Genomic DNA, 57,435 nt, shown 5'->3' with positions numbered 1-57,435 from the left:
GTGTGTGATGATGACTCTTATATTAATTGTGATTGTTGAATGTGTGGACATGTGTGCTTGATAATGCAATTGTTGTTGAGATAGTCGATGTAATTGGAGGTGTACTTTTACATTGGTGATTTGTAAGAGAGGAGGTGTACTCTTACATTTGTTATGTTGAAGTTGTGCATTGTCGGGTCCTTGTTGTATGTCCATGTATCATGATCATATTGAGTCATATGTGAAATGTAAGAGAGGAGGTGTTCTCTTACATAGGTGATTGGTAAGAGAGGAGGTGTTCTCTTACTTAGATGTTCAGTTGGCATCTAATGTTGTTGTTATGGTACCCCATGCATATATGTGTCGAGTATAGGCGCATTGCATATTGAAATGTTGTCTTGTTGTTGCATGTGAATGATGATTGTTGATGATAAGTGTGTTTGATGAATACATACTTGTGACATTTGGAATTTAATTAGTTGATGAGTTGTGCCATATTTGAATATGTGACTTGGTGAATTTGTGTATTGGTGAAATTTGGTGAATGTCGTGATTGTGTGGATTGGTGTGTATGTACATAGATGGATTTTGTTGACGGTTGTGAATAATTGAACTATGTTCTAATTGCATGTCTCACTTACTTGTACTTATACACTTGGTGAACCTATTTGATGATAGTTACTTTGATAATAATGATGAAGTGAGAATTGTATATGTATATACATGTGATGTGGTGATTTCCTTGATGATGATGATTACTTGCTTATAACTTTGAAATGATGAATTGTACTTGTTGAGTTAAGTATGCTAAGTGAAGAATGAGGTGAGTAATCCTTCCATTGATTGATGTTGATAAATGATGAGCTTGTGTCGATGTCTTGATTAGAGATTGAATATATCTGTTATGCTATGATAATAATGTGATAGCTTGAGGTGCAAGTAATGGGGGATAATAATCATATGATGCTAGTATTCTAGGAGGGCTGGTTATGTATATGTGATATGTACGAATCCTTGAATGATATGTTTGTATATGTCGATTATGATTAATGTAATGCTTACCCCTAGTGGTTTCGACCGCCTACCTGTCTGTATGGATGGGTAGACGTTGTGCAGGATTAGTCGCTTGGTGAGTTGCTTGTGGATGTTTGGATAGCGGGAGCTATCTCCTCTATCATTTTGGCGTCGTAGTCTAGGGCTCTGATTAGTTTGAGTCGGTGTCCTAGTTTTGTTGGATTATTACATTTTGTGATGTACTCATTGTTGAGATTTGGAGAATTTTTATGTGATGTTGTATTTTTGACCATGGCATATATATTTGGGAGATGTATGAATTATATTCTGGTGTGACTATTAAGATATATTATATATATATATATATATGCATGTATGTTTGGATTTTGGATTTTGTGTTTGACGTAGCGTCTATTTCTTGAATATTTGTTATATTCGCGTGTTTTATCGCTTTAATAAAAATAAGGTGTTACATGTTGGTATCAGAGCCGTGGTCGGTCTTGTCCAGACCAAAACCCGTTGAATTCCCTGCTTGTACTTGAATGGTATTGAGTTACCTTCGGAACTTGTTGTGTTGTTCCGTTCTTTTAGGTGGGTTTGAGCGTAGTGGGGGAGTAGCATGTTGCTTCAGGTTTGTTGGGTCTGGCAAGGGAAGGTATCTTTGGCTGCGGAGGCTCAGTTGGTTGTTGTTGGTGTTAAGGTTTCTGTTGATTTTGAATTGGATCTTGTTTGTCTTCCGTTGAAGCATATGAACGTGATTTTTGGTATGGATTGGATGTTGACTTTTGGTGTTAACATTAACTGTTTGACCAAGAGTGTAAAGTTTTCTAAGCCGGTAGCTGAGGAAGGTGGGAAGTTCTTGACCGCGGAGCAAGTGAAGAAGCCTTTGGATGCTGAAGCTAGTGTGTTCATGATATTTGCTTCATTGAAGGGAAGTAGTGAGAAAGGAGTTGGTGATTTACCGGTGGTGCAAGAGTTTCCAGAAGTTTTTCCAGATGACATTACCGAGTTACCGCCGGAGAGGGAAGTTGAGTTTGCAATTGATTTGGTGCCAAGAACGAGTCCTATTTCGATTGCTCCGTATCAGAGTTGGGTGAGTTGAAGAGTCAGTTGGAAGAGTTGCTTGAGAAGCAGTTCATCAGGCCGAGTGTTTCTCCGTGGGGTGCTCCAGTGTTGTTGGTTAAGAAGAAGGATGGAAGCATGAGGTTGTGTGTGGATTATCGGCAGTTGAACAAGGTGACGATTAAGAATCGGTATCCGCTTCCGAGGATTGATGATTTGATGGATCAGTTGGTTGGTGCGGAAGTGTTTAACAAGATTGATTTGAGATCAGAATATCATCAGATTAGAGTGAAGGTGGAAGATATATCCAAAACTGCGTTTCGAACAAGGTATGGACACTATGAGTATTCTGTGATGCCATTTGGAGTATCTAATGCGCCAGGTGTTTTCATGGAATATATGAATAGAATATTTCATCCTTTTCTGGACCGTTTTATGGTGGTGTTTATAGATGATATTTTGGTGTATTTGAAGTCGGAAGAAGAGCATGTCGAGCATTTGAGAATTTGTTGGGTGTTTTGAAGGAGAAGAAGTTGTTTGCTAATTTGTCAAAGTGTGAGTTTTGGTTGCGGGAAATGAGTTTCCTTGGTCATGTGATTTCTAAAAGTGGTATTGCGGTAGATCCGTCGAAGGTTGATGCAGTGTTGCAGTGGGAATCGCCTAAGTCTGTTTTTGAAGTGAGAAGCTTTCTTGGATTGGCAGGTTATTATAGGAGGTTCATCGAGGGATTCTCTAAGTTGGCGTTGCCATTGACGCAGTTGACTCAGAAAGGACAAGCTTATGTTTGGGATGCTAAGTGTGAGAATAGTTTCCAAGAGTTGAAGAAGAGGTTGACTTCAGCTCCAGTTTTGATTTTTCCGAATTCGAAGGAATCGTTTGTTGTGTATTGTGATGCTTCTAAGATGGGTCTTGGTGGTGTGCTTATGCAGAATCGTCAGGTTGTGGCTTATGCTTCGAGGCAGTTGAAAGTGCATGAGAAGAATTATCCGACTCACGATTTGGAATTAGCGGTCGTTGTGTATGTGTTGAAGATGATGCAGAGAAGATGGTTGGAGTATCTTAAGGATTTTGACTTTCAGTTGAGTTATCATCCTGGGAAGGCGAATGTTGTTGCTGATGCTTTGAGTAGGAAATCGTTGCATATGTCTTCTTTAATGGTTAAAGAGTTGGAATTGATTGAGCAGTTTAGAGACTTGAGTTTGGTTAGTGAGTTGACGTCGGATGGTGTGAGGTTGGGGATGTTGAAGCTGACAAGTAATATTTTGGAAGAGATTAAGAATGGTCAGAAGGAAGATTTGGAACTTGTAGATCGTGTGATGTTGGTTAATCAAGGCAAAGGTGGAGACTTCAGGTTGGATGAGAACGTGTTGGGTATTTGTGTTGGCTGCATTATTGCTAAAACAAATATCCTTGCTCTGTAAGTTGGAACCAATGTTCCAGCATGTGGTTAGGCAGTCCTGTAAGATGTTGGATACAATGTTCCAACATCCTGGCACGGTTCAGTGTGCCTGGGTTTCTGCCTTATCGGTACGCGCGTAGTTTATCATTTAAGGAAACCGTATTTCCTTTACTTACTGACCAAGTAACGCGCATATCTTATGAGAATCAGCTGTGGAATATTTCTAAAATAGATATTTTATTTTAGGAAATATTTGTTACGATTTGTAATGTTTCAAAATAGGTTCCGACATATTAGGACTTTCCAGATTTGTTTCTGATTCTGTTTTGCAGGTTTGCTGAACCGATCTGCAAGTTTACTGAAGCCCAACGAATTATTTATCCCAAGCTACTTCAGTATAAAAGGAAGACTTCAAGACCTAATTGCTCATTCAAGCCGTCATACTAAAAAGTTTAGATCTTTAGGGTTTGAGTCTTCATGTATTCTGTTCTTGTATCGTTTGTGATGCAAGTCTAGAATCTATTGTGTGTTCTTTCTTGTATCGCCTGTGATACTTGTTTATGACTGAGTTTGTGAGTATTGATACTCTTGTGCATCAAACCGAAGTTGTGAAACAAGGTTTGGTTGTTTGTGTTGGAAGGTAACTTTTAATCTTTTGTGTTTGAAGTCTGATAGGTCACTGGGCAGTGACTGACCATTAGGATAGTGAGATGGGATCTCAGATCTAGGAGTTCCTAGGTTGAAGTGTATACGGCTAGGTCCTAGGTCATATAGTGTAAACGAGGAGTTTGCTGAGAGCTATTGAATAAGGACTACACTAGTGGATTTCCTTCCTGGCTTGGTAGCCCCCAGATGTAAGCGTGTTGTGCTGAACTGGGTCAACAAACTTCCTGTGTTCTTTATTCTTTGTCCTTTATTTTTCTTGTTTTAATTCTGTTTATCGCATGATGTTGAAACATTAATCGGAACATTGAAAACTTTTAAAACATCTGACATAACTTTTAAAACAAGTGCGATAGAATTTCAGAACGGTGTTTTGATGCTTCGTGACCGTGTTTGTGTACCAGATGTTCTTGAGCTTAAGAGACGGATTTTGGAAGAAGGTCACAGAAGTAGTTTGAGTATTCATCCAGGAGCGACTAAGATGTATCAGGATTTGAAAAGGTTATTTTGGTGGCCTGGAATGAAGAAGGAGATTGCAGAGTTTGTTTATGCTTGCTTGATTTGTCAGAAGTCTAAGATTGAACATCAGAAACCGTCAGGTTTGATGCAACCGTTGTTCGTACCAGAGTGGAAGTGGGACAGTATCTCAATGGACTTTGTTGGAGCGTTGCCGAAGACTGTTAAAGGTTTTGATTCGATTTGGGTAATTGTTGAACGGTTGACGAAGTCTGCACATTTTGTTCCTATTAAGACCGGTATGTCTGTGGCGAAGTTGGCTGAAATCTACATTGAGCAGATTGTTAGATTGCATGATATTCCTTCTAGTATTGTATCAGATCGGGATTCGAGGTTTACTTCTAAGTTTTGGGAAAGTTTGCAATATGCTTTGGGAACTAAGTTAAGGTTGAGTTCTGCTTATCATCCCCAGACTGATGGTCAGACGGAGAGGACTATTCAGAGTTTAGAAGATTTGTTAAGAGCTTGTGTTTTGAAGCAAGGTTTCAGTTGGGTTGAGTGTTTACCGTTGATTGAATTTGCTTACAACAACAGTTTTCATTCTAGTATCGGAATGGCACCATTTGAGGCTTTGTATGGTCGGAGGTGTAGGACTCCTTTGTGTTGGTATGAGTCAGGTGAAAATGATTTGTTAGGACCGCAAGTTGTGCAAGAAACTACAGAAAAGGTTAAGACTATTCAAGAGAAGATGAGAGCGTCTCAGAGTAGGCAGAAGAGTTATCATGATAAGAGGAGGAAGGACATTGAGTTTCAGGTTGGTGATCATGTGTTTTTGAGAGTAAATCCTGTAATCGGTGTTGGTCGTGCTTTGAAGTGTCGGAAGTTGACTCCTCGTTTTGTTGGACCGCTTGAGATTGTTGAGAAGGTTGGGGTTGTAGCGTATTGGATAGCGTTACCGCCATCTTTGTCGAATTATCATGATGTGTTTCATGTGCCTTAGTTGCAAAAGTATGTGTATGATGCGTCTCATGTGATTCAAGTGGATGATTTGGAAGTAAGGGATAATTTGACAGTTGAGACTTGGCCAGTTAGGATTGAGGATCGGGAGGTGAAGCGTTTGCATGGCAAAGAGATCATTTTGTTTAAAGTGATTTGGGTTGGACCGACTGGTGAGAGTGCCACTTGGGAATCGGAGAGTAAGATGAAGGTTTCATGTCCGGAGTTGTTTCCTTCAGGTAATTTTCGAGGGCGAAAATTCTTTTTAGTGGGGGAGACTTGTAACAACCCGATTTTTCGTTAGATTTATTTTATTATTTAATTATGCGTGTTATATATGGTCTTATGTGATTATTTGCCTCTATGTGTATTTTTAGTTGGGAGGTGTAGAATTCGGTGTTAGAAGGGTATTTTAGTCATTTTGGATTTAGGGGCATTTTGGTCATTTTGAAAGTAAGGGTAATTTTGTAATTTTGGGTTGAAGATTATTTTTAGTGCTTAGTGAGAGTTGTTATTTTACTAAGTTACTAGTAAAGGTGTGGTAATTGTTTTATTACCGGTAGGTGACCGTTAGTATTACATTTTACCGTTAAGTGAGTAGTAACATTTGAGGATTAGAATAGAAATGGGTTAGGCCCATTAAGGCATTATGAGTTGAGCCCAATTAGTAAAGCCTATATAAACTCTAGTTGGTAGATAAAATAGGGTTTTATTAACATTTCATTTTCATTAGAAAGAAGAGGTAGGAAGAGAAAGAACAAGAGGAGAAAAGGGTTTGAAGAGAAGGATCTAGAGAGAGCTAGAGGAGGCTAGAGATTCAAGTCTTTGGAGCTAAAGGGAGGCCTAGGCTTGATTTGGTGAAGAATTAAGGTAAGGGGGTTAGTTTTTAATCATAATCTTTAGTTTAATTTTACCCTAATTCTTTACATAATTGTGGTTAAGTGCTTAATTTGATTTTGGTTGTAGAATTTCGTGCTTAATGTTGTTGACATGATTATGTTCATGAATTGAATGTTAATTGTGATGTTGTTGTTGAATTTGTAAGTCAAAATGGGTAGATATGAACATGATATGTTTTTGTATGAAATTGATGATGAATGAAGTTGTTGTTGTTGAATTGTTGATGAATTAATGTTCAAATGTTGTTGTTGTTATTTTGACATATGTTGTTGTTGAATTGATGCATTGGGTAACCTTGGAATGATGAATTGGTGATGAGTTTGTTGTTGTTGATGAAATTGCATGTTCATGATATGTATAAATGGGTATATTGTGAATTGTGCTTAAATTGATGAATTGTGACATGTTGTGGTTGATTAGTGGTTGAATTCATGTTTAATGAAGTTGTTGTTGAATTAGATATGTTGTTGTTGTTGATTTGTTCCATAGGTATTCCATTTTTGAAGTTGTTGTTTGGATTGGTGAAGTTTGTGTTAAGTTGTTCATGTGAAGGACCACAATGAACTTTTGAAATATGAAGTTGTTGACTGAGTTTTTGATGTGGTTGGATGAATTAAACTTGGTAGAATTTCTGTTTTCATGTCGTGATTTTGTTAGTCGAATCATTTGGGAGAAAACGGGATTTTCGTGTGAAAATTCGAGTGTTAACCGTTTTGAAAATGAGTGTGATGTGAGGTTTTGGAAAATGATTTTGTGATGGTTGAAACTTGAATTTTTCTATAGATTATGTTAGAGCTAAGTGTCAGGAGGTGAAAACAGAGTCGAAAACGGGTTAACGGTTTGGATTTTACGCGCGAAAACGTGAAAATTGGAAAATCTGATGTTGTCTGTCAAGCAGTCATCGTACTACGATTTTGGCCATCGTACTACGATTTTTGACCAGTTTTTGGAGTGTTTTTGCACTGTAAAAGTCGTACTGCGATGGAGGAAAATCGTACTACGATTTTGCCTGACCAGAAACTTTTAAAATGCATTTTTCTTCAACCAAATTGTTTCCAAACCTATTCCTAAGTGTAGGAACTTTATCCTAATCATCTAGGAGTGTTTTTATGGAAGAAATGACTTTGTTTAAGGGATCTAACTTGGTTTTGTTTTGTAAATGAGTTGGTTTTGCAAAATGATGCCATGAGACGAACTTTGTGATTTTAATGAATTGTCGTGTTTGGCCCGTGAAACGCCTAGGTATGCTCTACTGCATGTATATGTAGTTGAAAGGTATACTTAGTTGAGGCATTGGATCGTATTTACTTGATTTTGGTTCAATACTTCAATTGTTTTGAAAATGGTGAAATTAGAGACGAACTTTGATGAAAATGGGTTAAAGGCCAATTTCCTTATAAATCTTTTATGGATAGTTCTATACGGTTAATTGATGATATGTGGAAGATTGTTGAAGATTGGATATGTGATGAGTCATAGAATAATCTAATTTATTGCTTTATTTAGTTTAGTTTTATTTAAGATTTAGTTTTATTTTATTTCATTTTATTTCCTTTTAGAATATTTTACTTTAAATTGTCTTTTATTTTATTTTAGGAATGAATATATGGTGGAAGGTGCCTTGGAGCAAAAGAAAGAGGACTGGAACAAATACAGTGCAAGAATACGAAGATACGGGGCAAAAATATGATTCCCCCTTACCAGAAGCTTGGCACGGCCCGTGCCAACATGTGGCACGGCCGTGCCCGTCCCCAGAATCCTATTTTGCTGCTTTTCTTCGGGCCCAAGTTACTCTGTTGCAGCTTTACTGTTTTATCCCTTTAGTTGCTTAGTTTCTAAGTCAATTGTAAAGCTATAAATAGAGTAGCTCTCCACTATAAACATTCACCTTACTTTTGCTTAGAATATTTCTATTTTCAATAAAAGTCTTTATTTCTTTACTTTCTTTCTCGCAATTTTACTTTACTGTTATTTTCTCTCTTCTTCCCCCATGTTTACGATGAACATGAGTGAGTAGACTTCTTCGTCTTGGGATTGTTGGGGAGTCTAAATGACATAATCCTAAACAAACCAAGCTTAAACCCTAATTTCTATGTAACCCTAATTTCTAATTTAGATTCACCGTCTTAACATGGATTAACAATTATCAAACTGTGGAAGCGAAAGCGGAGGGTTTGATAATCGTTAATCCATCATTCCAAACATCAATTCATAAAGCGAGAGCGGAGGTTTGATGTTGGAACAAGTGAATCTAGACAATAATTGCAAAGCAGTGAAATAGTCTTTGCAATTATTGAGACACATGTAGTTTCAATCCTCTATGCATCTTCTAGTAATCATGTTAGCGAAATAGGCTTGGTTACTAGAAGTAAACTCTCACCGGACTTTCATCGGAAAGGTGATGGGCTAAGGGAAACCGGTCTTTAGAAATTAGTGTGTAAACCATGAAATTAGATGTTTAAGTCTTGTCTAGTGAAGGGTTTGTTATTATGACAAACCAATAATCCCAAGGCTCTTTATTATTATTATTATTATTATTATTATTATTATTATTATTATTATTATTATTATTATTATTATTATTATTTACTTTCAAACAACTGCACTCTCAAACTTCTTATTTCTTTCTCCTCTAATCATTTTCTAAAAGTTAATTGAATTGACCAACTCCCTAGCGGAACGATACTCTACTTACTACTATTACTTCGATAGGCCGTGCACTTGCGGTTTGGCCCTATCAAGTTTTTTGCGCCGCTGCCGGGGAGTTAACTAATTTAATTAGCTTTTTCTTAGTGATTAGAATCCTTTCTCTTCTTCTCTTTCTCTTTCTTTCTCTTTCTTTTCTTTTTATTTTTCTGTTATCACTAACTTCTTGGGTTATCAATTTTTTATGCGAAAAACCAGAAATCGAGTTGTAATAATGAACGAGATCGAAAGGTATTTGCATAAACGAAAGAGAGACGCACGAAATAATAGCATCATGGAAAATCGCACTCTCAAAGAGTATGCAACGCCGTCTACGGCTGAGCCACAAGCTATTATTGTGTACCCAACGGTTGAGGATGACAATTTTGAAATAAAGCATGCCCTACTTAACTTGGTGCAGCAAAACCAATTCTCGGGATCCCCCACTGAGGATCCCAATCTTCACATCTCTGTTTTCCTACAAATTAGTGGAACCATGAAGGAGAACCAAGAGGCCGTAAGACTTCATCTCTTTCCCTTTTCCTTAAGGGATAGAGCTAGCACTTGGTTCCATTCCCTCGAAGTCGGTTCCATTACTTCATGGGATCAGATGAGGCAAGCATTCCTTGCCCGATTCTTTCCACCATCTAAAACCACTAAACTTAGAGACCAAATCACGCGGTTCAACCAAAAAGATGGGGAATCTCTCTATGAGGCGTGGGAGCGTTTCAAGGAAATGCTAAGACTTTGTCCCCACCATGGCCTAGAGAAGTGGCTTATAGTCCACACTTTTTATAATGGCTTGTCTTATACCACTAAGATGTCTGTTGATGCAGCTGCAGGTGGAGCACTTATGAACAAAAACTATCCGGAGGCATATGCCTTGATTGAAGACATGGCTCAAAATCACTATAAATGGACCGACGAAAGAGCCATCACAAGTTCTTCACCCTCCAAAAAAGAGGCAGGTATACACGAAGTCTCTAACTATGATCACCTTGCTTCTAAAATTGATAGACTAACTGAAAAACTTGAAAAACTCAATGTTAGTGCTATCAATTCTGCTTCTACTCCTTCTTGTGAAATATGTGGTATAACTGGTCATGCTGGTGTTGATTGCCAACTAGGTAGTGCTATTAATGGTGTTGAGCAAATGAACTATGCTCAATACTGTTGGAACAAAATGTGTTTAACAATGAACCTTAAAGAGTTTTGATGATAACAAGGTATTAAAAATTGTAAATTGGACTAGCTAATATTTGTTCAAGTGTACAGGACCATAATTATAAAGTCACATCATCATTGGTTCTGAATGAGCAAATAAAGAGCAAAAGGAAATGAAGCTTAGATGATTCTGAAGGCAAAGCGCTCCTGAAGTCAAGCTGCTCCTGAAGAAATAGCGCTCCTGAAGTAAGCTGCTCCTGAAGAATAGTGCTTCTGAAGACAAGAGGTCCAGAAGCCACATCATCAGAAGCTGCGTCACCAGAAGCTGCAGAAATCACATCATCAGAAGCTGCATCATCAGAAGCTGTCTCATCAGAAGCTATTTCACCAGAAGCTGAATCTCAACTGGATTTGAAAAAGATTCAAGAATTGAAGAATTATCAATGCAAAAGCTGTCCATTGGATTCGAAAACACAAACAAAGGATTAGTGGAATTTTGCAACGGTCATTTCAAAGGTGTTTGAAGGCTTGTGCTTGCATTTTGGACGAAAGCGTTGACATTGTACTTTGTACGAATTGTACAACCACGTTCTCCACTACTCTGTTTTGTGTCCACGCTTCAAGACAAGAAAACAGCTCCAGAATACGGTCTCGCCTGCATATATGTTCCTTTGGATAAGGAATGGATTTCAAATTGGTTCTTCATAGGACAACAACCAAATCAGGCAAAAGATCATTGGTGAAAGATCAAGCTTCAACAACGACTCTTTGGTGTGCTGGCAATTTCATAACGTCTCTTTCACACCTCTATATAAAGGAGTGAAGACCTAGAGAATTGGTAATGCAAGAACGCTAAACGAAAGACTCACAAGATTTTCACAAGTACCAAACCTCTGCTGAAATTGTTCTGCATTCACTTAGAATTTCTGTGTCTCAAAGTCATATCTTAGAAATTCTTAAGTTCATTGAGTCTGTATCTGATTTGTATTGTGAGCACCTCTGATTGTATATCAAGTGTTCAACCTTAAACAATTTTCTGTGTAATTTTGTTTAGTTAGGAAGTCTCTTGCAGTTGTGCTTGAGCAGGAAGTCTCTTGATTGTGTTCTTGAGCAAAGGAAGTCTCTAGCTTGTGTGCTTGAGCAAAGGAAGTCTCTTGCTTGTGTGCTTGAGCATTTGTAATCAGATATTACTCATAGTGAAATCTCCTTGGAAGTGCAAGGGGGACTGGACTACTTCCGGATTGTGGAAGGAACCAGTATAATTGCTTTGTGTCGTTCTTCTTCTCTCTCTGTTTTATTCCGCTGCATTTAGATTCTGATTATCACTTCAGAAGCTGTCTCACCTAGCTTTTGATCAGTGTGTTCAGTTTTTAGGAGAAACGAAGAATTTTTCAAAACACAATTCAACCCCCCTTCTTGTGTTTTTCTCACCTTCAATTGGTATCTAGAGCCTTGGTCTGTTGTGTATCACTTAACCGTGCAACAGTCAAAGATCTGAGAAAAACATGTCTACTCCTCCTCCTACTGGTCCTAGTGATACTAGCTATAAACATGTCTCACATGATTATAGTGATAGTAAGAAAACCAGTGTTGGAAAAGTTCCAAAGTTCAATGGAGATGCTGAAGAGTTCTCTTGGTGGAAGACCAACTTTTACAGTTACATCATGAGCCTGGATGAAGAATTATGGGATATTCTGGAAGATGGTGTTGGTGATTTAGTCCTTGATGAAGAAGGAGCTGCTGTGGATAGAAAGAAACATACTCCAGAACTGAGGAAACTTTACAAGAAGCATCATATTATCAGAGGAGCCCTTGTCACTGCCATACCCAAAGCAGAGTATATGAAGATGAGTGACAAATCCACTGCTAAAGCTATGTTTGCTTCTCTCTGTTCAAATTATGAAGGGAGCAAGAAGGTCAAAGAAGCAAAGGCTCTCCTGCTTGTACATCAGTATGAGTTATTCAAGATGAAGGATGATGAAACTATTGAGGAGATGTACTCAAGGTTTCAAACCTTAGTTTCTGGGCTACAGATTCTAAAGAAGAGCTATGTTGCTTCTGATCATGTAAGCAAGATACTCAGAAGCTTACCTGCCAGATGGAGACCAAAAGTGACTGCCATTGAGGAAGCTAAAGATTTAAACACTTTAAGTGTCGAAGATCTTGTTAGTTCTCTCAAAGTTCATGAGTTAAGTCTTAATGAACATGAGTCTACTAAGAAGAGTAAATCAATAGCTCTTCCATCCAAAGGCAAGTCATCAAAAGCTCTCAAAGTAGTTGAATCTGAAGAGGAAGAACAGTCAAGTTCAGATTCTAAACCAGATGCTGCTGAAATGGCCATGCTCTCAAACAGACTTCAATATCTGGCCAAGAAGAACAGAAAGTTTCTCTCCAGAAGGGGTAACTCCAGAAGCTCAAAGAAAGAAGATCAGAAGGGATGCTTCAACTGTAAGAAGCCTGGACACTTCATTGCTGAATGCCCTGATCTTCAAAGAGAAAAGTCAAAGGACAAGTCAAAGAGGTCTACATTTAAACCAAGCAAACTCAAGAAGCAGATTAAGCAGAGTTTAATGGCAACCTGGGATGATTTGGGTAGTGAATCTGGATCTGATAAAGAGGAAGCTGATGAAGATGCAAAGGTAGCTGTTGGGTTGGTAGCAACAGCAACTTCAGAAGCTGGATCAGATTCAGACTCAGAAGATGAAAACGAGGTATATTCCAAAATTCCCAGAGATGAACTTGTTGAGTTACTTAAAGAACTTCTTACACATTTTGAAGTAAGAACCAATGAGTTGAAGGATTTAAAAGAAAAATATGCTGATTTGGTACAACAGCAAAAATCAACTCTATTGGATCTGAAAGCTTCTGAACAAGGACTTAGGGGCTTTGACTTCATGTGTAAAACATATGAAGATCAGCTCAGGTTCTTATGTCAGAAGCTACAAGAAAAGTGTAATGAAAAACCTTTAAGTAACCATGAAATTGCTCTTGAAGATTTTATTATATCTGGCATTGACAGAAGCAGAGTAGCTTCTATGATTTATAGCATTTACAAGAACAATGGCAGAGGAATTGGTTTTCCAGAAGTGAAACTTGAGAAAACCAATCTAAAATCTTGTTGTGAATGCATCAAGGAAGGTCTGAAAACATTCTTTGTACCAGAAGGGGCTGAGTTGGAAACTGTTGTTCAATCAGAACCTGAAGCTTCTAGTCCTAAGGCTAAGATTACTTCAACGCCAAAGAACTCTAAGTCAAAGGCTATGATCAAATCTGATTCCAAGACTTCAAAGGTCAGGATCCTGAAAAGATCAGAACCTATTCCTCAGAGTCTGGTGAAACCAAAATCTGGGGTTCTGAAGTCTAAGTTTCAGAAGAAGATAGTTACTGCTTCTGAAGTACCAAAACCTAAGGTGATGGTTAATCAGAAGCAACCCAACTCACAGCACAAGGTACAAGAAGTGAAGAGTAAAGCCTTAAGTACTAACCTTCCAGGACCCATAGAACAATGGGTATCTAAATCTAAAAATGTCAATGATGCAGGTATGTCTAAGAGCAGTGCCAAAGCAAAGATCATGGTACCTAGACAGCGGTTGCTCAAGACACATGACAGGAGACAAGTCCATGTTCCTCAGCCTAACAATGAAAGAGGGAGGAAATGTGAAATTTGGGGGCAACCAGTCAGGCAAGATCATAGGTACAGGAACTATTGGTAATTCCTCTACCTCAATTAATAATGTATGGTTGGTAGATGGTCTTGAACATAACCTTTTGAGCATTAGTCAATTTTGTGATAATGGTTATGATGTGCTTTTTGAAAAACCCAACTGTACAGTAATCAACAAGAAAGACAAATCCATTGTGTTCAAGGGAAAGAGAGTTGACAATGTCTATAAAATCAATTTTTCTGAACTGGCTGATCAGAAGGTGGTTTGCCTACTATCAGTGAATGATAAGAAATGGATGTGGCACAGAAGGTTGGGACATGCTAACTGGAGGTTAATCTCTAAGCTTAGTAAGTTACAACTTGTGAAAGGGCTACCAGACATTGACTATCATTCAGATGCACTCTGTGGTGCATGTCAGAGAGGGAAAATTGTGAAATCATCTTTTAAAACCAAAGACATTGTTTCAACCTCAAGACCTTTAGAATTACTCCATATTGATTTATTTGGACCAGTGAGTACTGCATCCCTATATGGAAGTAGATATGGATTAGTCATTGTTGATGATTACATCAGATGGACTTGGGTGAAATTCATAAAGAGTAAAGATGTTGCGTGTGATGTATTCAGTAGCTTCTGCACTCAAATTCAATCTGAAAAAGAATCAAAAATTTTGAAAGTCAGAAGTGATCATGGTGGAGAATTTGAAAATGAGCCATTTGAAGCTTTTTGTGAAAAACATGGAATTTTCCATGAGTTCTCTTCTCCTAGAACACCACAACAAAATGGGGTTGTAGAGAGAAAGAATAGAACTTTACAAGAAATGGCCAGAACCATGATTCATGAAAACAATTTACCAAAACATTTTTGGGCAGAAGCAGTGAATACAGCATGCTATGTTCAGAACAGGATCTATGTTAGACCTATTTTGGAGAAAACAGCATATGAACTCTTTAAAGGAAGAAAACCCAATATCTCTTACTTTCATCAATTTGGATGTACATGTTACATTCTGAACAACAAGCTCTACCTAAAGAAATTTGATGCCAAGGCCCAAAGGGGAATCTTTTTAGGCTACTCTGAAAGGTCAAAGGCATACAGAGTGTATAATTCAGAAACACTTTGTGTTGAAGAATCTATGCACGTTAAATTTGATGACAAGGAGCTTGAAGATAAAACTTCAAAGCAAGGTGAAAGTTCTGCAGAGATACAGGTTCCTGAAGCTACTCCAGAACCTGATCAGATAGCTGAGTCTGAAGATAGTCCAGAAGCTGAACCCACATCAGAAGCACAAGATGAAGCTGCTTCTGATGAAGCACAAGATGGCTCACATCAAGCAGATCCTCCCAGAAACACATTCAAACACAAGTCTTCACATCCTGAGGATCTAATCATTGGAAACAAGGATAGTCCAAGAAGAACAAGATCACATTTCAGACAAGAGGAGTCAATGATTGGACTAATCTCAATGATTGAACCTACAACAGTTGATGAAGCACTTTCAGATGATGGATGGATCCTAGCTATGCAAGAAGAGTTGAATCAATTTCAAAGAAATGATGTGTGGGATCTGGTACCCAAACCTCAGCACAAGAACATTATTGGAACAAAATGGGTATTCAGAAACAAGCTGAATGAGCAAGGTGAAGTAACAAGAAACAAAGCCAGGCTTGTTGCACAAGGGTATAGTCAACAAGAAGGCATTGATTACACTGAAACGTTTGCTCCAGTTGCAAGATTGGAAGCAATCAGGTTACTTCTTTCCTATGCAGTTAATCATGGCATAATATTATATCAAATGGATGTCAAGAGTGCATTTCTAAATGGTGTCATAGAAGAAGAAGTGTATGTCAAGCAACCTCTTGGATTTGAGGATATTAAATATCCTGACCATGTTTTTAAACTGAAGAAATCACTATATGGCTTGAAACAAGCTCCCAGAGCTTGGTATGATAGACTAAGTAATTTCTTAATCAAAAATGATTTTAAAAAAGGACAGGTTGATACTACACTCTTCAGAAGGACCCTTGAGAAAGATATTCTTGTTGTGCAAATATATGTTGATGATATAATATTTGGTTCTACTAATGCATCTCTTTGCAAGGAATTTTCTGAGTTAATGCAGGATGAATTTGAAATGAGCATGATGGGAGAGCTGAAGTTCTTCCTGGGCATTCAAATCAATCAATGCAAAGATGGAGTCTATGTTCATCAATCAAAGTACACAAAGGAGCTTCTGAAGAAGTTCAAACTTGAAGATTGTAAAGTGATGAACACTCCAATGCACCCTACATGCACCTTAAGCAAAGAAGATGAAGGAGCTAAAGTAGATCAGAAGCTGTATAGAGGTATGATTGGTTCTTTGTTATACCTTACTGCATCTAGGCCAGATATTTTATTCAGTGTATGCTTGTGTGCAAGATTCCAATCAGATCCTAGAGAATCTCATATGACTTCTGTCAAGAGAATCTTCAGGTATTTGAAAGGAACAACTAATCTTGGACTCCTTTATAGGAAATCCTTAGATTATAAGCTAATTGGATTCTGTGATGCTGATTATGCTGGTGATAGGATTGAAAGAAAGTCAACCAGTGGCAACTGTCAATTTCTGGGTGATAATCTTATATCCTGGGCTAGCAAAAGACAAACAACTATTGCTATGTCTACAGCAGAAGCAGAATACATTTCAGCTGCAAGTTGTTGTACACAACTACTCTGGATGAAACATCAGTTGGTAGATTATCAGATGACTGCTAACAGTATTCCCATTTATTGTGATAATACTGCTGCTATTTGTTTGTCTAAAAATCCAATTTTGCATTCAAGAGCGAAGCACATTGAAATCAAACACCATTTTATCAGAGATTATGTTCAAAAAGGAATTTTAGATATACAATTCATTGATACTGAAAATCAATGGGCTGATATATTTACTAAGCCTTTAACTGTTGAAAGATTTGATTTTATAAAGAAAAATTTGAACATGCACTTTGTATCTGATTAAATGCTTGCTTGCTCCTGAATAGGATTTTAGGTTCTGAAGTTAGTTCAGAAGCGGTAGTCCATCAGAAGCTCTTTATTGAGGTTCTGAGGAAAACTCGCTTCTGATGATGACGTCAGCATCTGAAGTCCAGAAGCTGGATTTGTTGCTTCTGAATAGTTGAATTAGTGGAAACGTTGGAAGTTACCTTTTAAAAAGTAACTTCTGGCCCACTAACTTGGTAGTCACTCTGTGAACTTCTTACGTGGCCTGTATGTGTTGGTGTATAACTAAAAGGGCAATGATGATTTAATAGCTTTGAAAGTACTTTTCACGCGCCCCCAATTTTTGTCATTAATGTTATGTTTGTTTGTCTCTTTTGAATTGCAATCGTTTTACTTTTAACACTTTGTCAATTCACACACTACTCACTCACAACAAACACATTTGCTCTCAAACCTCTTGCGAAGTAAGCGCATTCTTCTCAATCTTAGAACCCTAAAATCTTCATCTTCTTCAAATCTTCGTCAATCATCAAATGGCATCATCAAGCTCGCAACGAAAAGTCTCAGAACCTACATCAAACAAGCAAAGCGTATCAGAATCTGGGTCCATCTACAAAGAGAAGACTATGGATATTCCATGGGAATCCTTAGTAGTTCAAGTAGAGTCACCGGTGGATTTTGCTTCACTCAAGAAGTATGAAGTAAACATGGAAGGATTGATAGAGACTCAGATGCTGTCTGAGTATTTCAAGATGCTAAATGGGCCAACATATGTGAACTTGGTCAAGGACTTTTGGTTAAAAGCTGAAGTGTACAATGAAAAGCCTGCAAAAGTCGTAAGCAAACAAGCTGGGTCAAAGAAAGGGAAAATGATCATGGATATGAATCCTACATCATTTGATAGCTTAGAAATAAGGTCTGAAGTGATGGGCATTCCTATAACCATCACTGAGGACGTTATAGCTAAAGCTTGTAGGATGGATGCAGAGGGAAGATTCCAAGAAATAGTCAGGAAGGAAGATGTCCTGCTACAAGGTTACTACAACACTCTTTTGGGTGGGAAGAAAGATGCAAAGCCTTCTGAAATGGAGATTCACAACAGGATGTTGGTGAAATTCAGTAATGATTGCTTCTTTCAAAGAGCAGGAGGATCTGACCAACCCAACAATCAACAGAAGCTAGCAATTTACTTCATGGCTATTCTGGAAAAGATAAACTTCCCAAGATATGTAATGGATCATCTCTGCTGGGCCATAAATGAAAGCACTATCAGAGGAAGAAAACAAGTACCCTATGGAAGATTGCTGTCTGAAATCTTTTATCAAGGAAGGGTGCTGGAGTTCTTAAAAAGGACAAGGAGTGCTTCTGATAGATGTTTCGAAGTCTCTACTGCTGAAAGGACTATCAGTAGCAGGAGCTTATGCTCTATGAAGTTCATCAAAGAAGCCCCTAAAGATGAAAAGTGGTTAGAGATGACAACTGCTGAAACTGAGATAATCAGGGACTTTCCTCCCATCTTTAAGGAAAGTGACTCTGATTTCCTAGTTCAATCAGTAGCTGAGTACGTCTTGGAGGAAGATGCGAGGTCTCAGGAGGAAGCTGCTCTTGCTAAAGGGAAAGGCAAGAAGGCCAAAGCAGTTGCTGTGTCAGAAGCTGCTGTTTCTGATGCACCTAAAGGGAAAAGGGCCAGAACTAGTTCTGAATCTGATGCTGCTCCTACTAAAGGAAAGAAGGCCAGAACTAGTACTGAGTCAGAAGCTGCTAAACCTGTTTCTATCAAGGAAAAAGGAAAGATGCAGAAGGTTGGTGCTGCCTCTATTCCTCAGAAAAGAAGAAAAGGTAAGGCAGATTTGGTAATCACCCAAGAGCAGCTGGAGGAAGCTCTTGAAGAAATGGAGAAAGAAGAGGCTGATCCCAAGCTGAAGAAGAAGAAGGCTCCCCTTCAACTTGTGAGTCCTATGGTTGAGATGACTCCAATAAGGAAAAGGATGGCAGATGAACGTGCTTCTGATCTTATATCAGACAGAAAGGAACAAAAAGCACAATACATTCATCAAAGAAATGAAAAGCTCAAGGCCTTGGGATTGGAAGATTGTGATAGGTTCTACAAAGATAAATTGGCTGAAGTAAGAGCCGTTGCTGGTAAGCCCACTGAAGACAATGAGGAAGACGATATGATGCTCATTTTTGAAAATGCTCCAGAAGAGGGAACTTCAGAAGTAGTTCCTCAAGCTGCTGATCCACAAAAGATCACTTCTGAAGCTGGCCCTGCAGATCAGGTAATTCAGATTCCAGTCACCTCTCTCCCCATTTCACCCTCTTCACCATCTGTACCTGAACCAATAGAAGACACTTCTGTCTTAGACAATCTTGCTCTCCATTACTCAGGTGAGTTACCCATAGACAAATCTACTTCAGAAAAGGCCTCTGAAGCAACTCCAGAAGCAGCTGCTTCTGAAAATGTTGTTTCAGAAAACCCCCATCAACAAACACCAGAACCACATAAACCCACAACACCCCCACAATCACCAACAGCTACCATTGACCCCCAACTCAACACTCAAACATCAACTTCACCACAACAACCACCAACTGAAATTGAACACTCCCCACAACCAACTCCCATGGATGTTGACATCTCTCTAGTCAATGTTCAAGCCTCAACCTCTACCACTCACATTGCCTCTGACCAGCCTTCATCTTCAAACACACAAACACACTTTACCATTCCACTTCCTAACCCTGTTCAAGATCTGGAAATCAGTGATTCTGATCTTGAAATCCTTGAACAACCACCCACAAACATCCTGGAATCTGGATATATTAATTCTGAGCTTCTGACAATCCTTAGTAGATTGCATAATCTTGTGGATCAACGAAGGACAATTGATCTCACAAGTGAATATGAAGACTCCTGGACATCTCTTCAGAACCGGGCAGCTGAGCTTATTGAAGATATCAAGGCTAAATGCATCAGGTTCAAGCAAGCTTCTGTCAGAAGACTAATAGAGCATTTGAATCAGAGTCTCAGAGTAAGAAGTTCTACACTGCTCCTGGCAAACCAGCCTTTCTTCTCAGAAACGGACTACTTGACCAGAGAAGCCAGGTTGTGTAAGCTTCTGAAGAAACAGATGGCACAACAGCAGCAAGAAGCCAGAGAAAGGGAACAAGCTCTTCTCCAGAGGCAACAACAGCTTGAAGAAATGTTGCAGAAGAAAATTGAAGAAATGGAGGAGATGAAGAAACAACAACAAACCAACCCTTAGTTGCACACCTTAGTGTTATCTTTTGTTTGTTGTTTGTTTTATATTCTTAGTCCTTGTTTCTGAAACCATCTTGTTCTACTTTTCTATGCTTCTGAATGCTTACTGCTTCTGACTGTTTAGCTGCTTCTGATTTTTTTGATATTCATGTTCATATATTTTTTTTGATCTGATTAAATTCTTGTATACTCTCTTTTGTTTGAGTTTTTTCTCAAATCTTTTTGTCTTTTATGCTTATTTTTTACCTTTTTTTTGATAATGACAAAAGGGGGAGTATATGTGACAAGTATTTAAAGGCTCTGAGCCCCATTAATGGCATTTGAAATTTTTGAAAAACTTCTATCATTTTTTTTTACCTTATTGGTATAAGCTATGAACGAACGAAGGAGTATCAAAATTCAAGTAAAATTAATTGAACCATTCTTCTTATCTATAAGTTAATTCTTTCAATGATTCAATTTTGTTTTTAAAGCTCTGATATTTTTTAGTGTGCGAAAAATGAATTTAATTAACCTGGATAGAACTTAGGGGGAGCTTACAAACCTCACCTTAAATACTATCAGACTCAGGGGGAGTTTGAGCTTACAAACCTCAGATTCTGAGCTTACAAACCTTAGAACCCCAAAGTCAACTTGTTAATTAGATTAACAACAATTGATCAATTTTAAATACTTTTGTTTGTCATCATCAAAAAGGGGGAGATTGTTGGAACAAAATGTGTTTAACAATGAACCTTAAAGAGTTTTGATGATAACAAGGTATTAAAAATTGTAAATTGGACTAGCTAATATTTGTTCAAGTGTACAGGACCATAATTATAAAGTCACATCATCATTGGTTCTGAATGAGCAAATAAAGAGCAAAAGGAAATGAAGCTTAGATGATTCTGAAGGCAAAGCGCTCCTGAAGTCAAGCTGCTCCTGAAGAAATAGCGCTCCTGAAGTAAGCTGCTCCTGAAGAATAGTGCTTCTGAAGACAAGAGGTCCAGAAGCCACATCATCAGAAGCTGCGTCACCAGAAGCTGCAGAAATCACATCATCAGAAGCTGCATCATCAGAAGCTGTCTCATCAGAAGCTATTTCACCAGAAGCTGAATCTCAACTGGATTTGCAAAAGATTCAAGAATTGAAGAATTATCAATGCAAAAGTTGTCCATTGGATTCGAAAACACAAACAAAGGATTAGTGGAATTTTGCAACGGTCATTTCAAAGGTGTTTGAAGGCTTGTGCTTGCATTTTGGACGAAAGCGTTGACATTGTACTTTGTACGAATTGTACAACCACGTTCTCCACTACTCTGTTTTGTGTCCACGCTTCAAGACAAGAAAACAGCTCCAGAATACGGTCTCGCCTGCATATATGTTCCTTTGGATAAGGAATGGATTTCAAATTGGTTCTTCATAGGACAACAACCAAATCAGGCAAAAGATCATTGGTGAAAGATCAAGCTTCAACAACGACTCTTTGGTGTGCTGGCAATTTCATAACGTCTCTTTCACACCTCTATATAAAGGAGTGAAGACCTAGAGAATTGGTAATGCAAGAACGCTAAACGAAAGACTCACAAGATTTTCACAAGTACCAAACCTCTGCTGAAATTGTTCTGCATTCACTTAGAATTTCTGTGTCTCAAAGTCATATCTTAGAAATTCTTAAGTTCATTGAGTCTGTATCTGATTTGTATTGTGAGCACCTCTGATTGTATATCAAGTGTTCAACCTTAAACAATTTTCTGTGTAATTTTGTTTAGTTAGGAAGTCTCTTGCAGTTGTGCTTGAGCAGGAAGTCTCTTGATTGTGTTCTTGAGCAAAGGAAGTCTCTAGCTTGTGTGCTTGAGCAAAGGAAGTCTCTTGCTTGTGTGCTTGAGCATTTGTAATCAGATATTACTCATAGTGAAATCTCCTTGGAAGTGCAAGGGGGACTGGACTACTTCCGGATTGTGGAAGGAACCAGTATAATTGCTTTGTGTCGTTCTTCTTCTCTCTCTCTCTGTTTTATTCCGCTGCATTTAGATTCTGATTATCACTTCAGAAGCTGTCTCACCTAGCTTTTGATCAGTGTGTTCAGTTTTTAGGAGAAACGAAGAATTTTTCAAAACACAATTCAACCCCCCTTCTTGTGTTTTTCTCACCTTCAAATACAACCAATGGAAGAGACAAAATCAAAATTTTTACAAAAACCAAAATCCCTATGGACAAGTAGCACCACCCGGTTATGCAAACAACCAGAGATTCACTCAGAAATCCAATTTGGAAATTTTGTTGGAAAATTCCATTGCCAACCAAAATAAACAACTTCAAGAACTTAAAAACCAAACCGGATTTCTGAATGATTCTCTTTCCAAGCTCAATACCAAGGTCGATTCTATTGCTACTCACTCTAAAATGCTTGAAACTCAAATCGCCCAAATAGCCCAACAAGTGGCTACCTCTTCCCAAACACCGGGAGTCTTTCCTGGTCAAACCAAAGCCAATCCCAAAGCCCAAGTTAATGTCATATCTTTTGGGGGTAGTAAGTTAGGCGAAACTTTTGCTAAGGTTAAAAACATTGGGAAAGAAAATGTCAAACCTTTAGGTGATAAAGTTGTGATAGAAGAAGCTAAACCACTTGAAGAAAACAAAACTCCATCCCCCTTAAATCCTGATAAGCTTAAACTAGAGGGTAAGTTTGAAAAATTTGTCAACGTACTTAGGAAGATTTGCATTAAACTTCCCTTTGCTAAAGCTTTGTCTAGAATGCCTCTATATGCCAAGTTTTTAAAGGAAATTTTTTCAAAGAAAAGGGATATAGAGCATAATGAGACAATAGCCTTGGCCAAGGAAACTAGTGCAATCATTCAAGAGGTACCCCCTAAGCTTAGAGATCCAGGTAGCTTTGCCATACCATGTGAAATTGGGAATGAAACCATAAACAAAGCCTTATGTGACTTAGGAGCTAGTGTTAGTTTGCTGCCTTTGTCCCTTCTTAAAAGAATAGGGATAGGAGAATTGAAACCCACCGAAATGGAATTGAAACTTGCTGATCATTCTACCATGAAACTTATAGGATTTGTCGAGGACATACCTGTTAAGATAGAAGGGATATACATCCCAACTGATTTTGTAGTCGTTGACATTGAAGAGGACGAAGACGTCCCTATAATCCTAGGTAGACCTTTCCTCGCAACTGCGGGAGCTCTAGTTGATGTTAAGAATGGTAGGATAGTCTTTCAAGTGAGTGATAAGATGGTAGGATTTGAGTTGGAAAATGTTATGAAAGGTCCCGCTCTTTACTCTTGTTGCATGCTTAACGATCATGTTGTGAAAGAACTTTTTATAGCGTCGTCTACACAATATGATATCTTTGATCCATTCTAAGGACTCTTTCTAATCGTCAAGCTAATGACATTAAAAGAGCGCTTTGTGGGAGGCAACCCACGCTTTTAATTGCTTTTGTTTTGTTTTTCTTTGTTTTAAGTTGTTTTGTAGGTAATTGTCCAAGTGTGATTCGAAAAAAAAATCAAGAAATTGAAAATTTTTGAAGTCCCTCTGACCAGAAGGTTGGCACGGCCCGTGCTGAGGTTGTCACGGCCGTGCCATGCGTTTGAAGTAAAAATTGGACCTGAGCCACAGAGTGTTGGCACGGCCCGTGCCAAGGGTGGCACGGCCGTGCCCGATGTCTTGCTACCTATATACTTCAAATTTTTCTTCCTTCTTCCTCATTCTCAAACCACAACCTTCTTTCATCTTCTAAACCTCTCTCTAAACCTCCACAACTCCCAAACTTCAAACCTTCATATCTTCATCAAAACTTCACCAAATCACTCAATTCTTTCACCAATCAATCACAAACTTCATCCAAAACACAAACCCTCAATCAAAAACATCTTTCATCCATCCAAACCTATAATTCACCAAACCCTTATTTCCATAAAACCTAACCCAAAAACCATAAAATCTCAACCACTCTCCACATCCAAACCCAAAACTTGCACTTGAACATCAACCCCAACCCACAACCATCATTTTCCACACAAATTCTTCCCAAACCCTAAAACCTTCCCCATCTCAAATTCAAACCAAGGTTAAAGGTCAAATGGCTTCAAGGAGAAGTGGTAAGGAACCAGCAAGCTCCTCCGGAGGGCCTCCACAAAAGAAAAGGGCACCGGCAAAGAATCATGGCATCGCCTTCAAGGATAACAACCAAAAAGAAAGGTATAAAACTCTTATCACCAAACCTTTGCATACTTGTAGGTACCCTCATTCTCATACTATGAATACCTTAGGGATTAGGGACAATGTTTTTGAATTGCTGAATAGATTAGGATGGGGTGAGATGTTTAGTCCTATGAGGGGTATGAAAATTTTACTTATGAGTTTTTATGTTCTATCCAATTCAAGAAAGATAAGTTGAATTTATATGACCCCGATCATAGAGTCTCCTTCCGGCTTTTGAATATTGATTATGAGATGTCCCTTGAAAACTTTTGCACTGAAATGGGCTTCGCAAATGCGGGGTTCATCCATGACTCTTGGAATCAAGATCTAAAGCCGGAAGACTATAACCCTGCTAGCTTTTGGACCCACATCACTGGTAAAGATCAATATGTTTCACATTCCAACAAGGCTAATAACATCCACAACCCAGTTCTTGGGTACCTTCAAAGAGTAATGGCTTGTACCATTTGGGGTAGGAAGGAAGTAGGAACATGTAGGACGGATGAAATCTTTATGCTTTGGGCAATGCTTCATAACAATCCCGTGAATACTTGTTTTTACATGCTTGACTACCTTGCCTCGATAGGAACTAAGCCTAATCTTGTAGCTGAAATAGTGGTGGGGGTGTTATCACATTCATTGCTAGGAAGTTTGGAGTAAGCGAGGAGGAGGGGATAAATGAAATTCAGGGCAACAATAGGCTTAATATAGAGACACTAATCTCTATGAAATTCATTACACATCATCCACCCATGCAATATGCCCTTAAACTCAATGTGCCTATTCTGTTTTTGCTTCCTAACCCATCTCGGACTAACACCGAGGTGGAGGAAAATTGGTTGTATGTTGATAATGAACAGGTACATGAGCAACATGATGAAGGAGAAGGTGCTAACTTGCACCATGAGGAGGAGCACCATGACCATAATACCGGAGAACTAAATAATGATGATAGATGGGCATGGATGCGAACCGAGGTCGAAAGGATAAGCACCGAGCAACAAAGGCAAAGTGTAGAACTTTTGGGGGCTGCGAAATGATGTCCAAAGGGACAACCGCTTGTCGGAAGAAAACAATACAATGCTCCAAAGGAAGATGCACCAATTCAATCTCCAAGGTCCTCCTTATGGACCTCAATGAGAACATGTGAGCTTTCCTCTTCCTCTCTTCCCTTCTTCTTCTTCCTCTTTCCCTCATTCTTCTTCTTCTACCTCCTTCTTCTCTTTAATTTCTTTTTCTTTTGAATCATTGAGGACAATGCTTCCCCTAAGTGTGGGGGGGGGGGGGGGGGGGGGGCTAATAAAGTGTCTAGAGTCGTAGTGTTCCCAAACTCCCTTGAACTTTATTCTTTTGATTTGTTTTTATAGCAAGAGGCATGACTAAGTAGCTTGTTTTTAATGTAAAATATGGCATAAATTTTTTTGTTTTGTCTCTTCTTTAAAGGTTGTTTCTTGTACATGAAAGTAGTTTCTTGTGTTCTTGCTATACCCATATCATGTTTTATTGTGAAAATTCTCCAATGAGAAAAGCACCCAGTTGCAATCTTTGAGCAAGTGTATGAGTAGGTATTTTAAGGAGCACATTCTATCTTTAGTGTTAACTTAGACCCTTTAAGGTCTTCAGAGTAAAAGTAGTATAAGTTTGTGTGGGAAAATAATCAAATGTTCTTAATTGTTATATGCTTAATTGATAATGGGGCGGGAGAATGGCACCAACATATGGGGGAAAGGACAATTACATCCTAACTTCCTAATTGTGGTGGTGACTCCCTAATTTGGACTAAAAGTGAAACAAATTCATCAATGCTAGGGGGAAAGGACAATTACATCAAGACTTCCTACGCGGAGATGAAATAAATAAACATTTTTTTTGCAGCACTACTTAGGGTGATTTTGAATCTAGGGGGAAAGGACAATTACATCCGGGTAGACTTCCTACGAGGATAGATAGCCCCTAAGCATCTGCAGCCCCTTGTGCTTAATTGTTAAATTAATCTTAACTTAAATTCCCATCACTCTTATATGAAATGAAGAAAGGACTTTTCTCAGTTACTTTAGCATTAAGGATAGAACCTGTTCCTCATAATATCTGTCTTATACAGGAGCAAGAAAAAGGTTGGACTGCACACACACACTCACTTGAGACTTGATGTTGGGTAGAATAGGTTCATGAGGAATATTTGAGATTGTAATTAGTGTACTTGGAACAAAACCTTTCTTTGAGACTTATGTTCTTAATTTTGCCATGAATAATCTTTTGTTGCTGCTATGTCTATTGCCTTTTGCTTGAGGACAAGCAAAGATTCAAGTGTGGGGGAGTTTGATGAGTCATAGAATAGTCTAATTTATTGCTTTATTTAGTTTAGTTTTATTTAAGATTTAGTTTTATTTTATTTCATTTTATTTCCTTTTAGAATATTTTACTTTAAATTGTCTTTTATTTTATTTTAGGAATGAATATATGGTGGAAGGTGCCTTGGAGCAAAAGAAAGAGGACTGGAACAAATACAGTGCAAGAATACGAAGATACGGGGCAAAAATATGATTCCCCCTTACCAGAAGCTTGGCACGGCCCGTGCCAACATGTGGCACGGCCGTGCCCGTCCCCAGAATCCTGTTTTGCTGCTTTTCTTTGGGCCCAAGTTACTCTGTTGCAGCTTTACTGTTTTATCCCTTTAGTTGCTTAGTTTATAAGTCAATTGTAAAGCTATAAATAGAGTAGCTCTCCACCATAAACATTCACCTTAATTTTGCTTAGAATATTTCTATTTTCAATAAAAGTCTTTATTTCTTTACTTTCTTTCTCGCAATTTTACTATACTGTTATTTTCTCTCTTCTTCCCCCATGTCTACGATGAACATGAGTGAGTAGACTTCTTCGTCTTGGGATTGTTGGGGAGTCTAAATGACATAATCCTAAACAAACCAAGCTTAAACCCTAATTTCTATGTAACCTTAATTTCTAATTTAGATTCACCGTCTTAACATGGATTAACAATTATTAAACTATGGAAGCGAAAGCGGAGGGTTTGATAATCGTTAATCCATCATCCCAAACATCAATTCATAAAGCGAGAGCGGAGTTTTGATGTTGGAACAAGTGAATCTAGGCAATAATTGCAAAACAGTGCAATAGTCTTTGCAATTATTGAGACACATGTAGTTTCAATCCTCTATGCATCTTCTAGTAATCATGTCAGCGAAATAGGCTTGGTTACTAGAAGTAAACTCTCACCGGACTTTCATCGGAAAGGTGAGGGGCTAAGGGAAACCGGTCTTTAGAAATTAGTGTGTAAACCATGAAATTAGATGTTTAAGTCTTGTCTAGTGAATGGTTTGTTATTATGACAAACCAATAATCCCAATGCTCTTTATTATTATTGTTATTTACTTTCAAACAACTGCACTCTCAAACTTCTTATTTCTTTCTCCTCTAATCATTTTCTAAAAGTTAATTGGATTGACCAACTCCCTAGCGGAACGATACTCTACTTACTACTATTACTTCGATAGGTCGTGCACTTGCGGTTTAGCCCTATCAATATGGTGTTTATCATGAAATAATGTGTTGTGCCATTTTACTTGGTTTATGAAAAGTATATGGAATTGTTGTGATATTTGGAAAGTTGATGTGTGTGATGATGACTCTTATATGAATTGTGATTGTTGAATGTGTGGAGATGTGTACTTGATAATGCAATTGTTGTTGAGATAGTCGATGTAATTGGAGGTGTACTTTTACATTGGTGATTTGTAAGAGAGGAGGTGTACTCTTACATTTGTTATGTTAAAGTTGTGCATTGTCGGGTCCTTGTTGTATGTCCATGCATCATGATCATATTGAGTCATATGTGAAATGTAAGAGAGGAGGTATTCTCTTACATAGGTGATTGGTAAGAGAGGAGGTGTTCTCTTACTTAGATGTTCAGTTGGCATCTATTGTTGTTGTTATGGTACCCCATGCATATATGTGTCGAGTATAGGCGCATTGCATATTGAAATGTTATCTTGTTGTTGCATGTGAATGGTGATTGTTGATGATAAGTGTGTTTGATGAATACATACTCGTGACATTTGGAATTTAATTAGTTGATGAGTTGTGCCATATTTGAATATGTGACTTGGTGAATTTATGTATTGGTGAAATTAGGTGAATGTCGTGATTGTGTGGATTGGTGTGTATGTACATAGGTGGATTTTGTTGACGGTTGTGAATAATTGAACTATGTTCTAATTGCATGTCTCACTTGCTTGTTCTTATACACTTGGTGAACCTATTTGATGATAGTTACTTTGATAATAATGATGAAGTGAGAATTGTATATGTATATACATGTGATGTGGTGATTTCCTTGATGATGATGATTACTTGCTTATAACTTTGAAATGATGAATTGTACTTGTTGAGTTAAGTATGCTAAGTGAAGAATGAGGTGAGTAATCTTTCCATTGATTGATGTTGATAAATGATGAGCTTGGGTCGATGTCTTGATTAGCGATTGAATATGTCTGTTATGCTATGATAATAATGTGATAGCTTGAGGTGCAAGTAATGGGGGATAATAATCATACGATGCTAGTATTCTAGGAGGGCTGGTTATGTATATGTGATATGTATGAATCCTTGCATGCTATGTTTGTATATGTCGATTATGATTAATGTAATGCTTACCCCCAGTGGTTTCGACCGCCTACCTGTCTGTATGGATGAGTAGACATTGTGCAGGATTAGTCGCTTGGTGAGTTGCTTGTGGATGTTTGGATAGCGGGAGCTATCTCCGCTATCATTTTGGCGTCGTAGTCTAGGGCTCTGATTAGGTTGAGTTGGTGTCCTAGTTTTGTTGGATTATTACATTTTGTGATGTACTCATTGTTGAGATTTGGAGAATTTTTATGTGATGTTGTATTTTGACCATGACATATATATTTGGGAGATGTATGAATTATATTCCGCTGTGATTGTTGAGATATATATTATATATATATATATGCATGTATGTTTGGATTTTGGTTTTTTTGTTAGACATAGCGTCTATTTCTTGAATATTTGTTATATTCGCATGTTTTATCGCTTTAATAGAAATAGGGCGTTAGAAAAAGCAGCAAAAGACATTCTGAGAGGTGGCACGGCCGTGCCACATGTTGGCACGGGCCGTGCCAAGCTTCTGACTTGGGGAACTTATATTTTGTTTCCGAATCTTTCGTATTTTTGCTCCAAATCAGCTCCAGACTCCTTTCTTTTGCTCCAAGACTCCTTCCATCATATATTCGTTCCTGAAATATAAAATATGCAATTGTAGTAAAAAGATTCAAAAAGGAAATAATATTGGAATAAAATAAAATCAAATCTAAATAAAACTAAACTAAATAATACATAAAAATAGACTAAATAATGACTCATCAAACTCCCCCACACTTGAATCTTTGCTTGTCCTCAAGCAAAAGGCAATAGACATAGCAGCAATAAAAATATTTAACATGGCAACACAATTGAGAAACTCATGTCTCTCTTAAGGCTTAATTTCAAAGTACACTAATCACAACCTCAAGCATTCCTTATGAACCTATTCAACCCAACATCAAGTCTCAAGTGAGTGTGTGTGTGCAGTCTAACCCTTTTCTTGCTCTTGTATAAGACAAATATTATGTGGAACAAGTTCTATCCTTAATGCTAAAGTAACTGAGGAAAGTCCTTTCTTCATTTCATATAAGAGAGATGGGAAATTAGTTAAAATTAGATTAGATTAACAGTTTAAGCACAAGGGGCTGCATATGCTTAGGGTCTATCTATCCTCGTAGGAAGTATTTTGGAGAGGGTGTCCCTTCCCCCTAGATTCAAAATCACCCTAAGTAGTTCTGCAAAAATTTTATCATCTCCGCGTAGGAAGTCTTTTTGGAGAGGGTGTCCTTTCCCCCTAGCTTTGATGAATTTAATTCCTCTTTTGAGGGATTTGGAACTTAAGTTCAATTAGGGAGTCACCACCACATTTTGGAAGTCAGAGAGGGAGTGTCCTTTCCTCCACATGTTGGTGCCATTCTCCCGCCCCATTTCAGTTTAACAATTAAAAATATAACAATAAAGCACATTATTTCCCACACAAACTTATACTACTTTTACTCTGAAGACTTTTAAGGGTCTAAGTTAACATTAAAGCTAGAACGTGTTCCTTAAAATACCTACTCATACACTTGCTCAAAGATTGCAACTGAGTGCTTTTCTCATTGGAGAATTTTTCACAATAAAACAAGATGTGGCAAGAACACAAAAACACAAGAAATCATTTTCATGTACAAGAAACAACCTTTTAAGAGAAGACAACAAAAAATTTTATGCCATGATTTCCATTAAAAACAAGCTACTTAATCATGTCTTTCACTATAAAAACAAAACAAAAGAATAAGTTCAAGGGAGTTTGGAAACACTACGACTCTAGACACTTTATTAGGCTCCCCCCACACTTAGGAGAAGCATTGTCCTTAATGATTCAAAAAGCGAAATTAAAAGAAAAGAAGAAGAAGAAGAAGAAGAAGAAGAAGAAGAAGAAGAAGAAGAAGAAGAAGAAGAAGAAGAAGAAGAAGAAGAAGAAGAAGAAGAAGAAGAAGAAGAAGAATATAGAAGAGTAAAGGAAGAGGAAAGATCACAATTTTATTGAGGTCCATAAGGTGGACTTTGGAGGTGAAGGTGTTGCATCATATTTTGGAGCATTTGATTGTTTTCTTCATTTATTCGGTTGTCCCTTTGGACATCATTTCTTAGCCCCGATAATTCAACACCTTGCCTTTTGTTGCTTGGTGCTTATCCTCTCAACCTCTGTTTGCATCCATGCCTATCTTTCATTGTCATTTAGCTCATCGGCTTCTTGGTCATGGTGCAAGTTAGCACCTTCTTCCGCATCATGGTGCAAGTGAGCACCGTCTCCCTCATCTAGATTTTGCTCTTCATGTACCTATCCCTTTGCTTGATGTCCTTGAATTTGATTTCATGATTCTTTTCTTGTGCTTGCCTCTTTGATGGAGGTCCTCCTGAAGAGCTTGCTGGTTCTTTTCTATTTCTCCTTGAAGCCATTAACCTAGACCCTTAGGGTTTGGAAAGATTTTTGGTGGAAATAGGTTGGTTTAGGTTTGGGGTTTATGTTTGAATAAGGTTTATAAGTTTGGTGGTTGAGATGGGTTAAGAATTTGTGGTTTTGTGGGTTAGGTTAATGAGAATAAGTTTTTGGTGAATTATAGGTTTGGATGGATGAAAATTATTTTGATTGGTGGTTTGTGTTTTGAATGAAGTTTGGGATTGATTTGTGGAAGAATTGGATCCATTTGGTGGAGTTTTGATGGAGATATGAAGGTTTGAGGTTTGAAGGTTATGGAGGTTTAAGAGAGAAGTTTGATGGTAGAGAGAGGTTTGTGTTTGAGAATGAATGAAGAAGAGGAGAAAAATTGGTGTTATAAGTGGCTAGGAGTTGGGCACGGTCGTGCCAACCTTGGCACGGGCCGTGCCAACCTTCTGGACAAGGGGGCTTCAAAATTTTTCACTTTTCTCGAATCAAACTTGGACAATTACCTACAAAACACTTAAAACAAAGGAAAACAGACAAAATAAAGCAATTAAATGCGTGGGTTGCCTCCCATGAAGCGCTCGTTTAGAGTCATTAGCTTGACGGTTAGAAAGTTGTTTATCTATCCTATACCCAATCTTTCAGAAAGGGACAATGGCATCAAACTAACATTCTCTCCCAAATCAAGTTCTTTAAATCCTTTTGAAGTCAAACCAAAGGCATTAGAAAGCTAACATCCATACCTACAACTTTTGTGTTTACACCTAAGACCAATTCTGTACCGATCAATGCCAGTTTTCATTTGGAATTCGAAAAAGTTGTGCAGAAAGTCCATAAAAATTCACTGTGACCTATGTGTAGTAATTTGACCATAACTCAAGTTCTTTAAATCGTTTTAATGTCAGACCAATGGCATTAGAAAGCTAACATCCATACCTACAACTTTCGTGTTTATACCTAAGACCAATTCTGCACCAATCAATACTAGTTTTCATTTGAAATTTGGGGCAGAGACGAAAAAGTCAGAAATGAAACATATTATATTACTCAAACTTCACATTCATTCAAAATCACCACAATCAACAACAACAACTCAACATAATTCATACTCAAATCATGATATGACATTAACAACAACAATCATCAACAACCACAAGTCATAATCATGAATCCAACCATAAATCAACAACAACATAACATAAATCATCATTTGAGCATAAATCATGAAGTATCCAAATATATATACCAAGAGCATGTAATTTCATCATCAACAATTCATTTATCAACAAATTAACATACTCAAACATATCACTACAACTGGAGCACGAATTTCATCAACTAATTTGCAATTCAAAACCCTAACTTCTTTTCAAAACCCTAACTTCTCTAATAATCAAAATAAAACAACAACATGTTAAACTCTATTTCAGAATTATAAATTCATTATTAGAGAAGCTAGTCCCACCCTTACCTTAGATTGATTGATTACAAGGATTCTACAAACTTCTCTTCTCTGGTTCTTCTCTTCTCTAGGTTTCTCCTCTTTCTCTAGGTTTCTCCTCTTTCTCCCAAAAACAGTTTGCACGTAATCCTTATTTTCTAAATTTGACTCTCCTCTTTATATAAACCTTAACCTATTTATTTTCTCTTAATTCCAATTCTGCCCCACAGCCTCATTATTCTAAATAATTATATTTCTACACTAGATATATACTTCCACTAAATATATTCTTCCACTAAATATATTTCTCCACTAAATAATAAAATAGGGGCTACTAATAAATATCAACATATAATAATAAAAATATCACTTATCAAACATATTAATTAAATTATAACGGAAAAGACTCTAAACTTAATCAAATAAATAAATAAATAAAAATGGGTGTTACAACTCTCCCCCACTTAAAGAATTTCGTCCTCGAAATTCAGAGCAAAGGAGAAAATGAATTTAATTATTGCTTAAATATCTTAACCTATATATAACAAAATAGAAACTTCAAACAATACACAAAAACCACTTTAAAGTTAGTCAGTTAAACATGATCACATAAAAAAACATAACCATTAATTAGAAAACACAACGACAGTATTCAACCGTTACACGACACAACGACTCATCTACTTGGCCGGATGGACCGACCCGCTCTGATACCAATTGTAACACCCTGTTTTCCCAACATAAAAATCAGAGTCATTCAACATAAACGGAATGTCACACTTCTTAAAAATCATAAATGGAATAAATAACAATTCATCCTTCATAAATTGGTCAACATAAATATTATAAAACTTCGCAGCGGATTTTAATTCAACAACATAATTAGTCTTGGCACGAAGTCCTCATCAAAACATCTCGTAATAATCCAAAAACTAAATCATAGTCATGTAAAATCATAAGCAGTACGTAAGGAATAGAAAATAGCACAAAAGCTCTCATCCCGTTAAGTATCAGAGCACCAAAAGACACAGTGAGAGATAGCCACTCACGACAGCAATCAACAGCTAATTATTCTCGACCACCTGCAAGTTACTCATACGAAGAGCAACATTTCCAAGCAGAAGGGGTGAGATTTCACATTCAATAATAATAAGCATATAATTCATTAGCAGAATTTAACAACATAAATAACACTTATATAACTATGTTACTTCTTCGTAATACTTCTTAATTCAACTCCTTAATTTATTGATAACTTGACAACAACGAAAATAGATCAACTACGACATCCACAACTTCGACTAGACATCAAGGACGATGCAACAACAACTTTTTAACTTGACAATGCAACAACAACTAAGACATCATGCATGTGTGAAATTCTAGCGTACTTGTTTTATTAGGTTCTGTCAGATGTTTAAACGTTTGCGATGTTCCGATTAATGTTTAAACATCATGCGATAAATAGAAAATAAAACAAGAAAATAAAGTGCAGAAAAATAAAGAACACATGAAGTTTGTTGACCCAGTTCAGCACAACACGCTTACATCTGGGGGCTACCAAGCCATGAAGGAAATCTACTAGTGTAGTCCTTATTCAATAGCTCTCAGCAAACTCCTCGTTTACACTATATGACCTAGGACCTACCCGTATAGACTTCAACCTAGGAACTCCTAGATCTGAGATCACATCTCACTATCCTAATGGTCAATCACTGCCCCAGTGACCTATCAGACCTCAAACAAAACAAAAGTAGAAGTTACCTTCCAACACAAACAATCAAACCTTGTTTCACAACTTCGGTTTGATGCACAAGAGTATCAATACTCACAAACTCAGTCCTAAACAAGTATCACAGGCGATACAGGAAAAAACACACAATAGATTCTAGACTTGCATCACAAACGATACAAGAACATAATACATGAAGACTCAAACCCTAAAGATCTAAACATTTTAGTATGACGGCTTGAATGAGCAATTAGGTCTTGAAGTATTCCTTTTATACTGAAGCAGCTTGGGCTAAATAATTCGTTGGGCTTCACTAAACTTGCAGATCGGTTCAGCAAACCTGCAAAACAGAATCAAAAACAAATCTGGAAAGTACAAATATGTCGGAACCTATATTAAAACATTCCAAACCGTAACAAATATTTCCTAAAATAAAATATCTATTTTAGTAATATTCCACAGCTGATTCTAATAAGATATGCGCGTTACTTGGTCAGTAAGTAAAGGAAATACGGTTTCCTTAATGGATAAACTACGCGCGTACAGAAAAGGCAGAAACCCAGGCACACTAAACCGTGCCAGGGTGTTGGAACATTGTATCCAACATCTTATAGAGCTGCTTAACTACATGCTGGAACATTGGTTCCAACTTATCAAGGATATTTGTTTAGCAATAATGCAGCCAATACAAATACCCAACAATCTCCCCCTCTGGTAACTTTTTGGCTAAAACAAATTAAGGCCAATACTTATGAAACAGATGGATACATGAATACCATTCCTCCAAGAGCATGAGCACACACCAATGAAGAAACAGCTAGCACACAGAATCCAAAGAGACACCATAGATACACTTCCTGAAGTCATCACGAACACATATTCAAGAAGAAGAAGTAGCAGATAATATCACTCTAGAAGAAGCAAAAGTGTTCATACATAGAATACCTCACAGATCTTCAATCACAGCTTGAGCTGGCAGAGGTATTACACTAAATCAGAGACATGCAGCAGCAGATCAGATCAATAGCATAATCTCCAAAGCTAAGGAAAAATAAAGTCCTGAGCTACAACTAGGGAACCTAAGTTCTTATATAGGTGATGAAGAGAGAACCAGAATTCTCTCAAGACCAGTGGAAAGCAAAGTACAATGCTACAGTCAAGGACGATAACTTCCAACACAGAAGTGGAGAGATGTAAACTCTCTCTAGAGCAGTGGAAAACCAAGTTCCAATGCTACAAAAATAGGATGTTCCAACATCCTTTAGCACATCAGACAGGAGTACCTGCCACACATAAAGGCAAGGGAAAAAATAAATTTCCCATACCTTCAGAGTACTGTCACCAACCAACCATAGAAGCACAGAAACCTAAATTCCTATACTTACATGTGACAGACTTGGATGCCTTCAGAGAACTATCACCAACATCAAATAGAAGTCAGGAAACACAAATTTCCCAACTTACAAGTGATAGATATAGATGTTTAAACTTCTAACTTTACATCCTTCACTCAGCTTGGTCTAAGCACAAGCACACATAAAAGTATCACTCCCCCTGAATATAACATCTTATGAGTGACTACTTACAGAAATATTCCATTACTCCCCCTGAATAAGCTCCAGGGCATAAGCCCTCGTCTTCAGGGGTGAATGACTAGCATTCCAGGGCATGAACCCTCTTCTCTGACAATGATGATGCATGGACTCAACAACAATACTTGACGACCAACGATTAAGGTGTAGAGCTTGTTGAACAAAAATGAGTTTTGTACAATGCCTCTGAAGTTTTGATGATAACAATATATAAAAGAACAATTGGATAAACTAATAAGTATTCAAGTGTGCAGGACCATATAACTAAATTCAATATGTTAAATCAAAATTTTGGTTCTTAAACATCAAGATTTTGAACTTATATAAGAGCATCTGAACCAAGTGAAAAGCTGGAAATTTGGAAAAAGATCTGAAGATCAGAAGCATCTCAATATCAAAAACATCATAAGATCAGAAACATCTGAAGAAGTGAAGCCTCTGAAGATGTGAAACATTTGAAGGATTGAAGAATATGAAGATGCCAAGCATCTGGAGGCCACTTCAGCATCTTAAGACTCTAAACCAGTTTGTCGTCTTTTAAAGAAAGGTCACTGTTCTGGACCTGCCAAAAGGATTCTTGGCCCATCCGCTTAAGCCCAATACCACTCCAAGCCCAAACTCCACGTTTGGCATTATTGCTCACAACTTACCCCCTCTCCTGGAGGGGGGTGCACGAAGCAAAGAGACCGGTTCAAACGAACCCCAACGTCTCTCTTGCACGTTGTGCACGTTCCCGCAATAAAATCTCTGGTGATTACACTTCCCACGATTTTGAAACCGCCGGAGCCAGGTGTCCCTCCTCAACGGCTCTGCAGCTCTCCACCTCTATAAATAGGGGACTCAATACAGTCCCCAAGGTAGAACTCTTTCTTCCTCTAAAACCCTCACTCTCTGATCTCTACTGACTTGAGCGTTGGAGCGCCTGCAGGTACACACCCCCTCCGCTCCAAGAAGCATTCCGACGTATTCCACCACCGTCACAACCACCGCATTCAAAGCACCGACAGTCTCCTTCTGATCAGGTACGATCAGTGGCGCCATCTGTGGGAAATATATAAGCTTCCCCGTTTTTATCCCTGAAAACCAAAGCTTTCACAAAAAAAAAAACTACAATGGCTGCCAACGGTGCCAAATCCCAGCTACGAAGTGAGGTGCGCATTCCTCAACAGGATGGCGTAACATCTTCACCTTCACCTGCGGATACAACCAGGGAAGAACCAGCTCAGGTACTTCCTATCCAACAAAGGCCTCTGCTAGGACCCAGCCGCCCTACAGAGACGCCAGAAGATGCAGCATCAACCGGCGTACTCATCAGTAACCTGATCTGCACGGTCCAACGACAAACGTCGTTGATCGAGGAACAGAACCGCCGACTGATGGATCTGGAGCAGGCACGCACAACCGTTCCAACCCTGCGATCTCCCTCCCCAGCACGTAATAGAAGAGGAGGGACCCTCGGTCGATCACGTTCCAGATCCCCTCGACACTCGGTGAGCATCAGATCTTCTTCTTTCACCAGGAGGTCAACAAGGAGATCCCCTCCAAGGCGATCTCCACCCAGGAGATTTCCCCCGAGAAGGGCCCCATCGAAAAGATCCCCTTTGCGCCGAACTCCGCCCAGGAGGTCTCCACCCAGGCGCAACAGGTACTCACGGTCACCTTCCAGCTCACTGGACACCCGCGATACCCGAACTGATCGTAACGCTTACGGTCCGTTCACACGGCGTATCCGGGAAGCTCCTATACCTCGCGGACTGGAAAAACAGCCTCAAATGGACTCATACGACGGGACTTCCAATCCGGACGAGCACATCGAGAACATCGAAGTGGTTCTCACTTACCGGTCGGTGCGGGGCGCCGTCAAATGCAAGCTCTTCGTCACCACACTGAGACGAGGAGCAGTCACATGGTTCAAGAACTTGAAGAGAAACTCCATAGACTCATGGAGCGACCTCTGCAACGAGTTCACAACCTATTTCACCGTGTCAAGGACGTAACCAAAAACGGTAGCTTCCCTCGAAGCCATCATCCAAGGAAGAAGCGAGCCTCTCCGAGACTACATCGAGAGGTTCAACAAAGAAGCCGTCCAGGTCCGAGGCGCAAACGAGACAATGAAGTTATACCTCATTGCCAAAGGCCTACGTGACGAGACAGATGTGAAGAAGGTTGTCCTCCTAGATCACCCAAGGACTCTCAATGAGTTCCTAGCGATCGCCAAGATCTACATCGCCTACAAAGAGGCTTTGTACGCCGACAACCTCAACAAAGTCAGGAAGGAGGAGCCTGCTGCTGAATCCTCCAGAAAGCCCTTCCAGGAGAAAAAGAAGGAAGGCAAAGCTGCCCGAGAAAGCAAGAGACCAAACAGTCACTTCACCGAGTACACTCCATTGGCTATGTCAAGGGAGAAAATCCTCGCTGAGATCGCTGTAGCCGATCTAGCAGAAGTCGGCATCAAGTCGCCAAAGGCTCCATCTCAGGAGAGGAAGGGAGTCGAAAAAACAAAATATTGTCGGTTCCATAAGCGCCATGGACACACAACCGATGACTGCATCCATCTGAAGGACGCCATCGAACTCCTCATCCAAAGGGGTCGGCTCAAACAATACGTGAAAAATCCAGAATCAGAAAGGAAAGCTGTCGATCTCGTCGGTGACGGTTCTGAACCCTGCAGGACCATCGCCATGTCCGTGGAACATCTAGGTGATTTCCCAGAAAACGTGGAAATCACCCCCTATTCATGCACCTGGGAACAGTTTCCTACCGCCAACATCATCACCGGAGGGACGCTGAACATTTCCATGGGCAGCATGAAGAGGAAATTCCAGGAGCTCATGGACGTCAACACCATGGCCCCATCCATCCGAGGAGGAAGGCCACCTTTGGCTTTCTATGACTACGAACTACCTGGTGGAGCTTCAAATTCTGCCATCCCTTTGCTCGTGCGAGCATCGATGACCAACGCAGATGTCAGACGAGTCCTGATAGACACAGGGGCCTCATGCGTCATCATGTACACCAGCCTGTTCCGAACTCTCCAACTGATGGAGAAAAACCTTTCTCCCTACGTTGGGGATGAACTTTATGGCTTCAACGGCTCATTCACTCAACCATGGGGGTACGTAGAGCTACTGGTCACCTTCCGCGAAGAGGAGGCCAAAAAGACGATAAAGATCCCATTCCTGGTGATCGACTGCCAGTCTCTCTACAATTGCATTATAGGGAGAACTGGGCTCGCCCAGCTAGGGGCCGCATGTTCAACCGCTCACCTGAAGTTGAAATACCATGCGAAGGACGACATCATTGCCTCACTCAGCGGAGACATCGAAGCTGCAAGAAGATGTTTCCTCCAAGCCAACAAAACCCAGAACTCGGTTTCCCAACCCAGTAAACCTGCTGAGGAGAAAGGAAAAGTTCATGCGAGTACCCTGGACGCCAACTTGGTCGAACTTGACCCCAGGTTCACCAAGGAAGACCTGAAGGAGCAAAAACGGGAGAAGAGGGATCCGTTCAACTCGAAACTTCTTCGACCTGTTCCCGATGGCGAATTCGAGCTGGTCCCTTTTGGAAACGACCCCTCGAAGAACTTCAAGATTGGCAAGGATCTCCCTGAACTTGTCAAGAACCAGCTGAACGCCTGCCTCAGAGAAAACGCTGATCTGTTTTCCTGGAGTGCAGCTGACATGCCCGGGATCGACCCTAGCGTCACCTGTCACCAACTGACGGTGGATCCCGGACTTAGCGATGTAGCCCAGCGTCGTAGGAAGCAGTCTCCTAAAAAGTCAGAGGCTGCAGAAAAAGCTGTAAAAGACCTCCTAGAGGCAAAGTTTATTTCCGAGGACAAATACACTACCTGGCTTTCCAATGTCGTACTTGTCAAAAAATCTAATGGAAAATGGCGTATGTGTGTTGACTATACCGATCTTAATAGGGCCTGCCCTAAAGACGCATATCCTCTTCCTAACATCGACAAACTCGTTGATAATTCCTCTGGCTATAAACTTTTATCCTTCATGGACGCCTATTCTGGGTACAATCAGATACCCATGCTGAAGAGGATAAAATGAAAACAACCTTCATGACCGAATCAGGGAACTATTACTACAACGTAATGCTCTTCGGCCTACGAAACGCGGGGGCTACTTATCAACGTATGATGAACAGAGTTTATGACAAGACACTTCTGGGCGACATTCTAGAGGTTTACATGGACGACATGATCGTAAAATCCCATCAAGAGGTGGATCATGCCGCCCATTTCAAAAGAGTGTTCGAGCAAACTCGGAAATACAACATGAGACTCAATCCAGAAAAGTGCACCTTTGGAGTCCAAGCGGCTAAGTTCCTTGGTTTCTATCTAACAGAAAGAGGAATCGAAGCGAATCCAGACAAATGCCACACATTTACTGAGCTTCCAACACCCCACTCCAAGAAGTGCATCCAAACGCTCAACGGAATGTTGACCGCTCTCTCTAGGTTCGTGGCCAAGTCCGCTCAACATGCACTTCCTTTCTTCAAACTCTTGAGGAAATAAACGAAGTTCGAATGGACAGACGAGTGCGAAACTGCCTTGCAGCACCTCAAGGAAACGCTCTCCGCACCACCAGTGCTATTTTGACCAGATCAAGGTGAAGTATTGTACATATATCTCTCCGTTTCCTCTGACGCGGTAAGCGCCGTCCTCATCAGAGAAACGACAGAGGGGCAGAAACCAGTATACTTCACCAGCAAAGCATTGTTGGGACCTAAAGCAAGGTACCAGAGGATCGAAAAGGTGGCCCTCACACTCCTCACCGCAGCCAGAAGACTAAGGCAGTACTTCCTAGCACACACGGTGGTAGTACGGACGGACCAACCCATCAGGCAAATCCTGGGGCACCCAGACGTAGCCGGTCGGATGATGAAGTGGTCGCTTGAGTTATCCGAGTTCGACATTCAGTACGAGTCCAGAAAGGCACTAAAGGCTCAGGTATTCGCCGACTTTCTCACCGAGATGACTTTCTCAACCGAGGAAAGCCCTGAAGAATGGACCGTCTTCGTAGACGGATCATCCAACTCTAAGGGAAGCGGAGCCGGAATAATCATTGATGACAACAAAGGTATCGTTGTCGAAATTTCCCTCGCTTTGTCTTTTCCTGTTACCAATAACACTGCAGAGTATGAAGCCTTCCTGGCTGGCTTGCGAACCGCCAAAGACATGGGGACCAAAAAGGTGAAAATCTTTACCAACTCGCAACTAGTGGCTTCCCAAGTCACAGGAGAGTTCCAAGTAAAAGAAGACCACCTCCAAAAGTACGTCCAGTTAGTACTAGAGAAAATGAAAGAATTCGACGTCGTGGAAGTAACTCACGTTCCCCGCGAACAGAATACTCGGGCATACATTCTTTCAAAACTCGCAAGTACGTGAACTGTGAACGGAAACAAAACATTAATACAAGAGGTCCTCGGCGAGCCAAGCATCCAGAACAGCAAAACTCTGCATCAAGAGATCAACTCGATCATCGGGATGGAAGACTGAAGAGGACCCATATCTCGATACATAGAGAATGGCGAACTCCCTACCAATCCACAGGAAAGAACAAGGTTGAAACGAAGGGCTTGCTCATTCACATTGGTGGAAGGAACCCTTGTAAAAAAGAGGCTTCACCATCCCACTAATCAAGTGCCTAGGACCTAACGAGACCCAAGAAGTCCTTGCCGACATCCACGACGGCATTTGCGGACAACACCTTGGCACAAAAGCTCTCGCAAAAAAGGTCCTAAGAGCAGGTTACTACTGGCCTACTATGTTAAAAGACGCCCAAGACTACGTGAACCTCTGCGATAAATGCTAGCGACATGGTGACATGCACCTAGCACCCCCTGCTGAGCTAACATCCTTGGTTTCCCCTTGGCCTTTCGCATGGTGGGGCATCGACCTTCTGGGACCATTTCCCAAAGCCTCCGGGCAACTCAAATATCTGGTCGTTGCAATCGACTACTCAACGAAATGGATCGAAGCAGAACCATTAGCCAAAATCAATGCAAAAAACGTACTCCGTTTCTTCAAAAGGTACATCTTAGCAAGATTCGGAGTACCAACATTAGTGATATTTGACAATGGTACATAGTTCACGGACCAAAGGTTCCAGAACTACCTAAGGAATATCGGCATCAAACAAAGCTTCACCTCCGCCGAACACCCCGGCGGAGGAATTACACGCAGTCCTCTGGGCCTACAGAACCACTCCCCATTCTACAACTGGCGAGTCACCCTTTCGACTCACGTATGGGACAGAAGCAGTCTTGCCCATTGAGTTAACCGAGCTCACATGGCGCACTGACTACAGCACTGACTTCCACGCCAACACGGCGAACCTACGTGAAGAGCTCGAATTTGTCGACGAAATCAAGATCGGGGCGACCTTGCGAGAAGCAGAGCTAAAACAAAAAATAGCCGCTCGACATAGCAAAAAGGTCATAAGAAGGGAATTCAAAGTGGGCGATCTCGTCCTCCGGCGAAACCAGAAGGACTCCGAAGAAGGGAAACTCGCCGCCAACTGGGACGGCCCCTTCAGGGTCCGGATGAAGACCGGAACAGGAGCCTACGGACTCGAAGACCTCCATCAAAACGCAATTCCAAGAACTTGGAATGCGGAAAAACTCAAAAAGTGTTACACTTAGATGGCAAACAATGCCAACTTACTCTAATGTACATACTTAGTTCTACAAAATGAACTCATAGCTCCCCGTCGAGCAAATAAATGGAAGAGGAGAGTCGTGCCACTCCGAATCCAAAAAGAAAAAGGATGGGAAGAATTTACACATTCTCTTACTCCTCAGTATGTACGCTTACCACTGCGACATCACTGCTCGGCATGTTAGGTAGAACCCCAGCTCGCGATGGGTGTTTCACGCCTCAATGGAGTGAACTTAGATAAAATTCTCTCGTTCATCCGCTGTTACACGTCCATAACTTTGGACACACATTCAGATAAACAATCTCTTAGATGTGCAACACTCCTGACTAATACCCCAGGTAAACAGTTAGAAATTTCCTGCCTAGCCCTTCCTTGCAAAACTACGCAAAGGTAAAACTTTCCAAACAAAGTAACTTACTACCTAGGAAGGAAAAAGGTAAAACTTTGATTTCATCAAGTCAAAGAAACAAAACACTGGGCGGACATGCAAGAATCTCCAGTCATTAAGTCACTTCGTCGAAATAATGACTGCGGGGGGTAGTCCATCCCACCACAACTCGACTTAAGAGCTTCGCAATCCAAAAGCAGACAAGTTCATAAGTTGAGCAGCTAAGAGCGCACGAATTACTGCAATCTGTAAAAAACATAAGGCAGATAGATAGTTCGCCCTCGACAGCAACTAAGAGCGCACGAATTATTGCAATCTGTCAAAAACATAAGGCAGATAGATAGTTCACCCTCGACTGCAGTTAAGAGCATACGAATTATCGCAGTTTATCAAACATACAAGATAGATAGATAATTCGCTCTCAAGCAATACTTCAAACAGTATCAAAAAGCCTCACCCAACGAGCATGCAACATTCAGCATACTAGAAAGTAAATCACGCATTTCAGGAACGGATGTTTAAAGAAGCAAAAAAAACATACGAGCCACAAAGGGTCGTATAATGTCAGAGGCACGAAGGCCAGTCAAGCAAAAGCAAAAAATATATTACAGGGAAAAACAAAGCCCGGGCTTTTCAAACATGCTCATCATCATCCTGATCAACAATCTCGCCATTTCGCACGTACTTTAGAAAGTTAAGCCCGTCCTCACGGAGCTGTACGCCAGGGTTCACTACCTTGAGTTGCTCTATGACGTCTCAAAGCCATGATGAGCTGCACCTACAAGGTTTCTCTCCAGTTCCTCAAGCCTGTACACCAAGGCAGGGCGGGCCAACACCGCTATGTCCTCTGTCTCGTCTTCACCAGGCTGGGTTGCGTCACGAAGAGCATCTTCAAGAGTCCTTTTCTCTGCAGCGAACTTGGCATGGACCTCAGTCAGCTCTTGACGGCAGCGGGACCCCACTTCAGCTTTCTCCTCCAGAAAGGCTATTAGCTTGCCATTCTCGGAGACCTTCGCTTTCAGTGCGGCCACCTCCGCCTCAAGTTTAGTTATTCTTTTGGTCGTCGCCTCCTGCTCGCGACCAAGAGCATCTGCTCGAACAGCTTCCTCCATGGATGAGTTGTTAAGGAAGACGGCGACCTCCAAGGCCCTCATAGCACAAACGACCCCTCGGTCACTGCACGAGTCCGACCAGCGGTCCCCAAGTCGCGGATGGCCTTCAACTCAGAGTCACCAAGGTACAAGGAAGCCTGAGGACCAAAACGGTCTGACTGGGACCACACCTTCGGAAGCTGAAACAGTTCCTCATTAGTGGAAGGAACACCTCTGGAAGTAGCTACTTCCTGAGTTTGGACTTGCTTGCCTTTATCCAAAGCGGCGACCCTCCTCCTCTTCAAAGGAACCTCTTCCTCATCCACCTGTTCATTAGCCAAACGAACGAGGAACATGCATCCGCCGTCCTTTCCCGCTGCTCATCTCTTTTTCTGCTGCCACTACCTTGGTCGGTCACTTTCTGGTTAGCCTTGTTCACTAGGGAACGGATATGGGACATCTTTCCTGCACGTGAAAAACAAGGACGAATCATTAGTCAGGAAACTCAAGGGAACGAACGATAAAGAAAAACACATCAGCACTAGCATACCTAGAAGAGCTAAAGGATCCTTGGAAAAAACCAAAGAACGGGTATCAATCAATCGGGGCTTGGTAGCAGGATTCCCTCGTAAATCCATCACCGGATCGCCGCCATCATCGACCACCACCGATCAAGAAAAAGAGTTCACAAACCCCACTAGTTTGGCGAAACTATCTTTGTTCCGCTTGGTCAACTTGTCATAGCTAATCCTATACATGGTGGGCTCATGCTTCAGATGGTCACGACTCCAGTTAAAACGGATTCGAGGAACGAGCGCAGGCGCGACACTACCCTTCCCGCGGGGCCTATCGACAATCTTCAAGACTCTCTGAAGCGCTGTTTCTGTTCGAGGCCTCACCAGGAAGAACCTCTCATGAAACTCGGCAACACGGGCACCAAAAACCTCAAAGAGAGAGGTGCGCTGATGAAACGACACCCAGCTGCAACCGCCATCCGTGTCCAGGTTTCGACGGACAGCGAAGATAGCAAAGAAGAGGTCTCTTGAGGCAGGAAGTCGGAGAAAACGACATACCAATTCAAAATCTGACATATAGGCAAAGCAGTCAGGTCTCAATTGGGAAGGACACACCTCCAGCCACTCTAAAACGCTGGTCATGAAAGAGGAAAAGGGGAGCCTAAAACCCACTTCCTTAAAGGTCGCTTCGTACATGGGTAAACGATCTCTTGGGAAACGCAAGCATACTCGGTCCGAAACTTTGGGGAGGAGGATCTCCCAATCTTCTTTCCTCCCTATTGGGCAGCGAGGAACCACCCCAGCGCCGTCTACCGCAAATTGGGATGCCGCCCCTAAGATCTCCCCGCTTATCCAAGAATTAACGGACATTGCTCCTTTGTCCCCTCTTAAGTTTCTCACCTCGATCAAACCTGGAAGGAGGAAAACATGGGGAAGGTCACTATCATCTTCTCCAAAACTAAAGGGTTCGATCGCAAAGAAAAATTCTAGAAGGTCTAGGGGCACTCTAAATAGGTGAAAAATCCTACGCTACAGCTAACCCTAACCCTAGAAGCGTAAGCCTGTCGCCAATGTTTTTCTAAACACTAGACAAAAAACAGACATCACATCTACAAAACTCTTTGATGCACGGTGGAAACCGCCCAAACCAACGGCGGAAACCACTGAGTCAAACTACTCCTACCCTAGAAGCATGCATTCCTACAGTCTCTAAAGAAGAACAGAAACTAAAATACAGAAGTAAAAGAGATGAGTCAACAGAACTCTACCTGTGAAGAAGAGAATGAAGTTACGGTTGGAATGCGAAAACCCGAAAGAACTTTGCTTTTGGAAACTGGGAGAAATCTCTAAGTCTCTGAAATTCGAAAATGCAGTGACTCTCCAAAACAACAGTGGAACTATTTATACTCGTATCACAAACCACCCAAAAGCCACAAAGTCTATCCGGTGCATCCCTTCACTCGCTACTCCTTCTCTAAAGCGCTACTTCGATGATCCAGATTCAATCATACCTCTTCATCCAAGGGCTATGATCCCTCACTACGTTTCTCCAAACGTCAGGATCCAATCAACGGTGATGATGACACCTCGGAAATACAACCCGAGAACACGCTGGAAACTATAGGTACTCAAGTGCTACCAACAGCTTTCACACGTGTCACTCAGAAACCAAAGGTCATGTCCCTCAACTTCTCCCTCGAGACGTTGGCATTAATTGCGGAATAACATCAGACCAAACTTCCTTACGAGGGAATCTTTCCGTCCGATCTCACCGCCGGACATACATATGCCGGACTTCGCCACATTGACAGGTGAACTTACATCGTTAGAGGGAGAACAAACGCGTCGAGACAGGCGAGCCTAACCGGCCCAAATTCTCAGCATTCTCAGTCCACCTCGCAAACGATCCTCCAAGTCAAGGCATACATGAGTCCACTAACGAGATCCATCTCTTCCCCTAGCACGGAGATACGTACCAACTGAATTCCCCTTGAAGTCGGCCTCCGACGAGCAAAACGCCCGCACTTAAGTCATCACTCTTCATCAAGAGCAACGACTTGGGGGGGCTACTGTTCTGGACCTGCCAAAAGGATTATTGGCCCATCCGCTTAGGCCCAATACCACTCCAAGCCCAAACTCCACGTTTGGCATTATTGCTCACAACTTACCACCTCTCCTGGAGGGGGGTGCACGAATCAAAGAGACCGGTTCAAACGAACCCCAACGTCTCTCTTTCATGTTGTGCACGTTCCCGCAATAAAATCTCTGGCGGTTACACTTCCCACGATTTCGTAACCGCCAGAGCCAGGTGTGCCTCCTCAACGGCTCTGCAGCTCTCCACCTGTATAAATAGGGGACTCAATACAGTCCCCAAGGTAGAACTCTTTCTTCCTCTAAAACCCTCACTCTCTGATCTCTACTGACTTGAGCGTCGGAGCGCCTGCAGGTACACACCCCCCTCTGCTCCAAGAAGCATTTCGACGTATTCCACCACCGTCACAACCACCGCATTCAAAGCACCGGCAGTCTCCTTCTGATCAGGTACGATCAGTCACCATTAGACTTTGGGTAGTACAGTTTGTCGCGTTCTGACCACATGCATAAACAAACAAAGAAATTCATAGACAGAGAATTGTAAAAAATCATTCTAATAGAAGCAAAAGAATTTCGAATGACTATATAACGACATTAACCAAATCAAGCAATATTTCAACGTCTCTGATAAACCTTCTCAATAACTCATTTGTTGTGCTAACACTTGTTATACCCTAATTTTGGACCTAAAAATACTAGCTCCATTCTTCTCTTCTTGCATTTCCAGTCATTTGAATTGTCTCTGATCAATTGCATCTTTCTCTGCATTTTATTTCAATGTCATTTGCAAAATTCATGAAAAGGGTATTTTAGTCATTTCCTGCATTCAAACTCATTTTAGTCCTTGAAAGTTGTTTGAGTCTTTTCAAATAGCCTTGAATAAGTCTTTATTTCAATTCCATGTCAATATCCATTTCAAAAGTTGCATTTGAAGTCACTTTGAGTCAGTTTAGCCCCTAGGGGCATTTTAGTCTTTTCATGTGTTAAAACTCTGTTTAATTTCTAAAAATTGTCTCTGAGTCTTTTCAATATGCTTGTATAAACTTTTGCTTAAATTCCTGGTTAAAAAATCATCTTAAAATTGCATTTGAATCGTTTTGAGTCGTTTTAGTCCCTAGGGGCATTTTGATCTTTTCACACAAAATTTCGACAGAGAGAGGTTACTTTAAAGTACCTCATTTAAGTAGTTGGTTCGTTTTAGTCCTTTTTGTGTTTTTTATTTCGTTTCACTTTATGTTTAGTCAAAATTACCAATTTTTACCCAATTTTATTATTATTTTAATTTTAGTCCTTAAAATCTTCAAATTTGCATTTTTAGTCCCTTGACAGTTTTTACATTTTGGTCCTTAAATGTTTGAAATTTCATTTTAAGTCTCTTTTCTTATTATTATTGCATTTTAGTCCTCCAGTCCTTTTTCTGATTATTGCAAATTGGTCCTTTAACTTTCAAAAATTGCAATCTAGTCCTCTTGTCCAATTTTCAGTCCAAAGTATAGTCCAGAATACGTGGCAAGCTCCTATTGGCTTACAAATACACATGTCACCTATATAAAGGCCCAATCATCACAGTCCCAAACAGAACGCAACAACTCAGCAAAATTCAGTGCCAACTCAGCAAACACATTTCCATTCTCTTTCTAGAATCAAACAAATCAAAACCCAAAAAACTCAAGAACACGATGAAGGTTGAAGCAAGCTTCAAACCCTAACTGTTTTCTTCATCCACAATTCCAACAAAAATCATCAAATCCATATCCAAAACTCATCAATTCATACAGAATCAAGTACCACAAGATCATTAGAAGCAGCAATTTCATCAAGAACGAAAAGAACAATCACGAACCCTAATTTTCCAAGAATCAAATTCGAAGCTAAGATCAAACAAGTTCTTGATGGTTCTCAGTGATTCTCTGCAGAATCTTCATCCCTGAACCGTCTCTTCTGTAATTCAAGCTCCAATTTGTCACGTAGGTGTTTTATCTTGGTTTTCGGGTGTCAAACATTGATTACGTTTGAACCTTTTTAACCGGTGATATCTTATTTTTTCTTGGGAAGGGAAAAAGTAAGCAAAACCCTTGAGAATCGAGGTCCGGGATGAAGGTGAGAAAAACACAAGAAGGGGGGGTTGAATTGTGTTTTGAAAAATTCTTCTTTTCTCCTAAACAATTGAATACACTGATCAGAAGCTAAGTGAGACAGCTTCTGAAGTGATGATCAGAATCTAAATGCAGCGGAATAAACAGAGAGAGAGAGAAGAAGAACGACACAAAGCAATTATACTGGTTCCTTCCACAATCCGGAAGTAGTCCAGTCCCCCTTGCACTTCCAAGGAGATTTCACTATGAGTAATATCTGATTACAAATGCTCAAGCACACAAGCAAGAGACTTCCAATGCTCAAGCACACAAGCAAGAGACTTCCTTTGCTCAAGAACACAATCAAGAGACTTCCTGCTCAAGCACAATTGCAAGAGACTTCCTAACTAAACAAAATTACACAGAAAATTGTTTAAGGTTGAACACTTGATATACAATCAGAGGTGCTCACAATACAAATCAGATACAGACTCAATGGACTTAAGAATTTCTAAGATATGAATTTAAGACACAGAAATTCTAAGTGAATGCAGAACAATTTCAGCAGAGGTTTGGTACTTGTGAGAATCTTGTGAGTCTTTCGTTCAACGTTCTTGCATTACCAATTCTCTAGGTCTTCACTCCTTTATATAGAGGTGTGAAAGAGACGTTGTGAAATTGCCAGCACACCAAAGAGTCGTTGTTGAAGCTTGATCTTTCACCAATGATCTTTTGCCTGATTTGGTTGTTGTCCTATGAAGAACAAATTTGAAATCCATTCCTTATCCAAAGGAACATCTATGCAGGCGAAACCGTATTCTGGAGCTGTTTTCTTGTCCTGTAGCATGGACACAAAACAGAGTAGTGGAGAACGTGGTTGTACAATTCGTACAAAGTACAATGTCAACGCTTTCGTCCAAATTGCAAGCACAAGCCTTCAAACACCTTTGAAATGACCGTTGCAAAATTCCACTAATCCTTTGTTTGTGTTTTCGAATCCAATAGACAGCTTTTGCATTGATAAAACTTCAATTCTTGATTCTTTGCAAATCCAGTTGATATTCAGCTTCTGGTGAAATGGCTTCTGATGAGGCAGCTTCTGATGATGCAGCTTCTGATGACATGACTTCTGCAGCTTCTGATGATGCAGCTTCTGATGATGTGACTTCTGAACTACTTGTCTTCAGGAGCACTATCCTTACTTCAGAAGCGACTTAACTTCAGGAGCGCTTTTTCTCTTCAGTAACAAGTTGCCTTCAGGAGCGTCCAAGCTTCAAATTTTTGTTGTTTCCTTTGCTTCTTTATTTGCTCATTCAGAACCAATGATGATGTAATTTTGTAATTATGGTCCTGTACACTTGAACAAATATTAGCTAGTCCAATTTACAATTTTTAATACCTTGTTATCTTCAAAACTCTTTAAGGTTCATTGTTAAACACATTTTGTTCCAACAATCTCCCCCTTTTTGATGATGACAAACAAAAGTATTTAAAATTGATCAATTGTTGTTAATCTAATTAACAAGTTGACTTTGGGGTTCTGAGGTTTGTAAGCTCAGAATCTGAGGTTTGTAAGCTCAAACTCCCCCTGAGTCTGATAGTCTTTAAGGTGAGGTTTGTAAGCTCCCCCTAAGTTCTATCCAGGTTAATTAAATTCATTTTTCGCGCAATAAAATTATCAGAGCTTAAAAACAAAATTGAATCATTGAAAGAATTAACTTATAGATAAGAAGAATGGTTCAATTAATTTTACTTGAATTTTGATACTCCTTCGTTCGTTCATAGCTTATACCAATAAGGTAAAAATGATAGAAGTTTTTCAAAAATTTCAAATGCCATTAATGGGGCTCAGAGCCTTTAAATACTTGTCACAAATACTCCCCCTTTTGTCATTATCAAAAAAAAGATAAAAATAAGCATAAAAGACAAAAAGATTTGAGAAAAACTCAAACAAAAGAGAGTATACAAGAAATTAATTAAATATATCAGATCAAAAATATATGAACATGAATATCTAAAATATCAGAAGTAGCTAAACAGTCAGAACCAGTAAGCATTCAGAAGCATAGAGAAATAAAACACGATGGTTTCAGAAGCAAGGACTAGGAATTTAAAACAAACATCAAACAAAAAGAAAAACACAAGGGTGTGCAACTAAGGGTTGGTTTGTTGTTGTTTCTTCATCTCCTCCATTTCTTCAATTTTCTTCTGCAACAGTTCTTCAAGCTGTTGTTGCCTCTGGAGAAGAGCTTGTTCCCTTTCTCTAGCTTCTTGCTGCTGCTGTGCCATCTGTTTCTTCAGAAGCTTACACAACCTGGCTTCTCTGGTCAAGTAATCCGTTTCAAAGAAGAAAGGCTGGTTTGCCAGGAGCAGTGTAGAACTTCTTACTCTAAGACTCTGATTCAGATTTTCCATTAGCCTTCTGACTGATGCTTGCTTGACTCTGATGCATTTAGCCTTGATCTCTTCAATAAGCTCAGCTGTCCGGTTCTGAAGAGATGCCCAGGAGTCTTCATATGCACTTGTGAGATCAATTGTCCTTCTTTGATCCACCAGATTATGCATCTGACTCAGGATTGTGAGAAGCTCAGCATTGATATATCCAGATTCCAGGATGTTTGTGGGTGGATGTTCAAGGGTTTCAAGATCAGAATCACAGATTTCCAGATCTTGAACAGGGTTAGGAACTGGAATGGTAAGGTGTGTTTGTGTGTTTGAAGATGAAGGCTGGTCAGAGGCAATGTGAGTGGTAGAGGTTGAGACTTGAACATTGACTAGAGAGATGTCAACATCCATGGGAGTTGGTTCTGGGGATTGTTCAGGTAAAGGTTGAAAGTCAGTTTCAGTTGATGGTTGTTGTGGTGAAGTTGATGTTTGAGTGTTGAGTTGGGGGTCAATGGTAGATATTGGTGATTGTGGGGGTGTTATGGGTTTACGTGGTTCAGGTGTGTGTTGATGGGGGTTTTCTGAAACAACATTTTCAGAAGCAGCTGCTTCTGGAGTTGTTTCAGAGGCTTTTTCTGAGGTGAACTCAACATTTTCTGGAGGAATCATGTTGAGAGGTTGAATGTTAAGGGGTTGAGGGTTAAGGCGAAAGATAGTATCAATGACTGAGAGGGCTTTTTGTTGGTTTTGGTTGATGTTGACTGGCTTTTTAAAGGTTTTTGAAAAAGTTGAGCTAAGGGTATATCATCATCAGAATCATCAGAATCTGATAATGATTTGGATGCGGAATCTGATGATATATTAATTACCTTCTCTGGTTCAGGATCAGAATCCTCTTTAGCAAACTCACTGGTCATCTGCAACAGTTGCTTGGCTTCTGAAACTACAGACTCTTGTAGCTCAGCAGCAATTTCCAAGACTTTTTCAGCTGCTACCTTCTTCTCTTGTAACTCTTTTAACTCCAAATCAGAAGCAGCTTGAGCTGTTAAGGTGATATGAGGAAAATCCTTGGTCCTCCTCAAGGCTGGCTTCCTCTTCCTCTTTGGTATAGCAGGTTGATCAAGAGAAATGCCAACATCCATGATCAACCTGGAATCCATGTCTCCAATAGCTTCCTCAATTGATGGTACTGAAGAACCACCAATCTTGAGCTTGTCAGAAGCAACTCTTGCCTTCTTAACAGACTTTTCAACGTCCAGGTATTCTTCTGCAGACAATTTCCTCTTAGCTCTTCTGCCTTTTGCCAGAGGCACAGTACCACCAAACATTTCCTCAGGTACTTCATCCAACCTGATGACTTTGTTGGTTGCCTCATAGTGATCTATGATGTACCTCATCTGCACTTCAATAGGATCCTTTTTGCAGATGGGTGGAAATTCTCTCATAAGATCAGATACAACAAGAGATTCACTTAAATCAGTTTGAAGTTTGGTGACTTCACTGATTAGCTTCATATTCATGAGAGTATAAGCATTAATGAATTTTCCAGTTTTTGTGTCAAGTAGCTGATCTGTGAAGCCTTGAGATTGACTGAGACTGTCCAAGATACCTCCTTGATAGAATATCTCTGAGAGGAGTCTTCCATAAGGAACCCAGGGTTTATCCAATAGCTGACTCTGTTTCAAACACTCTACCAAGTACTTGAACATGTATTTGGGCACATTCACCTTTTCCTTCTTGATGAAGTGCTGGAGAAGGACCTTCTGAGCTAGATTTGGTTTCACACAGTCACCACATGGAAACAGGTTCTCATTCTGAATCTTCAGAAGCATCTTAATTTCCATGCTCAATTCAGCATATTTCTTCTCCTTCTCAGAATTGTATATCACCAAGTTGGCTTGCTTTTTCCAAATGCGTTTTTCAGCAGCATCTGAAAGATCAATTCCAGAGTAGTATCCAGAAGCTGCAGCCTTAAGAACATACTCTATGTGCCATTGTGCAATTCTTACTGGAATACCACAGATGCTAGACCTGATTTCATCTTCAACAAATGGTGCAAGACCCATTTCTTCTCTTGTTTTCCCTTCTAATTCAGGATACATTAACACCATCTGACTTTCCTCAGCTAAGGATGCCGCTTTGTTGTAAAATTTTGCTCTTACCCAGAAGTGTCTAACCAGAGCTTCATATGTTGGTCCATTCAACATTTTGAAATAATGCATGAGTCCTTGCTCTTCATAGTAGCTTCTGATCCAACACTTATGAAAATCCAGAGAATCAAAATCCACTGGATTCTCTATCTGAACTTGCAAATCCCATTCTTCCAATTTCATGCTTCTTCCTCTGTAGTCATATTCAGGGACCATTCGTGAAGTAGATACTGAATCTTCTCGTTGCGAACTTGATGATGCCATTTGATGATTGACGAAGATTTGAAGAAGATGAAGATTTTAGGGTTCTAAGGTTGAGAGAATGCGCTTACTTCGCAAGAGGTTTGAGAGCAAATGTGTTTGTTGTGAGTGAGTAGTGTGTGAATTGTCAAAGTGTTAAAAGTAAAACGATTGCAATTCAAAAGAGACAAACAAGCATAACATTAATGACAAAATTGGGGGCGCGTGAAAAGTACTTTCAAAGCTATTAAATCATCATTGCCCTTTTAGTTATACACCAACACATACAGGCCACGTAAGAAGTTCACAGAGTAACTACCAAGTTAGTGGGCCAGAAGTTACTTTTTAAAAGGTAACTTCCAACGTTTCCACTAATTCAACTATTCAGAAGCAATAAATCCAGCTTCTGGACTTCAGATGCTGACGTCATCATCAGAAGCGAGTTTTCCTCAGAACCTCAATAAAGAGCTTCTGATGGACTACCGCTTCTGAACTAACTTCAGAACCTAAAATCCTTTTCAGGAGCAAGCAAGCATTTAATCAGATACAAAGTGCATGTTCAAATTTTTCTTTATGAGATCAAATCTTTCAACAGTTAAAGGCTTAGTAAATATATCAGCCCATTGATTTTCAGTATCAATGAATTGTATATCTAAAATTCCTTTTTGAACATAATCTCTGATAAAATGGTGTTTGATTTCAATGTGCTTCGCTCTTGAATGCAAAATTGGATTTTTAGACAAACAAATAGCAGCAGTATTATCACAATAAATGGGAATACTGTTAGCAGTTATCTGATAATCTTCCAACTGATGTTTCATCCAAAGTAGTTGTGTACAACAACTTGCAGCTGAAATGTATTCTGCTTCTGCTGTAGACATAGCAATAGTTGTTTGTCTTTTGCTAGCCCAGGATATAAGATTATCACCCAGAAATTGACAATTGCCACTGGTTGACTTTCTTTCAATCCTATCACCAGCATAATCAGCATCACAGAATCCAATTAGCTTATAATCTAAGGATTTCCTATAAAGGAGTCCAAGATTAGTTGTTCCCTTCAAATACCTGAAGATTCTCTTGACAGCAGTCATATGAGATTCTCTAGGATCTGATTGGAATCTTGCACACAAGCATACACTGAATAAAATATCTGGCCTAGATGCAGTGAGGTATAACAAAGAACCAATCATACCTCTATACAGCTTCTGATCTACTTTAGCTCCTTCATCTTCTTTGCTCAAGTTGCACGTAGGGTGCATTGGAGTGTTCATCACTTTACAATCTTCAAGTTTGAACTTCTTCAGAAGCTCCTTTGTGTACTTTGATTGATGAACATAGACTCCATCTTTGCATTGATTGATTTGAATGCCAAGGAAGAACTTCAGCTCTCCCATCATGCTCATTTCAAATTCATCATGCATTAACTCAGAAAATTCCTTGCAAAGAGATGCATTAGTAGAACCAAATATTATATCATCAACATATATTTGCACAACAAGAATATCTTTCCCAGGGGTCCTTCTGAAGAGTGTAGTATCAACCTGTCCTCTTTTAAAGTCATTTTTGATTAAGAAATTACTTAGTCTATCATACCAAGCTCTGGGAGCTTGTTTCAAGCCATATAGTGATTTCTTCAGTTTAAAAACATGGTCAGGATATTTAATATCCTCAAATCCAGGAGGTTGCTTGACATACACTTCTTCTTCTATGACACCATTGAGAAATGCACTCTTGACATCCATCTGATATAATATTATGCCATGATTAACTGCATAGGAAAGAAGTAACCTGATTGCTTCCAATCTTGCAACTGGAGCAAACGTTTCAGTGTAATCAATGCCTTCTTGTTGACTGTACCCTTGTGCAACAAGCCTGGCTTTGTTTCTTGTTACTTCACCTTGCTCATTCAGCTTGTTTCTGAATACCCATTTTGTTCCAATAATGTTCTTGTGCTGAGGTTTGGGTACCAGATCCCACACATCATTTCTTTGAAATTGATTCAACTCTTCTTGCATAGCTATGATCCATCCATCATCTGAAAGTGCTTCATCAACTGTTATAGGTTCAATCATTGAGATTAGTCCAATCATTGACTCTTCTTGTCTGAAATGTGATCTTATTCTTCTTGGACTATCTTTGTTTCCAATGATTAGCTCCTCAGGATGTGAAGATTTGTGTTTGAATGTGTTTCTGGGAGGATCTTCTTGATGTGAGCCATCTTGTGCTTCATCAGAAGCAGTTTCATCTTGCGCTTCTGATGTGGGTTCAGCTTCTGGACTTTCTTCAGATTCAGCTATCTGATCAGGTTCTGGAGTTGCTTCAGGAACCTGTATCTCTGCAGAACTTTCACCTTGCTTTGAAGTTTTATCTTCAAGCTCCTTGTCATCAAATTTAACGTGCATAGATTCTTCAACACAGAGTGTTTCTGAATTATACACTCTGTATGCCTTTGACCTTTCAGAGTAACCTAAAAAGATTCCTCTTTGGGCCTTGGCATCAAATTTATTTAGGTAGAGCTTGTTGTTCAGAATGTAACATGTACATCCAAATTGATGAAAGTAAGAGATATTGGGTTTTCTTCCTTTAAAGAGTTCATATGCTGTTTTCTCCAAAATAGGTCTAATAAAGATCCTGTTTTGAACATAGCATGCTGTATTCACTGCTTCTGCCCAAAAATGTTTTGGTAAATTGTTTTCATGGATCATGGTTCTGGCCATTTCTTGTAAAGTTCTATTCTTTCTCTCTACAACCCCATTTTGTTGTGGTGTTCTAGGAGAAGAGAATTCATGGAAAATTCCATGTTTTTCACAAAAAGCTTCAAATGGCTCATTTTCAAATTCTCCACCATGATCACTTCTGATTTTCAAAATTTTTGATTCTTTTTCAGATTGAATTTGAGTGCAGAAGCTACTGAATACATCACACGCAACATCTTTACTCTTTATGAATTTCACCCAAGTTCATCTGCTGTAATCATCAACAATGACCAATCCATATCTACTTCCATATAAGGATGCAGTACTCACTGGTCCAAATAAATCAATATGGAGTAATTCTAAAGGTCTTGAGGTTGAAACAATGTCTTTGGTTTTAAAAGATGATTTCACAATTTTCCCTCTCTGACATGCACCACAGAGTGCATCTGAATGATAGTCAATGTCTGGTAGCCCTTTCACAAGTTGCAACTTACTAAGCTTAGAGATTAACCTCCAGTTAGCATGTCCCAACCTTCTGTGCCACATCCATTTCTTATCATTCACTGATAGTAGGCAAATCACCTTCTGATCAGCCAGTTCGGAAAAATTGATTTTATAGACATTGTCAACTCTCTTTCCCTTGAACACAATGGATTTGTATTCCTTGTTGATCACTGTACAGTTGGGTTTTTCAAAAAGCACATCATAACCATTATCACAAAATTGACTAATGCTCAAAAGGTTATGTTCAAGACCATCTACCAACCATACATTATTAATTGAGGTAGAGGAATTACCAATAGTTCCTGTACCTATGATCGTGCCTGATTGGTTGCCTCCAAATTTCACATTTCCTCCCTCTTTCATTGTTAGGCTGAGGAACA

The 57,435-nt window shown here is 39.7% G+C and overlaps 2 protein-coding genes and 1 non-coding gene across 3 annotated transcripts; 1 reads left to right on the top strand and 2 right to left on the bottom strand.

The window, feature by feature from the left end:
- Positions 1–9,812: 9,812 nt before the first annotated feature.
- Positions 9,813–9,919, bottom strand: LOC146930112 (small nucleolar RNA R71). Its single transcript, XR_015009060.1, has one exon. It is a non-coding gene; the product is annotated as a small nucleolar RNA R71 (small nucleolar RNA).
- A 30,474-nt stretch (positions 9,920–40,393) lies between these two features.
- Positions 40,394–42,900, top strand: LOC146930111 (uncharacterized). The gene is made up of 3 exons (XM_085707477.1): positions 40,394–40,713; positions 40,912–41,636; positions 42,515–42,900. Exons 1-3 carry the CDS (start codon positions 40,394–40,396, stop codon positions 42,898–42,900), a joined length of 1,431 nt encoding a protein of 476 aa, XP_085563603.1.
- A 1,151-nt stretch (positions 42,901–44,051) lies between these two features.
- LOC146930110 (uncharacterized) lies at positions 44,052–44,459 on the bottom strand. Its single transcript, XM_085707476.1, has one exon. The coding sequence runs from the start codon at positions 44,457–44,459 to the stop codon at positions 44,052–44,054; it is 408 nt and encodes a 135-aa protein (XP_085563602.1).
- Between the last annotated feature and the right edge of the window lie 12,976 nt (positions 44,460–57,435).

Source organism: Medicago sativa, chromosome 4 (genome assembly GCF_051527215.1).
Source record: "Medicago sativa cultivar Bolivia chromosome 4, Bolivia_mono, whole genome shotgun sequence".
Taxonomy (NCBI): domain Eukaryota; kingdom Viridiplantae; phylum Streptophyta; class Magnoliopsida; order Fabales; family Fabaceae; genus Medicago; species Medicago sativa.
The sequence above is the reverse complement of the archived record's forward strand: the minus strand, read 5'-3'. Positions and strand labels throughout refer to the sequence as shown.

Bases quoted from the DNA above. Each gene is read 5' to 3' on its own strand.
- LOC146930111 (XM_085707477.1), top strand. From the start codon at position 40,394: ATGAACAGAGTTTATGACAAGACACTTCTGGGCGACATTCTAGAGGTT. The intron at 40,714-40,911 runs GTTCGTGGCCAA...TGACGCGGTAAG, and splicing joins ATGTTGACCGCTCTCTCTAG to CGCCGTCCTCATCAGAGAAA. The intron at 41,637-42,514 runs GTACGTGAACTG...CGTATGGGACAG, and splicing joins CATTCTTTCAAAACTCGCAA to AAGCAGTCTTGCCCATTGAG.
- LOC146930110 (XM_085707476.1), bottom strand. From the start codon at position 44,459: ATGAGGGCCTTGGAGGTCGCCGTCTTCCTTAACAACTCATCCATGGAG.